The sequence below is a fragment of the Eucalyptus grandis genome, chromosome 3, assembly GCF_016545825.1.
Source record: "Eucalyptus grandis isolate ANBG69807.140 chromosome 3, ASM1654582v1, whole genome shotgun sequence".
NCBI classification, from domain to species: domain Eukaryota; kingdom Viridiplantae; phylum Streptophyta; class Magnoliopsida; order Myrtales; family Myrtaceae; genus Eucalyptus; species Eucalyptus grandis.
The window spans coordinates 9,158,812-9,213,373 of NC_052614.1; the positions used below are offsets into that span (position 1 = coordinate 9,158,812).

General features: G+C 39.4%; 5 protein-coding genes across 10 annotated transcripts in view; 3 read left to right on the forward strand and 2 right to left on the reverse strand.

Annotated features, from left to right (window-relative positions):
• The window catches only part of LOC104436425 (12-oxophytodienoate reductase 3), a 5,753-nt gene extending 1,361 nt beyond the window's left edge, over window positions 1-4,392 (reverse strand). Inside the window, exons 1-4 of the mRNA XM_010049184.3 lie at window positions 4,174-4,392; window positions 3,896-4,036; window positions 660-790; window positions 100-282 (exon numbers count right to left, since the gene is read on the reverse strand). Of these exons, the coding sequence (XP_010047486.1) occupies window positions 100-282; window positions 660-790; window positions 3,896-4,036; window positions 4,174-4,232 (514 nt within the window). The 5' untranslated portion in view covers window positions 4,233-4,392. The remainder of the gene's footprint in view (window positions 1-99; window positions 283-659; window positions 791-3,895; window positions 4,037-4,173) is intronic.
• A 9,592-nt stretch (window positions 4,393-13,984) lies between these two features.
• On the forward strand, window positions 13,985-24,915 carry LOC104436426. 4 transcript variants are annotated; one of them, XM_010049186.3, is made up of 19 exons: window positions 13,985-14,115; window positions 15,401-15,720; window positions 15,971-16,153; window positions 16,237-16,320; window positions 16,908-16,967; window positions 17,328-17,372; window positions 18,504-18,700; window positions 19,179-19,652; window positions 19,997-20,123; window positions 20,220-20,417; window positions 20,572-20,661; window positions 21,447-21,509; window positions 21,853-21,927; window positions 22,049-22,099; window positions 22,552-22,629; window positions 23,179-23,313; window positions 23,976-24,083; window positions 24,300-24,365; window positions 24,544-24,915. In XM_010049186.3, the coding sequence occupies exons 2-19, from the start codon at window positions 15,415-15,417 to the stop codon at window positions 24,610-24,612; spliced, it is 2,409 nt and encodes an 802-aa protein (XP_010047488.2). In that variant the 5' UTR covers window positions 13,985-14,115; window positions 15,401-15,414; the 3' UTR covers window positions 24,613-24,915. The 4 variants fall into 4 exon arrangements, with proteins under 4 accessions (XP_010047488.2, XP_010047487.2, XP_010047489.2 ...); XM_010049185.3 differs by lacking the exon at window positions 13,985-14,115 and adding an exon at window positions 14,123-14,313; XM_010049187.3 differs by lacking the exon at window positions 13,985-14,115 and adding an exon at window positions 14,123-14,313 and having other exon boundaries at window positions 15,431-15,720.
• A 3,157-nt stretch (window positions 24,916-28,072) lies between these two features.
• LOC104436427 (growth-regulating factor 1) lies at window positions 28,073-30,469 on the forward strand. Of its 3 annotated transcripts, none has more exons than XM_010049189.3 (4): window positions 28,073-28,635; window positions 28,852-29,311; window positions 29,420-29,889; window positions 30,083-30,469. In XM_010049189.3, exons 1-4 carry the CDS (start codon window positions 28,236-28,238, stop codon window positions 30,088-30,090), a joined length of 1,338 nt encoding a protein of 445 aa, XP_010047491.2. In that variant the 5' UTR covers window positions 28,073-28,235; the 3' UTR covers window positions 30,091-30,469. The 3 variants fall into 3 exon arrangements, with proteins under 3 accessions (XP_010047491.2, XP_010047492.2, XP_039164046.1); XM_010049190.3 differs by having other exon boundaries at window positions 28,079-28,635; window positions 29,429-29,889; XM_039308112.1 differs by lacking the exon at window positions 28,073-28,635 and having other exon boundaries at window positions 28,719-29,311.
• A 1,932-nt stretch (window positions 30,470-32,401) lies between these two features.
• On the reverse strand, window positions 32,402-44,086 carry LOC104436428 (protein CTR9 homolog). Its single transcript, XM_010049192.3, has 24 exons — window positions 43,680-44,086; window positions 43,396-43,462; window positions 43,039-43,233; window positions 42,648-42,748; window positions 42,395-42,448; window positions 42,095-42,211; window positions 41,926-41,989; window positions 41,602-41,816; window positions 41,327-41,411; window positions 40,891-40,991; window positions 40,685-40,777; window positions 39,584-39,652; window positions 38,402-38,494; window positions 37,932-38,198; window positions 37,443-37,523; window positions 37,191-37,349; window positions 36,447-36,542; window positions 35,237-35,338; window positions 35,054-35,161; window positions 34,747-34,971; window positions 34,057-34,323; window positions 33,885-33,956; window positions 33,172-33,480; window positions 32,402-32,918 (listed from the first exon to the last, which is right to left on the reverse strand). The coding sequence occupies exons 1-24, from the start codon at window positions 43,818-43,820 to the stop codon at window positions 32,733-32,735; spliced, it is 3,267 nt and encodes a 1,088-aa protein (XP_010047494.1). The 5' UTR covers window positions 43,821-44,086; the 3' UTR covers window positions 32,402-32,732.
• A 1,560-nt stretch (window positions 44,087-45,646) lies between these two features.
• LOC104436429 (mediator of RNA polymerase II transcription subunit 20a) lies at window positions 45,647-49,068 on the forward strand. Its single transcript, XM_010049193.3, has 5 exons — window positions 45,647-45,804; window positions 45,932-46,074; window positions 46,200-46,378; window positions 46,554-46,643; window positions 48,705-49,068. The coding sequence occupies exons 1-5, from the start codon at window positions 45,791-45,793 to the stop codon at window positions 48,945-48,947; spliced, it is 669 nt and encodes a 222-aa protein (XP_010047495.1). The 5' UTR covers window positions 45,647-45,790; the 3' UTR covers window positions 48,948-49,068.
• The last annotated feature ends 5,494 nt before the right edge of the window (window positions 49,069-54,562 follow it).

The window sequence follows — 54,562 nt, forward strand, 5'->3', positions numbered from 1 at the left end:
CGAAAAGCAATGTGAGTACTAAACTTTCGAAGGCAGAAAACTCATTAAGGGAAACTCTTCTGCTGGAACTAATGAAGATAAGGCGATCCATGAACTAACCGGCTCGAATGGCATTTATGGCAGCCTGGCGATAATGCTCAACCATATCCTGTATATCAGAGTGGTTCAAAGCTCTGGGTTTGGGATAAATGGCATGAGACCCATCTGGCATCAGGATCCTCCACCTCTGACTTATTGGTTTGTCTGTCGACGACAACGGTGCAGCTCCCCCGGGCTGATAGACTGATCAATTCAATGTGTTCAAAACGGGAACTGGTAAGCACATCACAAAAAACAACATACATTTTGGGAAAGGAAATGTTATGCAGACTTTCGTGACCAAAAAATTAGAGGAAGTGGTCATAAATTGCAGCGCAATGATCATATCGAAATTTGTGTTATCTATGAGACCCAGCACGGACTCCGCAGCTTCCAGATATGCGATTAGTTTAGTACAGTTCGTTCAGATGCAAAAAAGCCAGAAAAGAACAGGCTACAAACGCACAAAGCAAAAGATCGACGCAGAGAATCCACCATCACCGACGATCTCGTGTGCTTATCATGGGGACAGGGGCCGACGGCTTGGCGCCGCGGTGGTGAATGCTGTAGAGAACGTGTACCTTGATGGGAGGCGCGGCCAACGTGCCAAAGTTGACAGAAGATAACGCTGCCTTTGGCATGAACAGAGTCCACCACCTTCTTCCATGCTCTCACTTGCTCTTCATTGTAGATCCCAGGGACGTGCGGGAACCTGCACTCAAAGTCGACCTCTACATCTTTCATCACTCAGATCTAAATGCCACGCAACAAAATCTCAAGATCAACCATTCGAAAGAGCTTTCAAAATCCCCTTTCAAATCTTAATTTGTGCTAAAACATATACTCATTCAGTCGGCAAGGACAAATTTCCCCACTTTTTCATGCTAATATCTACTACTAAACACTCCTCTCTCCAAAGAACCATTTCAACGTTGAAAGAAACCGAGCAAATCAAACCATTCATGCTACTCTCCCCCAAGTGATTAGTAGGAAACAGCAGCTTAAAACAGTTTGTAAATTCTCAACAACATTATAAAGAGTAACTTGATGAGCTATCTGGACTGCTAAGTACTGCTGTATAGCGGATAACATGATTCGTAGTGCTCATAGGTATTGCACGCTCGATCAAGTTACATCGTTTTCGGCATTGAAACATCGAAAGCTGCAGGGTTGCCATGGTCCCTGCCGTCATACCATTGTCATTTCCATTAGACACGCATACACGAGAGAGAGAGAGAGAGTAAATGATGGCTTGAGGTATTTTGTTTGCGGGATACGCTACTCGCATGTTGATATGGTGTCACCGACCAATTATCATTTTTCATGCGGGTCAGATGTTTTCACACACGACACCAAGAAAGATGAGATTAACAGCATGCCGACAATTGTGGTCGGTCCATCACAACATGTCACCATTGCCACGTGGTATAATCGCACATAAAATACATTTTAAGATCAATAATTACAATTTCATTTACCTCAACACACTCTTATAATAAACGCGATAATGCGGCAAAATCGTTAAGAACACCACAGATTGCGGCTTACGGTACATAGATCACACTTATTTAAGATGTGTTTGGGCCTGTGTACACTGACGTTTACTTTTTACTTAGCCCTTGGAAAGGAAAATGTGTTTGGTGATTTAGGAAAGGATTCAGCTAGCCTAACAGCGCCGTTTCTAGTGTAACGGTGCTAGCAAGATTACATATCCTATTTTGCGCAGAATGGGCAATCGGAGTATATTATATTTCGCTTTTATATTCTGCTAGAAATCCAGGCCTCGAAGAAGATATTCTTCATTAATTTATCGAATGATTCCAAATTGTGTTTGGACAAAAATGAAAATACCCTCTTGATTGTTTAATTCTACCGTAGAAAAGTTTATTAATTAACTCGCTATATGTGTGCACTTTTATTTTATTTTTTGTGGCCGGCCGTTTTGTAAGTAGGGCGTCCTTGGGAATTTCATTCTTTATTTAATCCTAAATACAAAAAAAAAATGAATTGATTTGTTTTAACCTACTTAAGCATTTTTTTCATAAAAAATATTGTTTGTTACACCAAAGGAAAAATAGTTATCCAAGATAATCTCCCATAAACAACATTCGTCAAGTGTACTTTTCTACTTGTAAATTATATTATAAGATGTAGTTTGAATTTATTTCTTTCTGGTTTTGTTTATAAGCAACAAAAATGATCTATCCATTATTTATTTATATAGATTTTTCTTCAGAAAGACAATGTTTGACTGCATCAGATTATAATTTTTTAAATATCACCATTACAAACAGTGAAATGAATTTGTAAATGCTAAGCATATTTGTTTTTTTTTTTTTTTCTCAATGCACTAGGCATACCTTTCAATGCAGCTAAATTTTAAATCAACTAAATAGAATTTAGACCTAGCAAAGACAACAAATGTTTCAGCCGGCCAAAAATAATATATATATATAAAAGCAACACATTATTTCTTACTTATTGTTTAGTACAGGACAATTACGTACTGTAAAAGATATATAAAAAACGTGGAATCCCACTTGGTATGATTTGCAGCAAATCTCATCGAGTGGGATTTTTAATTTCTCATCACGCTTCCTAATGTAAACGAGTGATGGAGACAGCGCGCTTACTTTTGGAACAGTGACAGTGCCGTCAGCTTATCATTTTCCTGCGATTTCTTTCTTATTAGAAAGGAAAATCATTTCCTCCAATTTAAGCTTATTATTTTCGATTTATGAAAAAGGTTTTCTGTCCATCAATTAGTTTTCCAACCTTTTAAGTTTTCTTTCGAAAACGAATCATTAATCTAAATTTTGCAACTCGAGAATTTGACTTTTTATTTTTGAAATTCAAAACTTTTGAAACTTTCTCCGTATAGAAATGACGAGATATAAATTCTCACTTAATTATTCCATAGTTTTCTGAAATATGAATAATATTTTAAGCAACAGAAAACTTTTTCCATATTTTAGTTGTTCCTTGTACTCTAAAAAAAGTGAAAAGTACCCTTTTGCTTGCCTATTGTGTAGAATATAATGCAAACTCCAAAAAAAAAAAAAAAAATTTGAAAAAGTCGTATGCAAACTTGTGTGTCGACATTTATATTCCTTGAAATTTTCAAGTCTCCCGAGTTAGGCAAAATCAAAGTAAGCACGTCGCAAGATTTTGAGAAGCTAAAAAGAAAATTGTAAAAATCAATCCAAACATGCTGGTAGATATATCTATTTGTAATTTGCCACATGACTCTAGTGGCCTTAACAATTCCCCAAATCGAGAATGATCGCGTCTTGAATGCATGATTAGATTATACTCCAAAAAGCTATTTTGACATGATAGTGAAAGCCACTAACCTAAATTTCTAATTCTTACAAAAAATCACTAAGCACATCAAAAGTGTACCGTGACGAGCCCTGTCGCGTCACTTATCTACCCTGGGATGTGAACGACTGACGAGCTATTCTTGTCGGGATCTGAATCCATACAGATGCGGCTCATCACAGCCATTGATCATGTGAGCTCTCAATGCTGTTTCGCATGATCAGCAGACACGATTATTTCGGGTATGGTTCCGGGTCGGAAATTTATGTTTTTTTTTTTTTTTTTTTTTTGGGCGGTGGCTTTGATAAGGGAATTAAAAGTAAATGTGGGGGGAGTGGGGCCTCCGACCAATCACCGACCGACGACCCTTCCGCCCATGCAATTCCAGCAAAACCTCGTTTTCTTTTCTGCATTTTTTTAATAAAAAAATATGGAGGAAAAAAAAAAAAAAAGCGAAAGCGCGAGGACCACAACGAGCGGAAAGTACGGAACTGACCCAGCCGCCGTGTCGGAGATCATGGTCCCCTCGGAGATGAGGAACCCGCCGGGCGTCGACCTCTGCGCGTAGTACTCCGCCATCGCCGGCCGCGGGATCCCGCCCAGAGCCCTGCACCTCGTCATCGGCGCCAGCACGACCCTGCGAATCACCCCCCCAGAAAACAAAGGCGAAACATCAACTCTTCCGAGCTCGGGATTCTCTCCGGCGAACGAAAGAGCACAGCCCCGAGGTGGGGGGAAAAAAGCGAGGGGAGATCGGAGAGACGACCGACTGACCGGTGGGAGAGGTCGAACTTGCTCATCTTGTACGGCGTGAAGAGGTCGGAGTCCGCCATGTCTCTGCTTGCTGAGGAGGCGGCAGCGGCGGCTGTTGTGACGGCGGCGACGGTGGCGGCGGCGGCGGCGGTGGTCGGAGTTGATCGGCGAGGCTAGTGCGAATCCGAAGGGGTCGGGGTTTTATAGATGAATCGGAGCTAAAGAGAAGAGAGAGAGAGACGATGGATCGTCTTGTTCTTTCTTTTTTCTACTGGGACTTCAATTATTGAGATGCATTTGGACGGTCGAGATCTGATCCGAGGCATTAAAAAAAGTGGACCGGGTTGAAAGAAGGTCATTGGGTTGACGTGTGCTGATTCGACGCGAACGGATGGACCGACACTTCGAAGATATATCATTACGTTTAAATAAAATCGAATCGATAAAGATGATCAATTCTTTTGCATACCTATTTGATTTTCACATTTCAAAAGCCGAATTCTTGCATTGTTAAGTACGATTTTTAGATATTATCAAAATGCTGAGCTGAGGGGTTGAGCCGTGGTGGCCATGGCCCTCCGACTATCACATTTATAGCAGAAATTCAGGTGGATCTTTTTCATGGGAGTTCTATTTTTGTTAATTTTTTTTTAATCACTACTCTCGATCCTTTATATGCAATATGAAGTAAGTTATATTTCGTTTTTATTCAGGAGTATCAAAATGAAATGGGAACTAAGTTTATTAAAAAAAAAAGAGTCACATGCATTTACTTTCAGTAGTAGGCAAACCTAGAAGATGTGGCATCTTCCCATTTCTGCGGGCTTTTCACCTGAAATTTCCTACAACTCTACATAATATTTCGAGAGGAAGGTGTCGGCGAAAAACCTGCGCAGAAAAACAGTAGAACAACAATGTAGCTACATTTTTTCCCCATTTTATGCATTTTTGCATTTACTTTGAGTAGGCAAACCTTGAAAATGTGGCATCTCCCCTTTTATGCGGGCTTTTCCCCCGAAATTCCTTACAACTTTGCATAATATTTCAAGACAAAGGTGTCGGCGAAAAAACTGCGTAGAAAAATAGAGGAACGACACTGTAGTTACATTTTTTCCCCATTTTTATGCATTTTTGCATTTACTTTAAGTAGGCAAACCTTGAAGACGTGGCATCTTCCCTTTTCTGTGGGCATTTCACTCGAAAATTCCGACAACTTTGCATAATATTTTGAGACGAAGATATCGGCAAAAAAAATGCTCAGAAAAACATACGAACGGCACTGTAGCTACATTTTTTCCTCATTTGATGTATTTTTGCATTTACTTTAAGTAGGCAAACCTTGAAGATGTGGCATCTCACATTTTTTTGCGGGCTTTTCACCCGAAATTTTCTACAACTCTACATAATATTTCGAGACGAAAGTGTCGGCGAAAAAACTGAGTCGAAAAACGGAGGAACAACACTGTAGCTACATTTTTTTCTCATTTTATGCATTTTTGCATTTACTTTTAGTAGGCAAACCTTGAAGATGTGGCATCTCCCATTTTCTATGGACTTTTCACTCGAAATTTCTTACAACCTACGTAATATTTCGAGACGAACGTGTAGGCGAAAAAACTGCTCAGAAAAACAGAGGAACGAGATTGTAGCGACATTTTTTCCTCATTTTATACATTTTTACATTTACTTTTGAGTAGGCAACCCTTGAAAGATGTGAATTTTAAAAGATTGGAGCACGTGAAACGTAAGGTGCGCTGCACGAGATCGAGTGGGGTTGGCTCGTGTGGGTAGATCGGTTCGAATCCAAGACGGGTTGGGCCCCACGCCACGTGGGGCAGCCTTTTCTGGGTTTTTGTTCATTGGGGTTTTCGCACGTGCATTGCATGGGTCAAATGTAAGTTACGCTTTATCGTTGTATGTAATGATGTGCATGCGCTGGCCATCACCATTGATGGCCGTGTTGTTTTTCTCGTGCTTCGTTCTTCGTTCTTCGCAGACAAAAAGAGCCTCGTGGTCTATGCTCGCGGGTCGGGTCGGGCCCAACCCGTGTGGAAGCATCGAACAAAATTGCTCGATCTGAAATCCCGCTGATCAGACCGACCCGGATTGACCAGCTGTTAGGCCGAATTGGAGGAAAAGTTGTTGGTTTAGCTCGGTTACATTTGTTCAATTACCTTTTTTCCTGCTCAGTACGTAGTTATCACGCTTTAATTTCAGTTGATCCAACGTCTTTTTTGTACTATGGATAGAAGAAATCACGTGACTGACCCAATCAAGTATGATGGCCACCTTTCAAAACTCAAGCTTGGACGGCATTCGAAGTTGAACATCGGACCCCATTTCATTTAGTATCTTCTCTTGTTGGTGCTACCGGAGTTGGGCGAACATAATGTTAGAACCAATAAGGTTTGGATGAGACCGATCTCTTTACTCGATGATTATGGCTAATATTGTTGACTAAAGTTTGGAATTGAACCTAAACTCTCACAAATTTTTTTTTTTTTTGAAGTATAAATTTTAAGTCGTCTTACTAAAATTATCTAGCTTTTGGTGCAAGAAAGTCGCTAGAGATGCAAAATGTCAAGGATCTAGAAACTGATTTAATTGAACATTTATATATATTTATGTTGATGGTGCTTCTTTCTGCTGACTTGATGTGCTCTATTCGTTATTGAATAATAAAGTCATATACTTGACAGACTCCGTGGTCTCTCGAGAAATCAAGTTATGGTCGTAATTCTGTCATACCAAATTGCATTTTATCATACTTTTCATACAAAATGTCGTACTTCATAAGCACTTCAAAGGATTTCAATGAACAATCGAGAATTGTTGTTTTATATTTCAATGATGACTCCGTTGGATTCCGAAATACATAGAAGGGCCCATATCCAACTATACTCAACTCTAATTTATCCACTCACCCTAACTTGGTCATTAGCACAAGTCATTGAGTCCTCCGATTTTGTTGGTAGACGTGAAGAATTACAATGTAATTTTCATCAATAATTGCTAGATGCACCAAATAAGTGTACGTGATGGAGTTAATTGTGGGTAAGATTGGCAATTTTTAACACTGACTTGTATAAACAACATATACATTAAGGATCCTAAGCAAGTCAATCCATTACATGATTGACAAACAAACTCGTATAGGTTGACCTTTTTAACCCGTTCGTGGCATGCTTAGGTATGTTTATTATCCTAGTAAACATGTCTTCGATGTCAACCATCGACAAGACACATTTGCCACGGACTCACCCAACAAAAGCTTAATGCCAGAGAAAACATAAACCCTCCGTTGGAAGCTCTATAGTTAGTATATACGAATAGGAAACACTTGAATTATTGAGGAAGAGTGAGTGTCGATTGATTCTACGGTATTCTAATTCAACTTTTGCAATTGCTCTCCTTACGAATGTATGTACAAATTAGCATCAAACCACATGATATCTTGGCTCATTCTTCTCCATTACCCCTCTCTCTTCTCTAGTACACCTCAAGTCTCATTCTCTGGGTCGATTGCATGGTCTGGATCCATGCATAACAATTACAAAAGGAAGTCCATGTCATAAACATGCTAAGCACGTTACGTCATGTGTGGACTTCAAAATGATAGTGCAATTAATCGATGCATGTGTTCGCATCATAGTCAAATCTGATGCCACAAAATCATGATGTCAAGATATGAATTGTCAATCCTAATTGTAGGCCATGAAGATGATGATTTTTTCTTGTGCATAGTGCAATTTCTTTTCCCTCCTTCTTAATAAGACTTCGACGGACCTAGTGGCCCTTCAAATTCTAAATTTCCATCGACATTTTCTCACAACGAGAACGTTCAGACGAAAAGAAAGTCGTAAAGACGAAAAATGAGCTGAGCGATGGAGCGCGTGTGAAGAAATTCTTGGCGTTGGCTGCTTTGCTGGTCGACCCCATGGTCAACTTTGGACCAGCTCCTTTCTTTCATCTCCCCTTCCACTATAGTGAACTGCATCGGATTAGGTCGAAATCCACCATATCAAAGCTTTTCACAGCCCCACAATCTTTTCGGCTCTCTTCCCACCACATACGTGGCCTAGACTCTATAGCGACTCGAGCCATACTTTCAAATGTCACTTCTCCCACTAATCTTTTGCAACTACACATTTTCCAAACGCTGAAGACTTTTCTAGGCACATATATTGTGATTAGACATGAGGCCTAGATGAGTAGGTCCGGGTCTCGGACCTAGAGATCCCTTCTCCAAGATCCGCCATCCCCCCACGATTAGAAAATCGGGTTTGGGCGGGTCCGGCCTAAGAAGGAACGGCTTTACCCAGACCCAATTGATTTTACCATTTGTGCCTCGGCGGGCCCGTTGGCTTGCCTGTTGAGTGATCGTGCCTAAGGGATGTCGACATGGGGACTCAAGTAGAAGTGGTAAAAGTCAAAGGTAATGCTTTGAGTGATAGCGACGGGGTGTATAATGAACACATCAATAACTTTTTTCGGCCATCGACCAATCGGTTAGTTAAAACCACCATTGTAGTGGCTTGAGCTTTCACTAGCACTTCCTATTAGGACGATGACTTGACAAGTGGAAGGGTGCCAACTTTTAAACAGTCCCAAAGTCGGGAAATAATTCTTTCAAAAGTCATAAACTTATTATACATTGGTTAATTTTATTTTAAATTTTCTAATTTTATCAATTTTGTCCTCAACCTTTAAATGATTTGTCAATATAGTCCTCACAACCAATTTTGGCTAGTAAATGCTTATGTGGATACTTAGTTGGCGCTTACTAAGCCCTGGATTTGCCAATATAGTCCTCACAACCAATTTTGGCTAGTAAATGCTTATGTGGATACTTAGTTGGCGCTTACTAAGCCCTGGCGACCCTATTGACCATAAATATAATAAAAGAGAACGAAAAAAAAGAAACAAAAGAAAGAATATAAAAGGAAAAAAAGAAGGAGGAAAAACATTTTAGAAATTTATTTAAAATTGTAAATGTTACCTTGGTCAACTTTGAATGGTTAGAATTAATTGAGTACCCATATAAGCATTTCCTAATCAAAATTAGACCGAGAGGACTATATTGACAAATCATCCAAAAACTTATGATTAAATTGGCGAAATTGAATAGTTTAGATCCGAATTAAACACAATATAATAGATGTAAGACTTTCTGGGCAATTTTCCTCCAAAGTAGTCAAGATTTTTGTAACTTACTCGTGGAAAACAGGCCTTCAATGCCCTCTCATACATGCCAAGTTGAAAGAGAAGCATTCCAAGAATTTGATCTGTAAGTTTAGGTAGCCGTTCTTCGAAAATTATGCGACTTCGAGATAAATCCTTATAACATGAAATCATACTCTAATTGAAGAAATTCAAAACATATATTTCACATGAAAAATGAATGTGACTTGCATATACGTGCCAACCCACAAACCCTAACTCAACATAGGCACGTTTGTTGGCACCTGAAATCAAGAAAGAAGTGACGGAGGAGAGTGTTAGGCATGTTTGTTAGCACCTAAAATCTATGCACGCGGTAGGAGCATCAAGAAGGAAGTGATGGAAGAGAATAATTGGGAAGATGAAGGGATAGTTCGCTTTTTTATAAGGATAATAATACCGTAAGTACATAAACTTTTATTGTTTTTTTTTTTTTGACCTAGAGAACCCCGCACGGTCGGTAACCGAAGGTCTGTAGGAGTTTCGAACACTAGATCTCCTCGATAGAAGTCTAGCGCCTATCCAAATTGAGCTACCGTGGCGAGTGGTAACTTTTATCCCTTTTTTTTTTTTTTTTTTTTGGTATTGGAGGAACTTGCACCGATAGCCGCGCCGTAAATCTCCAAGCGACACTTAAGCAGGAGGACCCACCACCCCGAGTCACACTTAATACACCTAGCGCCTCCCCTGGATTTTTGAACCCTTCACCTCTTCGTTGAGGATCGGCAGAGTCTTATCCAGTGGAGCCACCGTGGCCGGTGGTAACTTTTATCCCTTTTGTAATCAAATAACTGACATTTTTTTTTTCAATTGAATACCTCAACTTTCAAAATGCGACTTAACGTAGGTTTAAAAAGGTGCAACATTGTGTCTTTAACTCGACCTGTTTACTCAATAATAATACTGACATGGCTTGCTTATTCGGTGGACTAGCCTTGCCTCCATTGAAGAAGAGGGGAAATACCCTCCGATGGAACATTGAGACCCTTCCTCACCGGAAACTCCTTTAGATCTTCACTGAAATTCCTCACCTAATACTTTCATCATATTTCTCTCTCCCACAACTTTAGATCCGAAAGTCGAGACCTCCATATCCGAGGTTCGGAGTCATGCACGGACCACGCGACCTCAGGCTCGCGACCGTGACCTCCACCGGAGGTCAACTGAGAGAGAAAATAGCAGTGGTTGGTGGCTGGCTGCGGTGGTGACGAGCGGCGGCGATTGATGCCAATGACGGGGGGCGGTGGTTACAATTTTTCAATGAAGATAACAGACGAGGGTCAAGTGCAAAACACACGCAACAATATGGGCCATGGCTTTTTAACATTTTTTGTCCCATAGCTCAAGGAATCTCAATCACTTTTTAAACCTTCAATTATGATGATGCCCTGCCTTTAGAGAGGCCCCATCTAAAAATGGTCCCTGCCCTTTTTATTTTCTTCTTTTTCATTTTCATTTTCGGCTTATCCTAATGATGAATGCTCCCAATCCGGTCCATGAGTAGAAAGTGAACATGCATATGTCTCATCATCATAGTTCATTGACACCAGGAGACCACGATGCCAGTCAATAGAAAAAGGCTAAAGAAGCGTGCCCAAAAATAAACGTCACCTTTCTCTTTTCTCTAGGAGAGAAATGTGTATGATAAAATATCATGGAGGGTCAGCCCTATGGAACGAAATTCATAACCGGATCACTGAATTTTGACTTTTATTATCCCGAATATTGAACTTTCGGTGTCCTTTGCAATCGATTGACCAAAATTCTATCTTTTTCTAGCAAAGTGCTAATGTGGCGCTATGATATCTTGTCAACGCTACGTGTCCACCCACACTAGTATGGTTGAATTTCAATGGGTACATCAATTACAAAAAGAAAAAAAAAATCATCGGTGATTTAGATGAAAGTTTAATGTTTCAATTCTAAGTTTGGATAGATTTTATCACTCACAAATTACCCAAAATATATTGTGGTTGTTGTGCACGTGATGAGCAAAATGGACTTTTGTGAATAAAATATAGGAGTAAGTCGCTTCTCGAGCAAGGTAGGGGTGGCTTGATCAATAATTTCTTAAATGGGGTCGATTTAATTTAATGGAATTAAGTTAATTTATTACAAAAGGTAAGATCGATTTTTTGTTGTCCTTCGAATCCTGGTCGAACACGTGGCGCCCTGGCCATCGAGTAGCAACCATGCTGTGCCATGTTAGCTTAATCATGAATTTTTCGTTTCCCATTTTTTTGCCTTTTTTTTTAACCTCAACTCTTGTTTTTGTCCTTAATCTTCGGCTGTTGTCTGTTCTTTGCCAGTTAAAAAAGGAGGCCTTTCTTTCTCCTTTACACTCAATAAAAAGAAAAAGGCCTTTCTTTTTTTATTTTTCTTGCAGATAAAAAACAAAAGGAAAAGGACATTATTCAAGACAAGTCCGGGGGCTAAGATTAGAATGAAGTTTAGAGTATATACTGAAAACGCGTAAAAGGATTAAAAAAGAAAAGATCATTTAGTATTTTTTTGGTATCGCTTCTATTTTAAGGAATAAATAAATCTTCCATAAACTAAAAATCGGGAGACTAAGTTGGTTATGACGAAAGGGACAAGAGAGAAAGTTTAGCGTGGTCCAATTCCTATGAGTTGAGTTAAGAGATTAGCTTGATGACTCATTGTTCTAAATTTAATTTATTAAAGTATAATGCTTGTTCTAATATTATGAAATTGATATTATTATCTGTTTTCTCTTCCTCAATTGTCGACAAATTTGTTGGAAATCATGATACATTTAGTTTTTTTTGAAAGATGAGTTTTTTTTTTGTCAAAAGAAAATTCTATTTCATTTCACATAATCAAACATGAGAAGAAAAAAAAAAAGACGAGTTTTCATTACTTTTTTTTTTTTTTTGGTCGAAGAGTTTTCATTACTTGATAAGTGATTATTATTCTTAAAGAGAGCGATAAAGGTGAAAACGCGTTTTGTGCACTGAGCGTCCGTTTAAACCATGAGTTTTCTTCCCCTGTACTGCATATTTTGAGCTTTATGCAATTGAGTCCTATTCTTCTTCCTTTTTCATAAGCAAATCCCTTACTTTATCTCATCTACGCAGTCAAGCCCTAATATTTATTTGACTCTTGTCATTAAATCCTTCCGTCGCATGCTATTAGCAACTTCATTAGTTTTGCTACACGAAATTGTTGATGTGGCGTCACGTGATCAAGTAGGTGTACGCGACAATAGCAGTATTCATGAAATTTTATAGAGAGAGGAGGTGGTTGGGGGGTTTGCATGCATGATTTTGGGGTTCTGTTTCTCTTTGGTTTTGTTGGTATAGTCTAGTTTCGAAGGAGATTGAAAGAGTTTTGTGAAGGTTTCGCTCTCACAAATGTTAGATCTCTACTCGTTCAGTCTTATTACTTTGAATGATGACAACGTTGAGGACGCCGAATCTAGGCATGTACTACCAAAAGGCAAAACTGTAATAAGAGTTAAAGATTTCGATATGTGCTCATTGTCAATTGTTGATTTTGATTCGAAGAAAAAAATGTGTCGTTGAGCATGTAACCTCTAATCTTATTATGATGGTTTATCTTGTTATCTAAGCCTGCCCTGAGTTGTATAGGATTTATCTTGATTTACAATCAAGATGTATTGTTTTTCTTTTATATTTATGTGAAAATGAATGAAATGTTACTTTGAACGAAAAAAATAAAAAGAGGGAGGAGTGGGTACCACCTCTTCCTCATTAACAAGGGCTAGTTGGTTGGTCAATGGACCCTCACTTCCTTTTCAAGCTCCTTGCCTTGGCTAGACAACGACTCTCGTCAAAATTGACGAAGGGTTGGTATGCCCCATCCGATAAGGATTCCTAGTGATTCCCAATGGTGTAGGGGCCTCTTAATTTGTTCCATATTATTTTAATTCATCTTTTAAAAGGTCTCTATTTTTTAATTTGGTTTGTCGCATCAATATTAAATTACAAGTAATCATATCAGAAATTGGTAGGATCTTAACAACGCATCACTCGGTACGAGTGAATAGAAACACTCAAGCGAGCCAAGAACTTCATTAGCAAAGAGAAATTGAGGATCTAACGCAAAACCAAATTACAAGAATTACGACATGAAAAAAGAGCTTCAACCCTCCAAAATTCAACCCTTTAATCTTTGAATTTTTCAAAGCGAAATTGAGGATCCAACGAAAAACAAAATTACAAGAATTACGACATGAAAAAGGAGCTTCAACCCTTCAAAATTCAACCCTTTCACCTTTGAATTTTCATCCAAATGACGCTGCATGAGAACCAAGGAATCAGCATTCAGCTGGAAAATAATTACAATTCTTTCCTAACAAACCAAAAACAGCGCTAAGGAAAAAAAGGAAAAGGAAAGAAAAATTGGCATGGGTTCTTGTCTGTCTCACCAAACCCAAAGCCTCGTATCAATCTAGAACCTCATGCATTAATCAATGATTTAACTAATTTAGTTAATTAAAGCACTAAATCCTGCTAATAGACAATACCAAAGATCAAAAAGACAATCCAATCTCCTCCTTTTGCCTCGATTTGGCTCGGGAGCAGACGAATCAGACCGGGACTCTCCCAAGCTCCCACCTTTGACCCGCAGGTGTTCACATCATTCGACGCACACGAAGTCTCCCTCTTCCTATCTCTCTTTCTCTCTCTCCTCGGTCGTCTCCGATGCCGAAAGGCCTCCATTAAAGTACTCCCCACATTGGCATTTTCATCGAAAAAGGTTGGATTTTTATTGCCGTTTAGTAAAATTTCTCTCTCCTCTCGCCCTCCTCTCTCTCTCTCTCTCTCTCTCTCTCTCCCGCCGAAGCTGCAGTGCCCTCCTCTTGTTCTTCTTCGTTATGGCCGCCTAAGCGCTCTCTCTCCCTCTTTCTCTGACTACCCATTTGGGTCTCTCGATCGCCGCCGCTTTCTTCGTAAGGTAATTTCCCCTGTGCCCGCGATTGGTTTCGGTTTCAGCTTCCGGAGAAGATCAATGGAATTCGTGTCCGACCCGTGTTTCTGCTTTTCTTCGGATGTTTCTCTTTCTGGGTTTAGCTCATCGCGGGCTTGAATTATCGTTCTTGCGCGTGGTTTGTGAATTCCTGGGCTCTGGGGGAGGATCGATGCTTGCGAGGGGGATGGAGCTTCTGGGTTTTTTTCTTTTTTTCTTTTTTTCTTGGAGCTCGATTGCTTTCTTGGCCAGCTGATTTCGGGAGCTCGTATCGATCGCGTGGAGGGTTTTCTTTCTCGTGTGTGCTTCTCTTTGGATTGATCCTTTCGTTCCGTGAATTGGAATCTTGACTGTGCTGTTTAGAAGGTGGCTCATCCTTTGAAACACCCATTTGTCGTGTGCTTTTGTTGCTTTCTCTGCTATCTGTCGGACGTTATTCAATCTCGTGAATAGAATACGGCATGTAATTGGTGGGCTGTGAACAGAATAATATGATGGGTCCTGAAGCTTGAACAAGATTGCAAGCTGAACGGTGGTGCGACAATTAAGTGTTCTGGTCCTGTTATTCCTTGATGTTTGTTTACTATAGAGTACGACTTTTCATGAAATGAATGCAATATCTAGAAAATTTCGGAGAGGAGAGGCAACTTCTTTCTCAGTGAGTCTTCTCAGTGTACTGATCTGGGTGTTGAAAATTGTTTGTTCTCTTTTTCTTTTTTGATTAGATTTCACTTTCCTTTACTTTTTTAAGGAGTAAACTTGTCTATAGACGTGCTTTTCAAATTTGATGCACATTGAAAATCAGTTGGTAGTAAAAGGATTTCAAGAAGTTTTGGTGTTACTTTCTAGATATGATAGAGACCTTTTGTACGTCACACTTGCCCTTAATTCCACCATTATTTGGCAGCATTTCTCAACAACCATAACCTGTTGATCTGCCCAATAATCATTAAATTACGTATATACACTGGTTACCTTTCGAGAATTATTTCCTCTTGGTAAATTCAGATAGTTGGAGCCTGTAGTGCTTATTCATTTTGATGTCTCTATCTGTTAATATTTAATGTTCTCTTAGGAGAAATTCTGACGATGGCAAGAGATGAAGATTCAGGTAGTCCAGGGTGGAGTGCTTCATTTTTCATGCAAACCACAGAAGACATAGCTAGAGCTGTTGCAGCAGCAGCTGCTGCTGCCACTGCAGCGCATTCCCCACGGCCATCTGTTGTCTATTCATCCAAAGATGATAGCAGCAGCCAACTTCAGAAACTACAGCGCCATGTTACACGGGTATTAAAAGGATTTTCAACTCCACCCGAGGTGAAATATGCAGCTTACAACCCAGAAGTTCTAACAAGCCAAAAGCGTCAATGGGCAAGCTGTCAGTTGCAGTACTTGGTATGCTCTTCTGGGCACCAATTCCTCTGTTTCTCTGTCTCTCTCTGCAATGTGATACATGTCATTCCTTCGCCTTCAGCCATGCCTTATATGTCATTGTCTTGCTGAATGGCATTAGAGTATTAGATGCAGCTAAGGCTGAGATTTGGCTTTGAATTATAATTTTTGATCCGTATGTGTTCTAGTAGCACATAAACTATAAGTAGCTCTTTCGTTGCATGCCGTGGTGTTCATGCCGTTAACTGTGCAGGATCATAAGTCCATAAAAGAGCCATCAAGGCTCTTTGAGAGCATGGTGGTTGTTGGTCTTCATCCTAACTGTGACACTCAGGCTCTCCAAAAGAGATATGTTGCAAGAAAATTTGAAGGCTCTGGGAAACTAAGAAGTTTAAGCGGTCATCAGTCTCGTGTAGAACCAAATATTGAACCACAGGTACGTTTTTCCCCCCTCAACTTGATTCTCTGATGCTTTTCCTAAACATATGCAATTTGACATGAATTGTCTTTTACTTTTAGGTTTTATTTGTCTATCCTCCAGAAAAGCCACTACCACTCAAATACAAGGATCTTCTTTCCTTTTGCTTCCCTGGAGGTGTAGAGGTAGGATCTATGCTTGATGTTTCTTTTGCTGATATGGGAAAGTTCCTTTTCTCTTCTTCCCCCCCCCTAATCAGTAGGACATGGACTTTATATTCTAATTTCTTATTGTTGATTATCAAGTTTTCGTTTTGAACTTGTGGCTTATATGGATTTTTATTGACTTTCTCGCTTATTGATCACTTTAATAAGGATAGTCCTCAAACAACCAACAATAGGACCAAACCAGTGTGAACTGATCATGATATAGGTTTATGAAAATGGAAAGAAGTTGATGAAGTCTGCCACTTTCAGGGGTAATCCTAATTAGTATTAGAAAAATTTGCGAACCTTTGAACTAGTCTGTGGAAATCTGAAGCTGCAGAATTCATAGACAAATCCCCTCTCAGTTTTACTGCTTGAAAAGCTGAAGGAGGATATTGCAACTTTCCTTTATTTCGATATTGCAACTTTCCTTTATTTCGATATTTTAGTGTGGAATACTTGCATATGCTGTTTGGGCCTTGGTATTTCTTTAAGAGTGTTATAGTCCAATACTAAGTACAGACGCAGAGTGGACCAGCTTGTAATACTTCTTCAATATGATGTAGGTTAATGCTGTTGAGAGAACTCCTAGCATGAGTGAATTGAATGAATTGCTTCTTGGACAGGTATTACTGCTGCATCTCTCGCTTTCATGTTATCATTTAAGAGTTCTTTGCATGGACAAAGTCATGCTCATGTTCTGCCATAATGTTTATAATTAATCACATTAGGAGCGCTTTGCTCAGCTGAGATACTGATGATGCATTCCCTATTTGTATTCTTATCTGAGATGTATAACTTAGAGCCCTTGATGAATTGCATATTTGCTGGGCAACTTTTATCTCTATATAAGATCCTCTGGGCTACAGTTGTTAATTTATTTCTTAGGAAACTTTACTGCATGGTGCTATGATTATATCTTTCTGTGTACTGTGTCAATTTGTCCTTTTGGTTTCTTACCTGACTAGCAGTGATTTTTCATGCAGGAACACTTGAAACAAAGTGATCTGTCGTTTGTGTTCCGCTTACAGGTAAACCTTTTTTTCCAATGGTGCATTGCATGTATTTTCTCGGTCATCACTAAGGCTAAAATAAGTCATGAATTCTCTGTTTACTTTTCCCATTCGAAAGTCATAATTACTCAATTTGTACATGCATGTTCTACTTAACATACACAATATTCATAGTGCATTTAGTGAGAATCATATAGCCACTACCATTAGTTCATTAATATAATCTTTAGTTGCAGAAGTTGTATATCTTTCTCAGCAGGTTTGTGTCGGTTCTTAAATACTTTCCATGATTTCTACTTATTTAGCCATTCTGGTAGTGCATCCGTGAGGCATGGTATTGAGTTGATAATTTGCTTTGAAGTTTGTCACATCCTGGAATTTAATTAATTACTTAACTTGTTGCGGAAGTGGTCCCTTCTATAACTTGAAAAGAACAGGCGAGCCATTTCGGTGGCAGAATATGATGGGCAATCCTCTATTAGGTGCCTTCTACTTGCTGGATTATTGTGCAATTTTCTGCTGGGGAGGCTTTGGTTAATTGTTTGAAATTAATTGTTTTTTGGCTGAGATCCCGAGTCTTTGACCGGCTTAATACTGGGATTGAGGAATGCTCAAGCTTTGCTTCATGGTTGTAGCTTCTAGTTTGTGCTTTATTTGTTTATTTAGTTACCATCTGTTGGAGTTTGATAAGTAGGGACTTAAACCTTCATAAGCCTACAATAAGATTTTTCAACATTGCAACCGCTTTGAAGTTAGGCCCGACTGTTCCGTGCACAATTGTCTAAAATATCATCAATCTCTTGTCATTCCTTACTGCGCTGCCCTTGTGAGAGAAAATCACTGTGAGGTGTTGGAGTGGAGCTAGATAACACGACCATGGGAGAGGAAAGCGGTTTTAAGGTAGCCCCTGTTCAATACCAAATTAATGAAACTGAGGCAAATGGAGAGGTTTAACCAGATGGTTTCTGTTATTGAGAAGGATGTAGATATTTCACATGATAAAGCTTATGGGTGAGGTTGTCTATTTGATTGATTTTGCCTTCTGAGTACCAATGTTACTTGGCCATTGGTTGCTGTACTTACGCTTATGTAGTTCCACTTTGATTATGTCTAGTATATGCTGCACTTACACATGATTTTGTCCTTTAGGTAGCTGATGATTCGACTTTGTATGGGTGCTGCGTGCTGGTGGACGAGTTGTTGCAGCGACCATCTGGATTGATTTCAATGATATCGGATAAACAATTACGCCCTTCCTTGAGCCGTCATATATTAACCACGCGCAGATGTTATTGCATTCTCTCAAGGCTTCCGTTTTTTGAGTTGCATTTTCGTGTTTTAAATAGGTACTTTAACATGTTTTCAGTAGATGGATATCATGTGGATAATGTGCAAACATAGGAACATTATGTCGAACTTGCTCTTATTGGAGACTATATGCCAGATAGGCTTAATTGTAACAATGCATTCGCAAATTACTGGAAGGATCAACTAAAAAACATCAGGAGCTTCAAATCGAAGTCAAATGATTGTTCTATTGAAGATTTTGGGCCTTAGTATTGCTGAAACAATAGCATGATGGTGATAACTGGGTTGGTTCAAAACTGCAACTGCTTAAATTTACTCAAGCACGAGTGTTCGATTTATTGTGAGCATATTATCAAACTGAATAAGGGATGCTTTGTTGCTTCATAAACCACTAATGAACGCAAACTTACTTGAAAATCTTTAACTTGATTGCTGGTCTGATCAATCTATGATACTCGATTGTCTATGCTATGTGGCTAATGAGTGCTTATCATGCCATTCTTAATATTTCTGTAGCATCTTCACTGAAGAAAGGTTGGAGCGGTTGACAAAAGGTGTTGTCGACTTAACTATGGAGTATTCAGAAGCTAATGTAGAAGAAGAATATCCAGAGGATAAGTTAGATGGCATGTCGCTTAAGCATGGAGTTGCAGAGGTTGTGATCGATGAAACTTCTGGGGTTTCTGAATTGGGTTTTGGAAATTCTGAACCTCAAGTAGTGAGTGGTAATATAAACCACATTGAGTGTCAAATTCATGAAGCAGAATCTAGCTTGCTAAGTAAAGGAAGCGATGATAAGGTGATTACAGCAGACAATGAAGCTGAGGAATCTATGACCAGAAAGGAAGCTACTGCAATTACTGCTGAAAGTTGTGATGCATATACTGATGATTTTGTGACTAACAAGCAAACACCTGAGAAGCGTTTACCAAATTCTGTGCTGCCACTTCTGCGATATTATCATTATGAAAGCTCAGAGTCTTCTTCTAGGTAGATGATTACTGCATCCCATTATCTCTTTTAGACTTTAAGACTAATTTATTTCTGTGAAGATGGATATTTTATTTTGTATGATCTTGGGCTAGTCAGATATCCAAAGTTATTTCTGAGTGTGAACACAGGGGTGTTGTCTCCTGTTGCCTTGGAAATCCCTTGATCTGACCTTTCTGGGCTTTTACAATTTCTCTAACCATCGTTTCTGCCTAAAGCTTCTTGTCCTTCAATTATATGTATTCTTCTTTTCTTGTGGCCAGATATTTATTCTCATGGAACATTTATAATTAGACTGACATTATGTGCTGCTTCTGCAATGTGATCTAAATTATTCACTACAGCTTCCAGGGCTCTCCAATTGATGAGAGGAACTTTAGGAGTGATATTGATGATACAGAGACAGAAGAGGCATCCATATCTGGGCAGGAAGACACAAGTGACCACACTGATATTCTTGAATGGGCTAAGGTTTGAATTAGTCCATGTCCTTGTCATGTTATCCAATGCCAATGTTCTACTTCAACAACATGCGTTGCTATTTGACTCTACTTCCCAATTTTGCAGGCAAACAGTTACGGATTATTACAGATTGTTTGTGAGTACTACAAGTTACGTTGCCCTGCAAGGGGTTCAACGGTTAGGTTTCACCCATTGGAACACCTGCATCCTTTAGAGTACCATCGGCCAAATGACACGGTACTAAGGATAGCTGGTTCAACTATCGATTTGAGATCATGTAGTACAAGTCTGGAACTAGCAGAGGTATACTGTTCTTAGAGAAATCTTCTGATTTTGTTTGAATTCATTACATTACTACAGTAACTTGTGGGATGTGGTTCCTAGCTTGTTTAGCCGATTTTTTTGGCCATATCCGGCATAGTAGGCCATTTACATCTAATGTATTGGCCTAGATCAGGCACACAATGCCCTCTTGGTGGAGGAGGAAGCGACTGCATTGTCAATATGGACTATTGCTTGCATATGTGGCTCACTGCGACTTGAGAATGTAAAGATCTCTCTCTTTTATTATTGCATAGCTTTTTCCAGTGCACAGATACAGATGTTCACTGCACATGCAATTACACATTTACATGATAGATAACATATACTGTCATACACACGAGAGTTAATATCTACATTTATATAGGAACATTAAGTGTATCCACCTAACCGATGATTCACATGCATGCATGTACATGCACATTTATGAATGTGTGTATGTACACTTGTGACTGCATCCAACTCACCATGACTCCATCTTAATTTGAGAATTCATGCACACAAACTCGTGCTGAGGAAAAAGCTCTAGCTGACTATTTTTATAGTATTATCCGGTGAGTTACCGATTGTCAAAGAGAGTCTAAACACACTCCAATTGTACTTGCTCTTCATGTTATTCCATAGCCATGGGTCTATGCTGGATGAGTGACTCGCAGATACCTTTATTGATGCAATGCTATAGAGTGGCTACATAGCAAATTTTGAGCCTTGCATTGCCTGTTTTGCTTCTTGTTGCAGTGTTCTCCTAGCTGATATAGTCATGGTACAAGTAAGAAGTTACTAGTGTATGAGTTTCTTTTTATCGTGACAAGGAGAATGAAAGGGTCCAATGCACGTCAGTGGGAATAGTATTCTTATTTGCATCATCTGCTCTTGGTCCTGCAGTATATGGTCAAAATATTAGGTGTAAAGTCATATTCTGCATCGGCAGGTGTTAATATAGTTGAACCACTTGTCCAGTATGATCTCAAAGTAGGAAATCTGAGAACTGATTATTTGCTTGTTCTGCAGGTGCTAACTTTGTTTGCTGGAGCACTTCTGGAGAAGCAGATTTTGGTTGTTTGCTCCAATTTGGTATGTTCAAGGTCATGTGTGAATGGTTCTCAGTCTCATAGTACTTATTTAGAAGATCTCCTTGTCAGGCTAGCTTTTCCAACTACATGAATGTGGTTCCTCCCAGTATTTTTCCTTCATTTCTGGATGATGTTCGAATACGCGAGGCCCTTATCTTATAGCAGATAGATTGCAAATTGTATCTATATGAACCTATAAAACTAGCTTACCTATAACGGTGACAGGATAATTAATTGCTAAACTGTTGGAGTAAAAATATTTTTGCAAGACATATACTTTTATTTGCTTTATTTGAGGTGCTAATTGTAAGTTCTATTTATGGCTTCGTTTATGCAATATGCAGGGGATTTTATCTGCATTGGTCTTGTCGGTGATTCCTCTCATTCGTCCCTACCAGTGGCAGAGCCTATTAATGCCAGTATGGGGCCTTTTTAAAGTGCAATTAGTTTTTTTTTTTTTTTAAATCTTTTGTCTTAGTCTTTTTTATCATCAGCATCTTTTTCTTCCCTTTCTCTTCTAATTGGATGAGAAAACTCCAGGTATTACCGAACGACATGTTGGAATTCTTGGATGCTCCTGTCCCTTACGTAGTAAGTATTTTGCTCTGTTATGTGGAGTAACCATTACCTTCAGAGGAGTAATCTATGAGCATGGTCTTGGTGATGCTTTCTTATATTATTTTTTGCAATAGATATATTGTCTGTGACTCTGATGTCTAATCCTTATACTGATGAATTGAATTGCACAGAAGGAAACAAGATAGAAACAGGGAAAAAGTCTTAAACAGTTCTCTTTTAAGTTGGATATGGTAAATGGGCAGCTAGAACTCCTTCTGCTTTTAGAATTTGCTCTATTGCAGATATTACTTGAGCAAAATTTATAGTCTTGATTTGTACATACATTAACTCCATACAGGAAGACGTCAGTATTTGATCATTGTGGAGTTTGAATTGACCTGCCAAACTTTTTTTCTGCCATTTATATTCTTCTTTATGCTATGTTCTTCTAATTTCTGATTTGTTACTGGGACTGCCATTTGTAGGTTGGCATAAAGAACAAGACATCTGAAGTACAGTCGAAAATTGCCAATGTCATTCTTGTTGATGCTAACAAGAATCAGGTAGAGATCTTCCCACGCAATTGGATTTGTCACTAACTGAGTAATTGCACGTGATCCAGTTGAAATGGATACCTTATGGAGAAGTAGCTTATGCTCGTGAAATTACCTTCATCAGAATTCACAATTTCAATAGAGAACTGACTAGATGTGAATAATTGCCAGTGTGCACATTAGGACTTACTTGTTATACTTCGATTGGCACCAAAAAATCTAGCAGTTTTGTGTTTTGTTTTAATAAGGTAGAGCCTTCTTTGGGGTGAGGTTCATATTTCTGCAGTTTTTTCCTTTCTACAGTAGGTACTAAGTGGGGCTTTAACAGCTTTTATACTCCTTGAAGATGTGTGAGAACTCTTGCAATTTGAATGGACTGAGAGGATCGCAGCAGGGGTTTTTCATTTGTACATCTTTCTGTCACATAACTGCTCCTATAGCGTCTCTGCATGCAACTTTCTGTTTTTCTGTTGATCCAATATTTTGGTCAATTTTTGTGGTTTCATTTTGTGAGGCCATATCATTTCCCAGCTTTTAGTTGCTCAATTTCTGTATCAGGTGAAGTCACCTTCAATTCCACAACTACCCAGGCACAAGGAGTTATTTTCATCCTTAAGTCCATATCACGCGAAGCTAGTCGGAGAGAGTTTTTTGGGGAGGAAGAGGCCAATGTATGAATGCACAGATGTGCAGGTGTGCTCTCCTTGAATTTCACCTCCATTACTGGGCGTGCATGAGTGAGGAAATTTGCACCTGTTCTATATGGAGAGCTTGTAAATCTTGGCAAGATGACATTTATCATCTTTGCTATTGTTGCACGATCATCAAAAAACTTTCTGCATTTGATTATCTAAAAAAATACATCAGAATGTGGTCTACTATGAATTATAAGCTAGTTTCAGTTTTCAGGGTAAGTGGAGGATATAGTGAAATATAATTGGGGCTATTTCTAATGTGGTAGAGCAAATATAGCTTTTGGATTTAGCTATTGTAAGTTGGGATTTTTTGCTTTTAATTCATCATTGAAAACATTTTCCGGTCTTGTGGGTCCTGGTATTGTTTTAACACCTGATTCACCACTTCGTATCCATGCTACATGTGATGTTCTCTTTTTTACGTGGCTATTGTTGTTAAGCTATCATTTGCTTTCCAGTTAATTACATCCTCATAAGTTTTTGAAGATTCACCAAGTCTTTTGGACCTTGATATTCCCATGAAGTCTTCAGCATATGATTTTGTGTCATGGCTTGAAAGTCTCAGCAGTTGTGTTTTTTGCAACCCGCCTTATCTGGCCATGGAATACTTTTGCATGTTGTAGTAATTGTTTGTTTCCATGTGTACCTTTGTTCCTTTAGATTGAAGCAGCAAAAGGTTTCTTGGCAGTGCTACGGTCTTATCTGGATTCACTTTGCTCTAATTTGCGCTCACACACAATTACAAATGTGCAGTCCAACGATGACAAGGTTTGGGTCTTGTTTCCAGTTTTGAATGTTCAGAAACTCTTAGTAGTGCTTATTTTTTTGCCAGTTGTTGAGAATTGATGATTCACACATGATTTGATAGTGGGCGATCTTCTTAGAAGAGTGGTTAACCTTCATGTCCGACAGGAGGTTCAAAGAAAACCTCGAAAAGTAGGGTGTGGGCTGATAATGACTTCAAATTTCTCCTTAATTTTGTAGGTATCCTTGCTTCTAAAGGAAAGCTTTATCGACTCATTCAATTATCGTGATCGACCCTTTATGAAGGTGTGTTTCTGAGTTTCTCAACTTGTTTACGCTAATTTGGATAATTATGCAGTTTTCCAGTTGTGTGATATTTAGAGCAATGACGATGTAAAGGGCTGACTCTATCCTTGCCCTCTTACATGTTTCATGCACAAACCATCTGATGTTCAGCTTTCATCCCTTTTCGTGCCGTTTACAGCTTTTCGTGGACACACAGCTCTTCTCTGTACATACAGATCTTGTTCTTTCTTTCTTCCAGAAGGAGTAGTCCTCCCGTGCACATCGCTGGGCCATTAAATGTAAAATGCCTAGCGCGACCTCGCGAGCAAGTTTAGAAGTTTGTTGTTGTGCTGGTTTGCTATTTATCATAGAGTTTTAGCTTTCTCTACGCCCTCTTTATTTTCTTCTTCATTTGAGATGTTCAGCCTCACGTGCTGCAAAAGAACATATAAATATGTACGAGCTTGTATTAGCATCAGATCGCATTATTCCATGTCCAGCGATAAGTTTGTAGCTATCCGGCATGAATGAGTCGTCGACGTTCATTAATAGCCGCTGCAATCTTTGATGATCTGGAGGTGTCAAGTAATTCCTTCTCTAGATTTTTCCTAGCGTGAGAATTTGGACTCAAAAACTTAAAAACCTTTGGTGCGTAGATGCTTCAAATGTTTGAGCAGCCGAAGTGGAACGGCGATATATGTTTTCTGGGGAAAAATTAAAGAGGGACGAATTGGTCATGTATACTTTAGGATGTGTGGCAAAGAATCTGCCGTCTTCAAGAACTTTGTTGTTTTAATTGAACTTCTGCGGGTTGCTTTTCTGAGAATTCTGCAGAGTTAATCATAAGGGCCTTTGAAATTAATGTGTATCCTGACGTTAGAGGTTGGCTGAGGTGATCAGTGAGACTTTCCAATTTTGGGTACTTTCATCTCCGAATCTTTACTGGGTTTTTCTCTCTTTTCTTTCCCAATTCATTTGGAATTAATTATCGTTAAATATTTTTGAATGAGATTGATCACTTTAATGGATTGAAGAGCCCTGGTCTTCTTCTATTTTGGTGTACCACCTCAATGATATTTTCTAGGGCTGCTGATTTCTTTTCTTTTATTAATGATTGAAAGCTAAAAACAGTGGATTACGAAGCGAAAGAGATTTTTTGTTTCTCATAAAAAAGAGAAACGTCGAAAGTTATGACGAAGTACGCAATCGAGCGAGATGAGCGGACAGTAATTATGCAAGACGACAGACGAAGTTAGTCCGGCAGACTCGGTCCAGAATAATATGAAGTCTCTTGGAAATGTCATCTTTCGATTGGCCATTGACATTTTGTTCAGAACTAGCTACTCCGTGTGGGTCATGCATTAATCTTTATATCCTTTTTTGGGAAGTAGCACCACTAACCTTTTCTCACATTTGCATGAAATAGTACCATTAAACGAGAACGATTATGAAGAATATTAAGAGAAATTTATGAAGGGTTTGGCTCACCTGGATCGGGATCATGTAGCTCCACACGGTCTCCTACGTCTTCGAAGTTGTGCAGTTTCTGCTAGAAATAGGCATTCTGGGAACGTGGTCAGGCGAGCGACTTCAGGCTTAGTCCACTGTGAATATAAGAGATCATCGGGGAACGACCCGATATTGTATCTAATGTGTTATCGCACGAACTATACATGAATTACGGAAGCAAAGACACAACATAAGGCAATCGGGACACAAATTGCCCGCCCTATCATTAGACTGCACTTGAATAATGTCTCTGCACCGTGATGATTCTGCTGCATCGGAGGATTTTCTTCGGCGGGGTTTTGCTTTTTGGGGCGTTTAAAGAGAAAGGCCTGCTCTTTTTACTCAAGAATGGAGCTGTGGGGAGGATGGTGAGTCAAAGTGGGGACTTTGTACCATGAAAAGGTGAAATTGCATGTGTTTGAGCCTGCCATGAGAGGAGACCCAGTGCCCTATTTGTCCTCTCTCTTCTCTTTGTACTTGTCTTAACCTTACATTCTAAGCATTGCCTCCAATGGGCCATTGAATGCATTCAACCTCTCCCAAAAAAAAGAAAAAAAAAGAAAAAGAAAATTCAACCTAATGCTTCATCTCTCACTTTACCTTTTTTTTTCCTTCTATCTCAAAGCAGTTAAATGTCTCAAAACTCAAGAACATAATACATGCCCCTCATAAAACCAAGAATCTTAGGTTAGATGCTTAGGGGGGAATGGGCTACCATAAAGTCATAACATGAATTCACTTTCCTTTCCCCATCAACGAATTCCATGCGGATAGAAAATTTAAAGCTTTTGAACTTGCACATGAATCGTCACCTGAAAATGTTGGGTGTCACTAATTTTTGTGTGGAACACCGTATCATTTCAGAAAAAACATCTAATCTCCTTGAGTCTCGTGAAAACTCAGTTTGAAAATTGAAAGTCATATAAAAAATACATGATCTACTACGAAAAAATGGTGACTATGCAATGGCCAAGGATGAGTTAAGTTTGATGGCACATCAAACCCATAATGGATTGTTACACAGCAACGCATACCTTTATACACTTTTTTTTTTTCTCTTTTTGAGCTGAATTAAGACAAAAATCTTCACATGTAATCATCAATCATACTATTAGATTTGTCGACCATTCTATATTTCATCCGTCTGGTTTGAGGCGCTTTTACCTAACATTCCTTACACGTACGCATCAATAAACAATACTCATTATTGCTATCTTTCAACGTTTGTAATGAAAAGGAAATTTTTTGTGCCTTGTATTATCTTTGATAAAGTTAGAAAGAACCATTGGTCCACAAAAACCAACCTTCACGAGGGTTGTGGTCACACAACCCTGAGAACCATGAGAAATCCTTAAGAACCCTATTCCTCGATTGATCTCCCTTTCCCAAAACCTGCTAAGCAATGATGACTCCACTAGCCTGTCCAAAATGGTGATGAAGCAGGAACATCATCAAAACACAAAACCCTTCCCTTCCCCTTCCTAAGTTTCATGATTCTTATCAGAAGCAATAGTAAGGCCAGACACTGCATGTATCCTTTTCCAAGTTTCCCAAATTGAAAAAGGTCAAAATGGAAGTGGGGCTTCTGCTGCCCACTTGTGTCTTTGTGTGTGTGAAGTAAAAAAGGAGCAGGCCCAAAAAGAAAATAAAATTAAAGAAAATAAAGAGGAAAGAAGGAAGAAAAGTAAAGGAGTTAGTAGCAGTAAAAGCTGTCACAAGCCCGTACAATCTTTTCTCAGTCTGTCTAGGCATTTGCTTCAGGCACCAACTCATATAATATTCACTCCCCCCCAGCTTTTCTTTTGTTTTTTGCTTAGACTTTCTTTCTTTTCCTTCTTTTCTGTACAATACTCGGTGTCTCAAGATTAACATACCTAAGTCCACTATATAAAACAATTCAACAGGCTCCTCAAATATGAATCTGCCAAAGATTGCCTTGCGACTAATTGTTTCGTATCTAAATAGAAGTATAATTTCAGAATATTAAGAAAATTTAGTAAATATTTTGAGAGCACTTGTAAATACTGTACAATTTCTTAGAAAAATTAATACAGTTACATAATTATATTAACATGCATGTCTCCAGCCCAAAAAAATCTCAATAGAGTTATCTTGTTTTTTGCTTTGTTTTTTTTGGCTTAAGTTCTCTCTCTCTCGCACAAAGTGTTTAGTTTATGGATTTCCGTAGAGAGATGTCAGAGACAAGAGCTGCCACAGAGGCAGCTTAGCTGCAGGACCAGAAGCTGCAGAGATGTTGCAGTCATAATATGTGCACAGACTCTCTCTCTCTCTCTCTCACACACACACACTAATAAGTCACTTGCACAGGGAAGAGAGAGAAGAGATGTTGCAGCACTGTAATCAGAACCATGAGTTTTATCCATGTACAGAAGATTCTGCAGCCCAATGGTCCCTGAAATAAATATACCTACTCTACTCCCTCCCTCCCAAAGCCCAAATACCGATCTCTCTCTCTCTCTCTCTCTCTCTCTCTCTCTCATATTTTTTTGTTCTTGCTTTGTATTTCAACTTTTGCTTGCTTCCTTCAGTTGGGGGCTTGCGCGTATCGTGTATATGCATATGATGAGTGGTGGAATGAGCAGCAGATTCCCCTTCACCGCCTCACAGTGGCAAGAGCTGGAGCACCAAGCCCTCATCTACAAGTACCTCATCTCTGGCATCCCAATCCCTCCTGACCTCCTCTTCTCCCTCAAGAGAAGCCCCTCCTGCTTTGACTCTTCCCATTTCTCTCCCAAGTTCCTGTCTCACCAGCCCCAACATGGTATGCTCTCTCTCTCTCTCTCTCTCTCTCTCTCTCCAACGCTAACAATCCTTTTCTTTTGTTTGTCTTGTCCTGGGTTTTATCTTTTCTTTTGAACTTTTGGTCTTCTTTTTTCTGGGTTTTGTTTGGGCTTTTGCTGTTTGTGGTCCCTCTTATGGCTAAGAATTGATGGTTCTTTCTTTTGTTGGTATGGTCGTGCTCTGTTACTGGGTGCAGTGGGATGGAACTGTTTCCAAATGGGTCTGGGGAAGAAGATAGACCCAGAGCCAGGAAGGTGCAGAAGAACAGATGGGAAGAAGTGGAGGTGCTCTAAAGAGGCCTACCCAGATTCCAAGTACTGCGAGAGGCACATGCATAGAGGCAAGAACCGTTCAAGAAAGCCTGTGGAAGTTTTGTCATCAATCTCATCTGCTTCACCAACCCCAACGCCAACTGCATCGATCACCCCTTCCAATAAAAGCCCCTACTACTCTCACAATCCAGCCACAAACCCTCAGTCCCTCTCCTCTCTCTCCACCTCTGACCATTCCCACCATAACCACCCAAGCCATCCTCACCATTCTTATTACTTCTCTTCAAGGCCTCCTGGCAACATCGCTTTGTCCGCGCAAGACAGCAGCACCACCAACTTCCTCCTCGATTCCGGATCATATTCCCAAAGCGGCCAAGATTACAGGTTACTTTTCTTGTGAAGCTAAATTTGATTTTTCAATGTTTAAAGTTGGTTGCTCAAAGATCCGTTGCTGATGTGGGCGAGGTATGTCTCTTTGCTTTTTGTGGGAAGGAAAAACAGGTATCTTTACGGGCTGAAGGAGAACCATGTAGATGAGCATGCCTTCTTTGCAGAGCCGAGCGGGAGCATGAGGAGCTTCTCCGGTTCATCCATGGATGACTCTTGGCAGCTCACACCCCTCGCCATGAGCTCTTCCTCCAAGCAGAGGAGTTGCTCGGCCTTAGAGAGTGACTACTCCTACTTGCAGCTTCAGAGCCTCAGCGATGTCTCGAAGCACTACAAGCAAGACGTGAAGTGCGAGCTGATGATGCCCATGAAGATGGAGAGAGACGAGGAGGAGCCCCAGAAGACGATCCACAGGTTCTTCGATGAAGGGCCGATGAAGAGCAGAGACAACAGCTCTTGGGTCGATGTGGAGGACAACAAGTCGTCGAATAGCTCATCCATGTCGACGACCAAGCTGTCCATTTCCATGCCCTCCTCAAACGACTTCCCAGCATTCAATTCCAGAAGAAACTATGGTCAGGCTCATTCCACCACCTTTATCTCCCACGCTTAAAAACAGGTTCTTGCTTTTGATGCTTAATTCAAAACAAGAAGCTAAAATCCACAACTTTGATAGTTTCTCATGCATTCAAGAAAACAAAAAAAGAACCCTCTCTCTCTCTCTCTCTCTGAATTTTTCTGCTAAGTGAACTCAGTCTTTGATTGCAGATGGTTGAGCCCTGAAAGGAGGACTATCTCAGGGGATCTGGAAAGCTGTGACTGCTGTCTGTCTGTGTGTTTGTGTCTCCTTAGAGCGGTTTGGACTTTCATTTTCTTCAAGTGAGTTATGGGGATTTTTATTTTTATTTTTATTTTTTTTCCTTTTTTAAGCTGTCTTTTGGGTGGTGGGTGGGTGTTTGCTAGAGATGATGAGTTGGGGGTTGTTCTACAGTTATTGTCATTCGTTTGCTTTGATAGATCAAAGGAGAGAGTGCTTCAGTTATCAAATCTGTTCACGGTCCTTTCTCTTACACATTCACTTTCATGACAAGATCAGATCTTTTTTAAGTAGGTGGGTTTTTCGAATGCAAAGATTTCTGTTTCTTGGCAAGGTGACATGGAGAATATGTGTTTCCTTTTCTCCTGGGTTTCCTCTCATTTTTCATGGGTTTCGGTTGCTTTCGGAGGGGAACAAGAGACCCAGGCTTGTCATTATTGTTGGTGGGCCAGGACGTGGGCCCGTTACTTGGTCCTGTCGCTTCTGAGTTCTTATGATTCAAGCCCAGTCTGTTTGGTGCAGAAGTGGGCCCCATCTTTGTTGTCATCAACCCAAGGCAAATTGCATTTAGGACAACCAGCATCCGAGTCCCCTCTTTCATGCGTGGGGGGATCCTCACATTCGAGTGTGCTCCTGAATTCGAAGCAAACCCATGTTGGGTTAGCTTCACTGCACCGCCTCACAGTTCGTACGCAAACCAAGAGTAAAGTAATTTTTGGCTTCTGAGCTTTCAATTTTGATTGGTATATTGAATTTTCTTCCATGGGTATTTTGAATTTTTACTGCTAGTTGGGTAAATTTTTACATGGAAGTTGGGTCCTTTTGTACTTGAAAAGGAAAGCCCTTAATCTTCCTCATTAGATCCGTTCTTTTACGCTAAACCGAATCGGACGCTCAATCAATAAGAAGGGCTTTTCTCAGGTAATGACAGATGCTGGCTACGTTTCCAATTAGAAGATAATGCCAAAGGAATTCAGGGAATGGATGACCCTTCCGTCTAATCACAAAATTCAAGATTTAAAATGAAGAAGACAGAACGATGATTTTTTGCTGTTCAGGGAGTTAATTACCCACTAGACATGGCTCGCCTCTATCCAAGATTCCAACATCACAATTTCATTTTCATCATTTTCATCTAATTTGCGGAGTAAATGGGCTTTTAAATGTGATATTTCGTTAGTGATCCTTTTGAGTCATTGACTTGTTACACGAATTTGAATTTCATATTTCCGTTTGGTAAAGAAATATAATTATCCTCATATACCAAACGTTCGAACTCAAGTAAACAAATTATACACCACTTCCCCGAACGAAAGAAGGAACTCCAAAAGTGAAGCCTCACCTGCCGCCGCATGAAGTCGAAATAGAGCCGTGGCTGTTTCGCACCTTACACTACCCAAGAGTTTGAGACTCAAAGGATTTTTTACTCGATGTTAATTCGTGACCTTGTGAAGGTGCAGGCGTCTATACATACATACATACATATATATATATATATATATTATATGTATATATATAGATTCACCCTGATAGGTGGCGACGATGCTGACACAACAAGGGCCTAAGGGGGAGGAAACGGGACTTTACTTATTTACTGGTCCCCATGATGAAAGTGGCTGTTTTTACCGGCGAAAAAGGAAACAGGAGGAGCCTCGGCATTTAAAAAGGGGCACCTGTCTGATGAAAACTCTGACTCTGACTCTGTGGCCTCCCTCTGTCCGCTTCTGAACCTTCTGGTGGGAGTGGGTCTGGTCCGGTCGCATCACTTCAAAACACCCCAAACAAAGATTAAAAAATAAAATAAAACAAAATTCAGGAGAGAGAGAGAATGTGGGGGTGAAGGGGAAGGAGAGGAGAGGAGGGGGTCCAAGTTCAGTGTCTGGGGGTGATGATGCAGATGCAGACGTACAGAAAAGAGAGAGTATGCTATGCTCTCAGCCAAAAGAGAAAACAAAAGTGAGGCACGAACAGAGAGAGACTTTGGAGGGACTGGACATTACTCAGTGGGCAAATAGAGTGGGCCTCATCAGCCCGACCATCCCCCACCCCCCATTCATTCAGAGTCAGAGTCTGACCACCACCCACCCACACACCCCCAAAAAGCCAGAAACCCACCTGAGCCCCTTGGCATTTGCCCACCTAAACCCCCCTCCTCTTCTTCTCTTCTGACACCTTCATGCCTTCTGCTATTATTTCTGCACCAACTTCACTCAGTCAAAGCGCTGTCGTTTCAAGCCCAAAAAGAGGATAGAGAGACAGACAGACAGACTAGAGAGAGAGAGAGAGAGACAGAGAGAGATTCCACTCTTTCTGAACACCTCTATTTGTTTGCTTCCCCAACAGCTACAGTTTCCTACCCTGTTACCAAGCTATGACAAATTTGTTGTGTTTGATGGATGGGGATCAATTAACCTATGGAAAAAGTGTTGCAGAGTAAATATAGGCTGGCGTCGCCAAAAGAAATGGATGATGTTCTATAGACAGCACAGTGATTCCCAGTTTGCGGAAGGATATCCTACTAAAAGGACCAAAAGAGAGGATCTCTTTCTGGACAAAAGAGACCGATTTTGTCCCGTCCCGGCAATTGGGTTGAAATGTGGTCTAATCTTCATCATCAACTGCTTCATCTCGATTCCGCTTCTCTTTATCCGCCCTAAATTCCCCATCGCTCTCTTGAAGCTCCGCAGAATTCTCTCTGACCGGGCTGCTTTCTGGCCGTTGCTCCTCCTCCTCGTCTGATTCTGACCATGCCTTCCTCCGTCTACTTGCATTTACTGGAGGCACAGCCTTTACAGGAAAAAGCAGAACATATCAGAACAAGAGAGAATTGAATAACTGCATCATAGTATATGTCATCCATGAGTATCTGATAAGCATGCTTCATTGTTCACCATCGGATTTTGGCACCTAAAACTCACTGAAGCAGTTTTTGCCAGTCTTCACTCATTAATAACGATGAAATTTGAAAGGAGACAACTGTCACTCATCACAGACAATGCTACTAATCAAAAGAAAATTAGTTACTAGCAGTTCTCATCACCTCATCCTCAGCATCAGAATCTTCGAGCCCGGCTGCTGCAAGTACACCCTGGGCATTTTCTTCGGCCTCATCATCTTGATCATGGATTTGATCAGCAGGCTCCCCATAATTTAAGTGGGCATCTTCATCTTCCTGATCATCAATTTCTGCTTCAGCTTCCTCCGTCTCATATTGCGACTTTGAACTTCTCTCCTTCTTTCTTCTCTTACCACCTTTTCTCCTCCTCTTCTCGCTATGCCCACCCTCTTCATCATCAGCATCAGACCTTTCCCTCCGCTTAGAAGCAGGCATGCTACTCTTCCATTGTTCCTAGAGATCAAGTACATCCAAATAAGTGTAAATTCAAAATTTAGATCAAGTGCATACACTTGGGACTTCACATCATCTAATCAATGGTGCAGGATCTTTGTATGGTAAACAGATCCATTTCCCTAATAAGCTCCATCACAAGTAAAAATAGTTTTGACTTCTCAAAGCAAATGCCAGACAAGTAGATTGTCACTACCTAATATCCATGTGACATGCTACTAATAGAAGAGACTATTTGCAGCCAACGAGAACCTCAAACCATATGAGACAATTTCTTTAGAAATCAAAACTTCCAACAAATTCTTTCTGTTTCCCTCAATTTCTCTTTTCAATACAAGATAGTGGGAGGAGATCAAATATCATATAACTAAAAGAAAATTTTCAAACAATTTCCAGGCCCTCACCTTTACACGCCGGAAGTGCTCCTCTTGTTGCTGAACCCGCTTCTGCTCATCCTCCAGTTTTCTCTTTTCCAACTGTTTGAGTGAATAATGAGTGAGGTCATATCTTCACAACAATAGCAAATAGAGAGCTCAATTAATCTGTTGATGTCAGAGCAAATTCACAGTAGCACACCTGCTTCTTCCTCTGTTCTTCAGCTTTCCGGCGGGCTTCCTCAGCCAGTGCAAGCTGTCGTGCAAGTTCTAGTCTTTGCCGTGCCTGCTCTTCCTCGCGCTGAGCTACCTCACAGTGAACTTTTGCAGCCTCAAGTAAGTGCTTACAATATCCAACATGTGTATCAATTTTCTTCTCATCAAACCCATGATAATGAAGATTGGCACCAGCAGCCATCTGACTAAACACACGCACAGCATTCTGAAGCTCAGCAACTGCTGAACGCACCTATAACATCCAAAGTATAAAGACTCAATAATACTACTTTGAAGGAGAAGAAATCCTATCAGTCAGAATAGTCATTCAGTCAGCATAGAGCCCGAAAAAGAAAATTAAGTAGGCTTTAATTTCTCGAGGCATTTGAAGATTATCGTCCAATTACAGGAGTTCAATTGCCACGAGTGTGAAACTAGAGTAAAAAAGGATCGAAGAATGATACAAGGCAAAATTCAGAACCCAACATGTGCAACAAAATTTATCACTTGTGAAGTTCTCTGCCATGCTTGTTTATCAATCATTTATTTTTTCTCTACCACTGTGCAAGTGCATAACTGATAACCAGTGTTGACTTAATCAAGCAGAAAAAGAACATAGAAACAAGCGAGAAAACAAAGAGAAATGATAAAACCAAGCATTAAATCTTCAAACAACCTCATCCGCTGTTCTCTTCTGTTTTTGCAGTGTCGATGCTGAGAATTTCTGCATTGCAACACCAGCATCAAACCTTAATACATAATTTGCAGGTGACAAGTGGATGGCCCTTAACAAAGTTTTCTTGCAGTCTTGCCACTGTTCAGCTTCATAATGAGTGCGCGCCATATAAAGAAGAATATGAGAGTCTGTATTGTGATAAAACTTCCGCAAGCAATTTTGATACTGCATTTAAAATCAAGTGAAGTAAGCACATGATGGCCTTGGACAAGTCTGTGAGAGAGAGAGAGAGAGAGCCCATGCTTACCATTTTCACAGCCAATGCAAAGTTTCCTTGAGCAAAATAAACATGTGCTATATTGACCCACACGTCAGGCAACTGAATAAATATACTTCCACTTGCAGCTTCTTGAACCTATGTTAGTCAGCAATGAGTATGGCATTTAAAAAAAGTTCTCATGAGACAACCGCAGTATGAGTTTAAGCTTGCCTGCGTGAAGATATCTTTTGAAACATCGAACTGCCCCTTCTCGGCCAAGACCACTCCAGCACCATTGGCAGCATATAAGTTAGAATTATGCTGAACTAGAACCTACAAAATATGCAATAATTTGCAAAATTGGGGCTTTTTATGTCAAGTCTGTCAATACCACTACAATAAAAACAATAAAGATTATAAAAAGACATACAAGAGAGGAAATGAAAAAGATGCGCGTATCAATGTTCTTTTACTGGTATTAAATGATAACAAGAGAATAAAAAATCAACTTTTGCAATGCTCCTTTTAAGTCTGGCAAAGAATCAGCCAAAATCTGAAGATGCCAGAATGAACTTTAGAAACTATCTTACACATACGGTCAACTATTCAGTAGTAGGTCCCTTAATTGATTTTCTGCATCGATCACTCTGATCGTTCAGCTTGTTCACTAGTGAGTAGTACCTTAATTAATTTGGTTGCTTTCTATTTTTTCATTTGAGCTAATAATAGTCCTGTCTATTTTTGAAGACTGCACTTGCAAAATAATACCATGCTTTGAAGTTAAAATAGAAAAAACTATCAAGGTTAGAGTGAGTTCAATTTCTTTAACGAATGTCGGATAACTAATTCTTGTATTTGAGTGTATCAAATGTTCCAGGTAATTTTATGCTAATAATGAAAACGACTTTAGAATCAAACTTCAATCTATGAGGAAAGTATGAAAAATTAGACAACATATTGAAAATTTTAAGTATTAATTTCTTTCATTAATAGGTCATAATACATAACGATGATATTGCATGTATTTAATTTCATCATGCATCTCATAAATTTAGGATTTTAATTTTTATTTATTTATGTATATATGTATATATATTTTCATTTATGTACAGCTGAGTTATACTAAACTAACCAGCAATTAGCAACGAATATATATTTCATTTAATCCTCCATCCACAAATTCTAAATGTATACTTGTTCTGCTTAATGTCCTCTATTCTGCTTTCTGGCACTATGACTGAAAAGCTACCAGCCATCAACATTTCTCCCAAACTCTTAGCTCACAAATACGCTCATGCTAAAAACATGTAGACCATAGCTAGAGCACAAGACAGTACATAATTAGAATAGATTAGAAATTAACAACGAGAATATATCAAGGAAGCACATGCAACAGTGGTGGCTTGAGCTGAAAAGGCAAAAAAGGATAGGAGGCACATACTTTGGTATAAAGCTCTTTTGCTTTCTCCAAATGAGTGGCTTCTAGCTTGGGTGCCCTCTTCTCATTGCGCATTGCAGCAAAATAGTTCCAGTTCCCCTTGACAATGCCACCACACACGTAAATATCAAAGTGGTGGAGAAAAGGAACGGATATTTGTTCTAATATATTCTAATATTTAAAGAGAGCCTCACCATTTAATTTTAGATCAATTTTCAGAAATAGCCTAACCATTTAATTTTAACTCAGAAAGACTGCACCTTTTAGATTGGTTTCATAATAAGCATTCGTTAAGCTGCCATTTCTTTTCTCCGTCAAATGCTGATCTGTTATCCTACCTGTCACCTGAATTGCCACCTCAGCAGATGAAATGACCCCATTCTGGAATTTAAGCTCAAAACGGAGACATTTCTTCTGAAAAGATTGCATTTCGAGTGACGTCCAGGATGACATATCAACCTTTAGTGATGAAAAGAAACGACGAAATCATGACTAGGTTTATAGAATCAAATTCAAAAGGTGAGGCCTTCTTGCAATATAATTCAAAGACAAGCCTCCTTATGAATATAAAACTAAAGGGGCAAGCTTTTCCTGAACATCAAATATAATATTGAGTGTCCAACACTGCAAAGGGATAAACTAATAAAGTTTCTCCATGTAGATCGTTGTTTGCTCACTCACATGTATGCTCCCTCACGGTAGAAGATTCCAACAATATGAAGATTTTGATATCTCAAATACACTCACCAGCGAGAGTGTGGAATAAGAATCCTTCCCGTCAGCTGCTTCACTAGCAGCTCGAAATGTTTCTTTCGCCTTGACCCAGTCATCATTTTTAAGCTCTAGTTCTCCAAGCATGGACAATGCATTTGGACACTTCTCATTCACTTTCAAGGCATCATTAACCTGAACAACACAGGAGAAAGGGCAATAAGTCAGAAAATAGGAGGACAGAAAAAGTACAACCAAGGATGATATGGTACAAGGGTAAATAACCACCAGTTCAATGCTTAATTGAATGTTATTCTGAGCTTTTGAGATGGCAGCAAGCCTCAGATATGCATCTATGTAGTCAGGATACTGCAAAAGAAAAGGACAAGTTAAGGAAAATCTCAAATGGTATGACCTGGAATATTTCAAGATAGGGGATAGTTCTATGTCAAGAAATTAGAAACATAAGCCAGAAGAACTAGATTACATTATTGGTACGTCAAAAGGTAGAATTATGAGACAGAACATTCATAAATTGGGATTTCCAGAGTACATAATTCTGAGTGTACTGTAAGCTATTCACAAATGTGATACTGGCCTATAGAACAGATCCAAATCATTATTTTTTATGAAACCTCAATTTAATTAAAACAAGGAAAAGCATCAAAGTTTTTCTTTTATAGTCAGTACATAACATTAGCAAGGTCTTTTAACGCCAGTTAGTGACTGTTATTTGATTGTTGATAAATAATCCAACACCTAAATATGCGGACATACCTTGTAAATTATCAATCTATATAATATACTTGCAATTTCCATTCTGTGCAGCTGCTCCAGTAATCTTGCCAGATTGAAAAGTGCTGTCACTTTATTCCAAGGTAATTCCAGGTTTACATTATCTGCTTCAAGTTGTGTAAATATTTGCATATCCTTATAAAGACGAGTACATGCAGTAGCATCAGCAGTGCTGACATTCACTTTTCCCTCGATGAAAGAACGCCATATGCCATCACCAACAGCCTCCTTGAGACTTTGCTCAGCAAGCTAGACAACAGAAAAACATCACACGTACTTCAACAGCAGAACGACATCAAATTTATTATGATAAGATCTGCTAAAGAAAACCAGTACCAGGAGAAAAAGGCTCTACTTTATCCCACAGGAAGTGTGGTTTGAAGTCCAAGTAAATCATAGATATATACACCTATAGTGGGAAGTTGCACTAACTTAGAATATTGAATACTAACCTCAAGCTCTCCCCTTTCAAAGTGGATAACTCCTATATTATTGAGCAACTCTACCGGAACTTCTTGGCCACCCTTTTTCAGCAGACTACGAGCCTGTTAGGAAGTAAGAATGATGGCAAAATTAACAAGCCACAACAGATAGTAAATACCTATGAAACCCTCCCACGATGGCAATAAAAAATGCCTTCACATACAAGGTAAAGGACTGCACTAAAATGTATCAGCATTTTGTTAGGCAAAATGTCAAGTATTGAAAGGGTGTTTATTGATATATATATATATATATTCATCATGCCAATAACTATGTGGCAAAAACTTTCTTTGGCTGATTTATAGCAGAAAGTTTAATTCAAAAGAGAATTTCCTATGTAGGTTATGTGAGATTAGTGAAGTGTAAGGTCTGCAGTACTTGGGACAAGTCAAAGGCAAGTTTGGATTTCACTCCAGTGGCCACCCTTCTAACATGGAAGGGGGAGGTGAGGGGTTCAAATCCCCACCTTCTCAGGAGGAATGAGGAATGGGGGTGGGGACACGTAAGTTACGCGTAAGTTTCAAAAGTGGGTTTCGACTCCCACACCCTGCAAGAGGCAGGGCAAAAGTCTGAGAGTAAGTATAAAGTAGGAATAGAATAAGACTGACCAAAAAAAAAAAAAAAAAAAGGCAAGTTTGGATCAATTGACTATGTTTCAAAAGAAGAGAGGAGAACAAGTCGGATCCACACTATTAGACCACCTGCTATCTAAAGAGATCAAACTTTTTCTTCCCCCATTTGCTATGAGAAGACTGACAAGTCTTCTTGATGGTCTTGATAATTTATTTGAAGGAAAACAATCAAATGTGTGTGTGTATTTTCCTCTTTGCCTCTAAATCCTTAAACATTCATAACACTATACATGAGAGAAACCGGTTTTGATCTTTAAAATTATTAAATTAGCCAATTGTCTGTTCTCTTGATGTTGATGTATCGGACGAAGCCAGTGAGATTACACCATCTAAGGAAAATACAAACGTATCCAGCTGTCCATAATATTATAACCTGATTACTACCACATATCCAGCATTGGAAAACTTTCTACATAATATGAACAGAAATAACTTAATTTAAACAACCTTTCACTTTCCTTTCCACATTAATGTCACCCAATTACATGAGTCCAAAAAACTATAAAAAAAAGTACTTACCGTTTTGAAGGCATCTAAAGCAGCGCCAGTGTCAGATGATATCAACAATTCTCCCAGATCAAGAAATGCCTGAATCAAGTTTCCACAAACCCATACTTTATATTTGAACAGTAATTGTACCATGCACGATGGAGCTAACAAAAAAATTAAGCTAAATTAAGTTAATTTAATATTTAAGCAAAAGGTAATTCTTCAATTTTCATATTGAGGTGGCCAGCTGTTCACTAGTTTCGGAAGGCATATATACTTCTACAAAAAGTAAAGAAAAGTAGACCATGAGACAACAAAGGGGCACAGCCCACTATAAAGATCTCGAAGCCAAAAGAGAGATCATTAACAAGACATGGGAATCCACAATATCAATCAGCATTTCCATACAAGGCGTTATCCCACTATACCAACAGTGTAAAACTTTGAACGAATTGTCAACAAGTGTAGCAATTCTGCAATCAAAGCATTTAAATCCAAGAGCTGACAGAATATTCAGTCAAATAAGCTTAATATTCTTCCTGTAATATTCAGTCAATTAAAATGTCATTCTTCAATTGTCACATTAAGGTGGCAGTCATTCACAAGCTTGGAAGGGCCATCTTGCAGGTAGAGAGAAATTCACTATGAGGCACCCATGCATTTACAGATGGAGCTCAAAGCCAAAAGAGAAGTTGCTCACAAGACAATAAATATATGGTATCCAATAAAGCATTTGCATCCAAGAATAATATCCACCATAACACCAGTGACGCATTAAACCAATCATTAATGTGTAGCCACATGGTCACACAAAGCATTTACATTCAAGTGTTGCCATACTATGATATCTCTTCTTTTGCAGGGATGGCATGCTATGTTGCATTCCTGAGGAATGCACAAAGTCTGCCTACCCTAAAAGTATGCAATAACATCTTCCGTTCGCATGCAATGATGCTTCACAAATTTTAACTCCTATAAACAGAACACATGCTTAGGATAAGAAGATGGTCAAGAATGTAAACATATGGTAAACTTCATACGCTGCATGTTACATTGATACAAAGAACGAAGGTATGCATCAAGGCCACAGCCATCATGATTAAAGAGAATAAAAAAGACAAAGTTGGTCACCTGGGCATCACGTGGATCAACCTTTGTAGCCTTCCTCATAAACTCCTGACCCTTTTCTACCTGCCCGAGTTGCACATATATGTGCCCAAGAACCTATTCAAGTTGAGAGAGAGAGAGAGAGAGAGAGTAATTCTCAGAAAAGTCAGTCACTAAATAAGTCCAACAAGTAAATAACAAAATGTCACCGGCAATTTTCACCGACTTACTCTTAATGTCTCGCAATTATCAGGATATACTTCCAAAACCTTTTCAAAATTTGACAAGGAACTTCTGAAATCTCCCAACTTGAGTTGTACTTGACCGAGACCTAACGCATAGTGACCAATGCACACCAGAAATTACAAGAAAGAAATGTGAATGACACCAAAGAATGTCTCACTAGAATCTAATAAGAGATGGCAAATACTGGCAGAGAGAAAGATTTTCCAATTTCATACAAAACAGACGATGGAAAAATATTTCTAAGTCAACACATCTTCAGGATGATCACTTGTAAAATCCACTTTCCAAGCCATGCAATTAATTATAAAATCCACTTTCAATTCCATCATTCTAAATTTGATATTTCTCCATCCCAAGTGTCATCTGTCTGAGTTTCCTCTTTCTGATATGCAAATATTGAAGAAGGGAAAGGATACTGACCATAATAAGGAAAAATAAATGCATGTGGCTTGTTGATTTCTTTGACAGAAGCCATATAGTAGAGACCTGCTTTTTCGTAGTCTCCCTAAAGTTGACAAGAAGCAAGCCCCATTAGGCAGAGGCATAGGAGCAACCGAGGGGTGGGGGGAGAGAGAGAGAGAGACTTCCCATTTTACATGGTAACACTCATAACAATTGATTCATCTGCATCATTACATTATTGCTTTTGCTAAAGAAATATCTTTAAGAACTGAGAAGAAAAATAATAAGCAAACCTTGCTGTGGTAAGATCTTGCTAAGTTATAGTAAGAATGTGACTTTGTTGGCCCATGAGTGGTCACTGCAAGGGCAGTTTCTGTCAATTGTTCAACCAAAAAGTGTTGCCCAGTGAAGAAGAAGTGATTTGCTAGATAATTCAATGCCATTGCACAGTAAGGGTATATCTCGAATGCCCTGTGCATCTTTTCCACTCCTCTCCTAATTCCACCCACTGAAATGTATGTGAGAAAACAAGGCATTCTATCAGCGGGGATATATCTTAAGTCCAACAAACAACCCTATTATCCGAGGTAATAAAGTAAACAATGAGACTAAATAACCTTTGTTTGTACGCATATCCATAATTGCAAGTGCAACAAGGGCCTCAACATTTTCCGGGTCTAACTGTTAAATGAAATTGAAAACCCTATAAATCACAGAGTTAATACAAACTGGGAAGCAAGGCCTAATGTCTCTTCATAATCAAGCCAATATAACCATACAACTTGCCTGCAGAACCCGCAGAAATGCCTGCCTAGCCTTTTCAAATTGACCCAACTTATAGCGACAGAGACCTATGCCAAGTCTTACAGCTCCAGGACAATCAGGGTGGACTATCAAGGCCCTCTAAACAAAGACAATGAGCAAGGGCAACGTCAATAGTCTATTCAGATTGACGGCATTCCTGAACACTTAAACTGAAACTCCTCAACATGACACTACTTACTGAACTTAAATATCATGCTGCAGTAAGGAATTTAAAATCATCATGATTGTCCCAATATAGGGGAAAATGATGATATCGCAAACCTTATATAACTCCAAGGAATCGGAATACCGTCCGCGATTGAACTCAACACATGCCTACAGACATGAAAGTTCAAAATTTAGTACAAAAAAAGACTAGTATAGGAAATTTTGGCAATAAAAGAACAAAGAGTAATTCAGTATCTACAATGGTTAAATGCATGCAAGTATCGTAGACACTGCATATCTAAAGCAGAAGATGATTCAGTGGTATCCAGCCAGTACGATCACATCATAGAATGTCGGCAAACACAACCTGACCAAGAAGAGCAGGTACGTTATCCCGATCTCCATCTAGCACAATCTTAAATGCAGCAAATGCCTGTTCTATTTCACCTTTGCCGAGTAAGAGTTGACCTGTAAGCAGGAGAAATGTGATCATATTAGGATTCTATCAATGAAGACTAAAGATATGGGACACCAAGCCGACTGCAATATAGCGTGGTTGGAACTTGACAGTCTAAATCCGTCCTAGATGGAAATTGAGGCTAAAAATCGAATTCCAACCGTATAAGTAATAGCATGCAAGAATTATTAAGCAACTACAACTCAACAAATGAACAAACATTTCGATGTCTAACTCTTGTGAGGCCTGCGATAGATTTCCCCCAGTATATATCACAAGACCAAAGTGAAGAATAATTTACCTTTTCCAACCCAAGTTGAAGGCTCATGCATATCGATTCTCGATGCCTTATTATAGTACTGGGTCGCTAAAATAAAATGTTCCTCCTTTTCTCTCTGTTTGGTCTCAATTTTCCCAAGGTAGCTGTAATAAGCCCCCAAAGCATTGAGAATCGCTATCCTCTCATACCTCACATCAGCATAATACTCATCAATTTCTGCAAATAATATCGAAAAAGACATTAGCAAGAAAGATTGGTCACAAATTTAAATAGCAATTGCCATGACAAGGAGAAGTTCCTTTGCCTGTGAAGGAAAGGGATGGATATTCAATGAGGCTAAGGGCCACTAGGATGAAATACAGGGAGTGTGAAATATACCGGGACTCGAGCCTTCTTCCAGAATTTGCCGAAACTGGTCGATCTTCCCTTGCTTAAAGTACTCTCTCTGCATCAAAACAAAATTTCAGCAACCAAACCAATGAAACTGAAAGGGCAAACTGAACTTCACGAGACAAGGAAACGCCGCGAAAATTCGAAAGAGGAAAAACGGGGAATCCGAAGAAAAAACACGACGACGGAATCGAACGGCTCGAACTGGCGAGCAACGACCAATGCGGGACGGGGCGGAATCCCGGAAACCGGAGAGCGAAAGCCGAAGTTACCGCGATGATGAGCCAGAGATCGAGCGGCGCCTGCTCGGCCTTGAGGATGTCGAGGATGTCGGAGGCGTCCCGGGGGAGCTGGTCGAGGGCCACCCGGACCTCCTCCTCCGAGTTCTGCACGGGTATGTACACGGACGCCATTGCCTCCGCCCCCGCGAAGCTCTTCTCCACCCCACGATCTCCTCTCTTCCCCCCTTCGATTTCGGCTTCCGAACGCGAGCGCCTCGGCAGCGCTGAAGAAGGAAGGAGAAGCGGGGACCGTGTGGCGCCGGAAAACCCTAGCTCCGCGGTATACGCTCCGACGGAGCCTCCGTTCCGGCGATCTCTCTCTCTCTCTCTATCTCTAGCGGAAGAGCAGAGACGATCGGAGAAGAGAATAGTGAATTAACGAGGACTGGCTGAACTGAGCTTTCTTTTGCTGTTTGTTTTCTGGTTCTAGGACTCGGAATCGGATACAGGTGCGAATCGGCCCAGCGCCGCGAACGGGCCGGTCGCCCGACCCGACCCGGGGAACGACGCGTGCTTGGGCTTTATCGTGACCCGACCGAATGAAATCGTAACCGGAAACCCCGGTTCGGACTGGGTCGGGTTTTCAGTCCTTCCGTTCTAGTATAGTTTACTTCTCTCCATAGGCGGGGCTTCTTCTTCGGCCCGGGATTAATGGTGCATTTGATAAGCATTATGTTATTATGAATAATTTTTTATCATAAATAATTTTTTTATTTTATTCTTAAAAATAAATTATAAGCATTCGAAAGCGTTTGATAACCGTCCAAAGTTTTTATTCCCATGATAAAATTGTACTTGACACCATCCTCATGAGTCATAATTTATAATCAAAACCATTTTTCTAATTTTTAAAATTTTTTTTTTTTTTTCTTTTTTTTTTATCTTCTTTTTCAGCCGATCGCAAGCCTTGAGATGTTCAGTGAGCAGCTAGATGATGACCGACAACCTCGCCAAAGGGTCACTGGCCCCAATCAGGTGTGAGATGATCCCTTCTCGCCAAGGAAAGAAGTCCATTGGATCTCGCCCTTGCCCTAGTGACCCTCCAACGACCACTACCGGTGGTGGTGGAAGAAGAATATAAAAGTCAAAAAAAAAAAAAAAAATTTAATTGATTTGATTTTGAAATTATTTGCAAGAACAAAAAAAATTACAAAATGATTTTTTATTTCAAATCTATTATCGGGAATAAAAGAACATAATCAAATACTATTTAATCTGTTACCAAATGCATTCTAAGATGCCTAGTTGGCCCAAAGTTTAGGACTTTACGATATAGATGATCTATTCTTTAGAAACTCTTATTTAAGTTTCGAGGAACCAAAATTAGTAAATATCAAACGGGACAAAAATGATGCGATGGGGACTAAACTAAAAAAACCAACCGAAATAACAATGAAATGATAATTGTAGTTGTTTCGCTAAAATTAAGTGTGCTAAAAATGTTAAATCTTTTTCCAGTTTTGGTTTTTGGAGTTTTGATACGTGATCTCACTGGTTTCACATGAAATTAGCGATGAAGTCGATCGATGTTAACAAATAGTAAAGATTTAAAATCCACACGTTGAACAAATCATATTATCAAAATAGCAACTAATGTGTAATAGTGCAATGTGGTTTATAAACTTTAATTCAATATATAATATAGTCATTGGATTTTTAATTTATTATAATTCATAAACTTTTGATGTATATTCAATTTTAATTTCCGAACCATATAAAAATATTCGAGGTCTTTGATATTGAATTAATTAAATGATTATATTAAATATTTTAATATAGTTCACGAAACATTAAACATGTCCCAAAAATTAATGAATCATATTGAATAAATTTAAAGCGTCATTAAGTCAAAGTGTATGTATCATATTAAATAAATTAAAAAATATCGAGTAAAAATCCGGGATCATTTGCCATATTATCCTTATATTATTACTTTTCCTAAATCGGGCTATTGGAGCGCGGCCCGGTCGGTTAGATTTCCGGGCATAGCATTTTCCTTACGGAAGCGGTCCACTTTCAGTCTCAGTCGTTCTCGCTCGTCCGTCCGTCCGTCCGTCCGTCCGTCGGGGAATTCCCAGTCCTCTCTATTCCTCGCCGCGGCCATGCCTCTCAAGTGGTAAATCCTCCGATTCCGACCGCCGCCGCGATCTCACGGCGGAAGGCGGAACCCTCATTTCTCCGCCGCGGCTTTCTCGCGGAATCTCCGCGCGCTGACCAGTGTCTTCCAATGTCGCGGTTGCTAGGGTTCTGCAGTGGCAGCCGAATCCGGGGACGACGGTGAACAGCCAGATCCTCGCGGAGGTCTCGCAGTGCGTCGAGGGCATCAATGGCGTCAAGGAAGGCAGGTGGAAGGCTACTCTCACCTACTACAAGCCTATACTTCGAGGTGAATCGGCGATGATTCGTTACAGCTCGCGCGCGCTAAGCATGCTTTAGGTTTTTTTTTTTTTTTTTTTTTGTGAGTGTTTCGGTTTAGCTTAATGTTGATACGACACGGCGATGGATGAATAGACCAGGCGATGTCGCCGGAGATGCCCCGGGATTTCATCGGCATGTCGCTGCCGGAGCAGCCGAGTAAGTACTACTTCACGCTCCGGAGTCACCGGATAGTCGTCGAGTCTGATGTCTCTGTTCAAAACATAATGGAGAAGCTGCAGTCTTACAAATCGAGAGTCGCGCTCATATTTGAGGTAGGACATCGGATTGCGCCTTATCGTTCTGCTTAGTTCCTTTGCAGCGTGCTTTCGCGTATGATGCGCGTGTTCCAAGCAGTGATTGCGTGAGTTGCTGTGAATCTGAGTATGTTTCATCTGGTTTTCATATTGAGAAGACTAGTTATCCTTTTGTCTGGCTGTTGTGTTCTAGGGATTTCAGTATCAACTCGGTGACTTTCAGTTGAGAGTGGGGAAAGTTGTTCCGAGTCATTCCGAGAATTTGAGAGGGATCGTTATGGAGGTAATGAGCTTACATTGCATTTCCTGTTCTGTTCTTTTGCGTGTCACAAAATTCTTTGGGAATGAGAGTTATTCAGTGACAAGCTTCTGCAAATTTTGCGAAGACTTTCTAGCATGTGTTTTTTAACAGTACTAAAATGCTAGTTAATGTGTGATCAGGTCGTGAATTTGTTTTTCTTACGTCACTTTGAACTTAGCAGTATTTCAGTCAATTCGATGCATTTTTTCCAATGTGCCCTTAAAGGATCTTGCATGGCAACACTGCCTTTTGCCAGCATATGCAGTATCTGGATTGCTTAAGCTATTGATATGTCGGTAGTTAAGCTTTGCAGTTAGTGTGCTGATGCATTACAAAGGGTGGAACAACTTATCTTGAAAAGCTAGCTTGCCAGGAGAGAGACCCCAATCCATTATAAGCCCCAGAATACCTTCCTTAGTTGCTCAATGTGGGACTTTTGCCTGCATCATCCTCCCCCTCTTCAGAAATCTGCAACCTCACAGAATGGCCCCGAGGATGCAGCCTTAGGCCACTGCCATGGAACCACAGCCTTGAGGATCAGTGCCAGGGGTGGGCGTCCAGGGAGTGGCTCTAAAACCAACTTGATGTGTTACAAGGGGTGGAAGAACTCATCCCGAAAAGCTAAGCTTCCTAGGAGAGGGAACCCAACATATTGTCTCCTTAGTGTGGGACTTTTGCCTGCATCATATACAATTTTCTAAACATCTTCTAAGACCGTGTAGGAATAGATATTGAAGGTAATGAAGATAATTAACATGGAATCTGCTGAATATTTATGTTTGCAATCTCGGCCCCATTTGGTTTACAAAAGTGCTTTTAGTTTTTGTTTTCATTTATTTTTCATTGTCATTCTTCTATTTTTATGACTGTGTTGCAGAATCCTCTTAAAAAATGAATTGCTGAGAACGTGCTTGATATCTTTTTACTGTTATGGTCCATCATCTCCATCAGTTGATCACATCATGTTTAATCTTACATCTCATCTTATTCAACTATCTTACTATATATTTTATAGTTCTAGATTAATCATCCTTTTTGATGTGATCATTTACTAGATTTGTATTCTAATTACTCCATATCTGCTAAAAATTGATATCCTCTGAATTTGCCCATATATGATTCCTTTTAGAAAGTTGCTGCTACATAATTATATGAAATAAATGTCAATTCCGTGCAAAATGTTGTTTTCTTTGCTTCTTGATTTTCATTTTTAAGTGAAGATGCTTAAGGAAACTTCTCCAAGCTTGAGTCAGACTCTTGCCAAAAGGGAAAGATGAGAAATATAACAGTTGTGAGGTTGAGAGAAAGTTTGAACAAGCAACCTTCTCAAGGAGTTTTTGTTGACAAGGAAGCTGCCCAACCTTTCATTTAGACCAGAAAAGCTTCAGAAAAGCCTCTTCAAAGCTTAGGAAAACCAAAAACCATAACCACGCTGAGGCTTTTGCATGTGGAAGTTTCTTCATTTGAAAACAATTTCAATTGTTTTTAGAAGTTAGGCTAAGAAAAATGAGAAAACTATTTCCTATGTTTTTGTTGAAAATAAATATCTGGAAAAATCTCGCCAAACGCATTTCAGTAGATTTTGAAAATAGAAAATAAAATTTGGAATTGTTTTCTCATACCAAAGGACACTTTACTTTCTCCTGGCTTTTAAAAGTGTAGTTCTGGGGCCTCGAAAAAAAGAGTGGTAGCAGGAAGGCTGTTCCCTCTCTTGTTTTCTTTGAAGTTATATGATGTTTACATGAAGATTTTCAGCTAACTCGATATTATACGGTGAGGGGGTGATATTGTCCAAAGAGGAAACAAGGCTGTCACGTGGTCTGGGCTCTTGCATGCCTTTGGTTGGATATGATATTTATTTTCTTAGCATCTCCGGAACCTTTTTTTCTTACACTTGGCAAATTCCGGTCATATTGAATTAATTGGAAATATGTATAATGCGCCCCTCCCTCTCCCTCTTATTTTGGTGTTTGGCTGCATACCCACTAGTGATTTCGTTCCAGTGGTATCTAACTCAAGAGGAACTTGGTTTATGTCTCGCAGGTGGAGTATTTGCCAATCTCTTCATTGGAAAAGTCCAGACGAATCATGGAAGAGTTCATTGAAATATGGCAAGAAGCATTGTCAAAAAGATCATTGCCAGGTCATTTTATTCATGTAGAACCGAACTTTTCAGAATTTGGCCTCTCAGACCACTATACTTCACAACACACAGCTGTTCAGTATGCTACTGTAATGGCTCAATTGATTGCCTCTGCACAAGCTGTGTCAACTGTGAGAAACTAAGACCCACAGTGTCTTTAATCATTCATGTTAGCGTATTACTCTTATGAGTGGGTTGATCCATTATTAGTGGATTTTCGCTGTATTTTCTAGTTTTCACTTCATAATTATTGTTTTTGGTTTACTACTGTCCTTTATATATATCCAGAGAAGTACAACATCACAGGCAAACTTGAGCAAGTCAGTTGGTTTGGGAGAAGATAGGACTCTTTCCCTATTTTACCACAAAGTAGAAAAAATAGCTGTGTAGCTAATGTAAGACATCTAATATGAGGATTTACTTCATTTTTGTTAAGGGCTGATCCTTGAAAGTTAGTCAAGGATCATATAATCCCAGATTTTTCAACACCTAGATCTGTTCAGTGTTTAGTTGGCCTGATTTCGGGCAATATACATTTCCTCGTGCTCAAGCAAGGGAGCGCTTCCACCTTTTGGCTTAGTTTGCTGATAGTAAACTAATACGTTTCATGCGGTAGAAGAGAATTCTCTGCTGAAGTCTTGAAATTGGTCTGTGGTGGCACTGTTCTAGTGCCATTTTCTTGAATTTCATTTTGTGTTGAAACATTGCAGTCAAAAGTTACTTTTAGCAAACTATCTTTCATGACTTTATTAATCATAGATATATCTTAATACTTAGGAGAGTCCAGATGATTATGGATGCACAGTTTGTAGAAAACTTTTGACATTATTTCTTGTTATGCGTGCTTTCAAGGACAAAACTCTAGTGACAATCATTTATCTTTGGGAAAGGTTATATACTCATACTGGGAGCATCTTTTGGATTTTGTAAACTTATGATTGGTCAATGAAGATGATTGATGCTTACATTTTAGTTCACAAGGCTTCCTCTCCACAAAATTATAGTTTAACATTGGGTTAATACCACAAAAAATCTCAAACCGGTACATGTGACAAATTTACCCAAACTAATTTTTTGATCACTAAAAACTCCCGAGTTTTAACCTCCAAAAACCAAAAATTGGTACACTTATGATAAAGTACCCTCTATTAATTTCCGTTAAGTTTTACTGTCAAATTGCTGAGTTTGATGGCAAATAAACAATTGATGGGCGTACCAATTTGGAGTTTTACTCTTTGTTTGTCATAAGTATATTAGTTTGTGATTTTTTTGGTATTAATCCAATTTAATGGAGGGTAAATTTGTCACATAAGTACTAGTTTAGGGTTTTTGATGGTAAAAAAATTAGTTCAGGGTAAATTTGTCATAAGTGTATTAGTTTGGAGTTTGTGGTGGTCAAAAGATTAGTTTAGAATTAGTAGACTACTATATACTAAATGTCCTTGTTTAAATTTCCATACAATGCAATACTTATAGTCACGATGAGTCTTTTGGACAACTATATAAGACAACAAATGTTAGTTTAGGCATGACTTATTGTTGTTCATTTAAAGTGTAATGCAGGTCAAATCCATTATTGGGCTGTTTACATGGTTAGCTTTGGCATATGCATCAATGGAATTGTAAAATTCTGTAGATTTGATTCCCAGCAGTCACAGTATCAACTCTACATATGACAAGATAAGTAGGACAAGTTGACCATTGTGTGGGCAATCTAACTTGGGTTGAGTCCTGGTGGTAAATATATTTCGTGTAAATATGGAACTAATTTTCTAAGAAACAAAGATATAATTCTGCAGCAGAATCAAGGAAGGACACTGTTGAAGTAAAGTGAGGCCTCTGCTTGAAGTGATGTATGTGGTAATGGTTCATATTGGGAAACAAATCTCATATCAATATGCAGATTATTGCCTAGTTGTTGCATTGTGAATGGATTATTCTAGTTTTAACTTGTAGTCATCCTGTATATAGCAATGTGCATCTGCTTCTGGGAGCTGAAGCGTAATGATCCGTAGTCATCTTGTTTGTCTGTTTCTTGGAGCTGAAATGTGTGACAAACTACGTCATGCTGAGAAATTGATTAAAACCTGATTCTTCCGATTTCATATTTAAATTTGAAAAAAAAAATAGAGTTTGATCCATATGGCTACGCTTCATGTCATTCAAAATTCTAATTGGTTCTTGATGAACCTCATAAAAGCTTGTAATTTGTTGTGATAGGGACATTTAACTGCACTGAAAGATGTCTTCTTGAAGTCACAGTCGGAGGGAATCTTTCTTGTATCAATGCATGATTTTATTGGCAGAAGATGACCAAGCATATCGTGTTTCAACTTGACTCGGGGGTGCCACTTTTTAGTGTTTACCCAATCTAAGTCTGCCTAAGAAGTCCAAGTCTGCCTAAGAAGACGCTAACGTAGCTCTCTTGACATCTTTTTCACTCCGTCATTCAGTTTCTCAACTAATCTAGAAGATGTAACAGAGACACTAGAAAAGAGAAATAAGTCACAGAATCACAGTTTCTCGAAAACGGAAAGAACATAATGTTTTGCACCTTTGTGGTAGTATGATAACAGTCGCATCAGAGAGGCTGTTCTTGTAAATTCGATGGCGGAGTTGGCAACCATTCTTGGCGTAACTTTCGGCTAAAGCCTCCCGTATTCAACCTTTCCATTTGCTTCCTATCTCTTCCAGGGATGTGGACTGAGGTTCTGGCTTTTAGTCGTTAATGTTAATGCACGAGAGTGCTGAAATAATTACTGTTTTGGATGAGCTGCTTTTCTAGTCATGTGAAGTGAGAAAGTTGGATTCTCGCTGGGAGCAGTTAATCAAATCTTGCACTTTTTCCCTTTTGGGGTCTCTCTTTTTGGATCTTCTTAGACAAGTTATGCACCATGGATGCGAATAGCTATGGTGCATAACTTGGGTGATACAAAAGGTTTCTAACACTTGAAAGACCTGTTTTTCTTCATAGCTACTGTTGGCTGTACGAGACTTAAGCGCATTGCCGCCGATGGGGCAGGACACAGATTCTCCAATAGATATCCAATTACATCGGCAAAACCGACACCTTTTACTATTGTCAGAGGCTGCCTTCCGAGCATCTTTTCGAATTGTATGCGACAAGCTACGATCTCCAAGCGAATGGAAGGAAGAAGCGAGAGTTGAAAACTTGGAATGAGCTGTGCAAGCTCCTCTAGGTCTTTTCAACTTATTTGAAATGGACTTTTAGCATAATTTTCTATTTTGACCTAGTCCATTCTCTGAGACGACTTTAGAGGGAAATGTCCCAATCAGCGAATTCGTGATGCAAATTCAGACGGCACCGCACCTCGCCACCTCACGCATGATTCAGGTCAGGATTTTGAGTTGCTGGTGATATTACGTTCCAATGGCCCATCTTAATTAGGTGTTGTCGGCACGAAAACAACTACTCCGCATGATGCCATGCCTCTCACTTTCCTCTGAATAGTGAGAGGCACTCGGTGAATCCTTCAATTAGATTGATAATATGTGGTGATCGAATTGCCTCGATTAAGAGTCAAGATATCGTGTTATGTCATGATATTGTTGTCGTGTTGCATTATGTTACCTTGTTGCGATATTATTATTGTGACAGTGCTTTTAGCACATGTTGATGTTGTGACGGGGCTATTTGATTTTTGGTACTCCGATTGGATGGGAGCGAGTGGGGTCATGTCATGTGCTTTAATCGGGAGGCCACCCCTTCTTATTGGAACAAGAGCCCTAAATCTTTAGACATTGTATCGACTACATGCACAGCAAGGGGGCAAATCATCTGGTACTGGGCCCAATTTAAACTTTTTGATTTATGAATTCCTCTTTTCCTCTTCTTTTTCTTTTTTCCACCCTTTTCTTTTTCTTCATTTCTATTTTTCTACCCCTCATAAAATCCCCTTTTCCATGAATCATTAGAAAGAAAAAGGAAGCATTCATGATTATATCAATCTGACTTGAAAAAAGGTTTTCGCCAAGTTAAAATGTCGAGAAAAAAGATTTGGATCTCAACTTTACTTTTTTTGAATTCTCCTCAAAAGAAGTGGGCATGTGTTTGTTTAAGTATGTCGGGTGTCACGAGTTAGTGCTTTTTAAATCCCTAGATTAGTTAAGAAATAGTAATTAATATGAAAATTGAAAAAGAAAGTCAATTGACGCGGAAATAATTTACAAGTAGGAAACCATTAACCATGATGAAATTATTATTTTATGCTCAGGCCCTCTCATAAATTCCCGTGGGAGAATTTCGGCCACACGACAGGCGGAAAAGCAGCTGCCTCTTCTGAGTTTGCTGAAAGAAATAATTTAAATAATGAATGTCGATCAATCTTATTCAACATCATTTTCCAGAGACTAGTAAACGCATGCCCGACGGGATGTCATGTAGGGTCCCGAAATCTTATCATCAAATCATAGTTTTCTTTAGGTTTAAGGTCAATATTGTTTTTATTGTAAAGTAGGGACATGCATAAAATCATGTGATCTCAGCTAACTCCAACGAGACGTCAAGACCATCATGCCATTGACTCTACTCATTTATCAAAATCAAAGAATACGCAAGCTCTCACAAAAATATATATATATCACCAGGGAAAAAATCGAGATTTAAAACAAAGGAAATATTTATGTATTTAACAATTTTATCGGATCAATGCCTACCTATCTAAAAAGTTTAAATTGTTAAAGCACAAATATGATGTACCTATGTAGATATTTCGGTAGTCAACTCGCCTTCAAGTGTAAATTAACATTTGAATTATGCTGAAAATGAAGCCTCGGAAGATCTGTCGTGGGGACTTCGTGCGTTAATTATCGTCAAGAAGCCGAGCTGTCTCCATATTTTCTCTGTTAAAGCTTTATCTACTATGGAAGTTTCTCTACTGATTCAGGTTGTGGGAAGAAGTCCTTTCTTGCTCAGTCTACTGGTTGAAAGAAGTCGAAGGTTAGAAGAAATATCGTCCGGCACGAGGGAAGACGAAGAAGGATGCTAATGTAGGATTTCACTTGTTCAGTCATGGCGCATGCAATATTATATTGACGATGAAAACTTAAACAATTACCAGGTCCTTCCGTCAACATCGTCGATCTGTCGTAATGAGGCCATACATCGAAGGGGTTTTGTATAGTTTAAGCCTCGTTCACAAACTTCGCTGTCCCAATATGGACGAGCATAGACAAAATGTCAATTCGTAGAGCCAAGGAAAAGGGAAACCAGTAAGATTGTTTCTTGATACATCAAGCTCCAAAATTTTCTTGATTACCTCAGATTTAGAAGGTTAGGTGAACTAATTCCACTTCGTGCCATGATGAATTCATTTGATGATGCCGTCCTGAACTGATCTACTGCAATCAAACTGGAGTTTTAGGTAGAATCTGCATGTCTTGGATATTGTTTCTCTGCAAATTGAGATGTAGTTTTATATTCAAGCTAAGAAGATAGTGTTCTGATTTGAACTGCATGTTTGCAGTAGAATTCTACAGGAGAACAAAAGGTAATATATCATTTCAGGGTGGAAGAGTCATGAAAATATCTAAAAGGAACGATTCACTACGGTAGATGATTTATCTCTCATCGTCTAATGACTATTGTAAATGTTCAAATAGATTGTTTGATATGATCGCCACGTTGATAACTCGATGCCAATCAAGATGCAGAAGACGAAAACACATAGTAACTAAGCGAGAAAAAAATTGCTGAACTCCACATGCGTCGTAAATAAATGCGAAAAATACCTGGTTC

Excerpts from the sequence above, each read along its gene's own strand:
- LOC104436426 (XM_010049186.3), top strand. The coding sequence starts at position 15,415 with ATGGCAAGAGATGAAGATTCAGGTAGTCCAGGGTGGAGTGCTTCATTT. Across the intron at positions 20,418-20,571 it reads CAAGTCTGGAACTAGCAGAG|GCACACAATGCCCTCTTGGT; the intron begins GTATACTGTTCT and ends GGCCTAGATCAG. Across the intron at positions 21,928-22,048 it reads GGCAGAGCCTATTAATGCCA|GTATTACCGAACGACATGTT; the intron begins GTATGGGGCCTT and ends AGAAAACTCCAG.
- LOC104436427 (XM_010049189.3), top strand. The coding sequence starts at position 28,236 with ATGTACAGAAGATTCTGCAGCCCAATGGTCCCTGAAATAAATATACCT. Across the intron at positions 28,636-28,851 it reads GTCTCACCAGCCCCAACATG|TGGGATGGAACTGTTTCCAA; the intron begins GTATGCTCTCTC and ends TACTGGGTGCAG. Across the intron at positions 29,312-29,419 it reads CAAAGCGGCCAAGATTACAG|GAAAAACAGGTATCTTTACG; the intron begins GTTACTTTTCTT and ends TTTTGTGGGAAG.
- LOC104436428 (XM_010049192.3), bottom strand. The coding sequence starts at position 43,820 with ATGGCGTCCGTGTACATACCCGTGCAGAACTCGGAGGAGGAGGTCCGG. Across the intron at positions 42,212-42,394 it reads ATTCCTTGGAGTTATATAAG|AGGGCCTTGATAGTCCACCC; the intron begins GTTTGCGATATC and ends GTCTTTGTTTAG. Across the intron at positions 41,412-41,601 it reads CAAGATCTTACCACAGCAAG|GGAGACTACGAAAAAGCAGG; the intron begins GTTTGCTTATTA and ends TGTCAACTTTAG.
- LOC104436429 (XM_010049193.3), top strand. Across the intron at positions 46,379-46,553 it reads GAGTCGCGCTCATATTTGAG|GGATTTCAGTATCAACTCGG; the intron begins GTAGGACATCGG and ends GTTGTGTTCTAG. Across the intron at positions 46,644-48,704 it reads TGAGAGGGATCGTTATGGAG|GTGGAGTATTTGCCAATCTC; the intron begins GTAATGAGCTTA and ends TATGTCTCGCAG.